The 72,089-nt window shown below is 34.5% G+C and overlaps 2 protein-coding genes, 1 long non-coding RNA gene and 1 pseudogene across 4 annotated transcripts; all 4 read right to left on the reverse strand.

The window, feature by feature from the left end:
* Positions 1–21,002: 21,002 nt before the first annotated feature.
* LOC104877727 (uncharacterized) lies at positions 21,003–25,126 on the reverse strand. Its single transcript, XR_009465264.1, has 10 exons — positions 25,022–25,126; positions 24,547–24,924; positions 24,007–24,231; positions 23,643–23,890; positions 23,352–23,531; positions 23,148–23,252; positions 22,753–23,074; positions 22,329–22,421; positions 21,830–21,932; positions 21,003–21,244 (listed from the first exon to the last, which is right to left on the reverse strand). It is a non-coding gene; the product is annotated as an uncharacterized LOC104877727 (long non-coding RNA).
* Positions 25,127–25,138: 12 nt separating this feature from the next.
* Positions 25,139–25,845, reverse strand: LOC109121841 (uncharacterized). Its single transcript, XM_059735136.1, has 4 exons — positions 25,693–25,845; positions 25,391–25,603; positions 25,233–25,325; positions 25,139–25,177 (listed from the first exon to the last, which is right to left on the reverse strand). The coding sequence occupies exons 1-4, from the start codon at positions 25,765–25,767 to the stop codon at positions 25,139–25,141; spliced, it is 420 nt and encodes a 139-aa protein (XP_059591119.1). The 5' UTR covers positions 25,768–25,845.
* A 9,033-nt stretch (positions 25,846–34,878) lies between these two features.
* On the reverse strand, positions 34,879–36,545 carry LOC100262772 (probable glutathione S-transferase). The gene is made up of 2 exons (XM_002263359.4): positions 36,108–36,545; positions 34,879–35,477 (listed from the first exon to the last, which is right to left on the reverse strand). The coding sequence occupies exons 1-2, from the start codon at positions 36,420–36,422 to the stop codon at positions 35,133–35,135; spliced, it is 660 nt and encodes a 219-aa protein (XP_002263395.1). The 5' UTR covers positions 36,423–36,545; the 3' UTR covers positions 34,879–35,132.
* Positions 36,546–67,652: 31,107 nt separating this feature from the next.
* LOC100267917 (probable glutathione S-transferase) lies at positions 67,653–69,274 on the reverse strand (annotated as a pseudogene). The gene is made up of 2 exons (XR_009465331.1): positions 68,918–69,274; positions 67,653–68,266 (listed from the first exon to the last, which is right to left on the reverse strand). The product of XR_009465331.1 is annotated as a probable glutathione S-transferase (transcript).
* Between the last annotated feature and the right edge of the window lie 2,815 nt (positions 69,275–72,089).

The following is a 72,089-nucleotide window of genomic DNA, read 5'->3' on the forward strand; positions in this document are numbered from 1 at the left end:
TTGCGTTTTTAGGATGTTTTAATTTAATTTGATTCATTATATTTAGTTTAGGTATTTGTTATAGTTAAGTTCATTAACGAAATCGATCCCATGTTTGAAAGTTTCAGTTTTTAGTTTGCTTTGATTTGATAATTTATATTCATTATTTTTTAGGTGTTTTTATAGTTTTAATTCATTAGTAAAAATCGATCCCATGTTCGAAAGTTCATATTTTTAATATTCTTTGATTTAATTTCGTTCGTTTTAATTAGTTTATGTGTTTTTATAGTTTTATTAGCTTATTGATAAAATTGACCCTTTATTTGAAAGTTTGCGTTTTTAGGATGTTTTAATTCAAGTTGATTCATTATATTTAGTTTAGGTATTTGTTATAGTTTAGTTCATTAACGAAATCGATCCCATGTTTGAAAGTTTCAGTTTTTAGTTTGCTTTGATTTAATAATTTATATTCATTATTTTTTAGGTGTTTTTATAGTTTTAATTCATTAGTAAAAATTGATCCCATGTTTGAAAGTTCATATTTTTAGTATTCTTTAATTTAATTTCGTTCATTTTAATTAGTTTATGTGTTTTTATAGTTTTATTAGCTTATTGATAAAATTGATTCTTTATTTGAAAGTTTGCGTTTTTAGGTTGCTTTAATTTAATTTGATTCATTATATTTAGTTTAGATATTTGTTATAGTTTAGTTCATTAATGAAATTGATCCCATGTTTGAAAGTTTCAGTTTTTTTTTAGTTTGCTTTGATTTAATAATTTATATTCATTATTTTTAGGTGTTTTTATAGTTTTAATTCATTAGTAAAAATTGATCCCATGTTTGAAAGTTCATATTTTTAGTATTCTTTGATTTAATTTCATTCATTTTAATTAGTTTATGTGTTTTTATAGTTTTATTAGTTTATTGGTAAAATTGATTCTTTATTTAAAAGCTCATGTTTTTAGTGTACTTTGATTTAATTTAATTCATCTATTTAGTTTAGACACTTTTATAATTTTTGGTTCATCAATAAAATTAATTCTATGCTTGAAAAATACATATTTTTAGTTTGCTTTGGTTCATTAGTAAAATTAATTCTATGTTTGAAAGTTCATGTTTTTAGTTTAATTTAGTCAAACTCGTTATAATTAGTTTAGGTACTTCTATAATTTTAGTTCCTTACCCGAATTGATCCCTTTTTAGTTTTTATTTCAAAATCATTAATGTTAGTTCATGATCATCCTTATCTTAGCTTATATGCTTTTAAAATCCTAGCGGTTAGTTCATGAATTGATACTTTGTTAGTTTGTCTAATTTAGAATGTCTTGCCTGTTAGTGATCCTTTATTTAATTTGATTTTCTTTCTGAGGCCATTGGAAAATCATGAAGATTGGCCTCTACCATCACCATTATCATTTTTGTCAATTACTAAAAAATTTTACTTTGAGGTTTCATTTTTGTTTTGTTTGGTATTTTATTTCTTATGTTTTATTTTTCCCAAATTAATTCCTTTTATTTTAAAATAAAATACTTTTCTCAAAAAAAATCATTTTAAAAATCTATTTCAAAAACTCATTAGAGTCCTCAGGATCAAAATCTCCTTTTTTTTTTTATTTAAAAATGATATGCAACCATATCTTGTTCGGTTTGCATCCTTCTCGGTTTTCAACAAAAATTTTGGTTTTGAACAAAGACACGAATCAAAGCTTGTGGTCCCACATAAATGGGATAATTCTGAGCTAAATTCGTGTATATCAATTTGGGGAATTGGTGAAACCCCTACATAAAAAAAATCTTTTCAAAAATTATTTTTGTTGCCATATTTGTCACTTGTTGAAATTATGTCTATCTTTTTTTTTTTAGAAATTGTATACAAGATGAGTGTGATAATTATTGTCTTCATATACTTTGATAATTTCTGCTATGATAATTAGTTAACGAGCATGCTAGGATTTCTATATTTTATTATTTATTATCTAACCCCTTACAACTTGAGGAAGCACGTTACAAATTATCTATGCTATCCAGGTATGTCTTCTATCATCTACTTTCTGAATTTTGTGAATATGCTTGTCATTGTGAAATAATACTTATGTCTAATAATGCTTGAGTGTCCTGATATGCATGTTTCATTGTTTGATTATTTCCAATAAAATACATGTTGGATGACATATTGTTTAAATTAACCGTTTATGTTTTATGATAGCGCTTGAAGAACGGCTCAGGTACGCACCCTAACTCTCCTTTATTGTGATTTGATCTTGTTTAGCATGCAACTTGATTCATGCCCAATTGGTGTCTCAGCTGATCCATGTCCAGCTGGTGCTCCTTAGATGAGGGAGTGATCAACAAAATTTATACCTATAACACCATACACTAGGGTAGCAAATAAAAAGCTACTATAGTATAGTGGCTCTAGGATCGTTCACTGGGAATGATTAACAAGCAATCAATGATACCAATTCCAAGTGAATTGGTCTTGTTTCATTTCACGGTTAGCTTAAGAAGTAAAACACAAACTTTGATTGGTAAAGGTTTATACTTAAACTAACTAACATAACAGAAGTTTGGAATAATTTAGGAAGAAAAGCATTCCCTGGAGAGTTAGGTTCACTAGGGTGGTTCCTCATGCAAAAGACATAGCTCCGGTCAGATGGTTCATTTCCTCGCGTTAGAGATTCAACATATAGTCAATTCTCTAACCGGTGTTGTACAGAGACTCCTTCAATTAGATTTCACTTTAATTCTCTCACTGATGTAACTTGCAATGGTTCATGCCTCTCACGAGCACTTACCATTCAAGATGATCTTTAACCTTGGACTTCCCTTCACAAACTCGCAAGAGATAACTAATGGATGTCTCCTAGGAGTCCAAAAGCTTACCAAGTGTTGGTAATTCCAGAAAATCCTACCCTGAAGTCACCTACCAAAGGCTCGCAAGAGGTAAACTAGTGCATTTCCATGGTTGGAAATCACTTGCCTTACCAAGTGTTGGCCCAGGTGACTCTAAGGTGTTTTAAGTTAACTAAAAACATAGAAATCATTAAAGGATTTCACTTCCTCTTCATTAAAAGCTAAAACCACAAAGCTCTGCATTCTTGCACTTGGAACCTTCCCCGGCAACCTTAGCTCCAAGGAATTAGAGGTTTAGTTACTCATTCTCTGGGGAAAACTCTTCAGAGAATTCATAACTTAGAAATAAAATGAAAATACAAAGTGAGAAGGTAAGACAGTAGAAAGAAAATAGACTTTACTTGCTTACCCAAACTTTTACAGAAGGAATTCCTCTCTGAGAACAGGCTCTCGAGAGGTATATATATCAACATAATATAAAACTAATTGTTACAAAGATATTTAGTCTTTTTACTAACTTAAAAACTAAGGAATCATGTAATTGGAGGTTTACAAGGAGTATTTTGGGATTTAGACAACAAAAATCTAATGGACAATATCTCCCAATGTCGGTAGCAAATATCGGGAGGCTTCAGGAACCATTTCGCAGGAGAAAAATGGTGTCTGCGAGATTTCGCAGACACTCAAGGAGGGCTGCGAAATTACTTCGCAACACCAAGCTATCTTCACAGGGCTGCGAAGTTGGCTTCCACCTTGAGGTTCCTAGCTTCCTTCTCGCGGCATAAATCATGCATCGTCAGAAGGAGAAACACCTTACTGTACAAAAATGCTGCGAAATCACTTCGCAACAAAAGGGTGATTTCGCAGCACTTTGCAAAATGCTTCCTTCAGCTCGGAGTGATTGGCTTGTAATGGCTGCAACTTCTTCGTTTCAACTCCGAATTGCACACCGTTTGAAGCATTGGATTGTTGACTTCCTGATCTTTGAAATGGTATATAGCATGCATCATTTGGACTTCAGAAAGTGCTCCAAAAGTGGCTGCTACGACTGTCATCAAGAATATGCTTTATGGCAGATTCTCTTTGCTTTTTTCTCCTTTCAATCCGGATTCACTCTTGGCAAATGACTTCTAAGCTTTGCCCAAGACTCCTCATAGCTCTCCTCAGTCTTGACTTGCTTTGGTGATCAAAATACTAACAAAAACACCAAAACTTGCACAAAGTGATTAAAATTGCTTTAAATGATCCTTAACATGCCAATTGAGTTAAAAGGCCTAAACTACTACTCAAAAGTGTTTAAAAGGATTAATTATAGGCTATCAAATAGCACTTTTTGAGTAGTAATCACTCCCCCCAACCGACATATTGCTAGTCCCTTAGCAATATAGGAGAGAAAAATGAAAATAAATAGCAAACTAATCTAAAATTTACAACATCATGCTAAAGGAAAATAATTCTCAAGTGGCATGATGATCTAATTCTCACATGAAGCATTAAAGAAATACAAACCCAAATCTCAACAAGAGTCATAACAAACTATGCTAAACACTGTCAATCAAGGGAGTGCATTATGCAAACTGAAGTTTTAAAATCATTTCCACTTCCTAAGAATCAAACTTTAATCTTCCACAAAAATCTATGTGTATTGGTTCCTTAGCTTCCGAGAATAATATGCTAAACTAGTCTCTCCCCCCAACCTATCTCTTTTCAAAACTTTAGCAATCTGACCATAATCAATAAGAAAAGAACACACTTTCATCATTTTTTTTTTCAAGGGTAGCTTTATGGGGTACTCTTTCTGACTTGTCCATGTAATGGGGGTCCATCGATGACTCCCAACCAATTAAGGTTTAGGGCACCAAGCTTTAAGGATCTTTCAACCACTAACTCCTCGGATTTTTCCCCGGACTTTTAAGAATGAATTTCTAATACCCAAGCATCTACCATATGCTAACTCTACCTATTCACCCTTATAACGAGCATTGAGGTCGGTGTCTCCCAACCAATTAAGGCTTAGGGCACCAGGCTTAAAAGATTTTCACCATATACCCCTCAGACCTTGCTCGGGTTTCAAGGCAAGCAAACAACTTTCTTTATTTCAAAGGCTCATTGGCCTTTTGCAGGGTGTTCCAATTTTTATCAAATGAGGTCAAATATACCAAGTCTCAAAATTGTCCTAAGTCAAGAGGGAAATAGCTTTTCATCTTATAATCGGAAACTAATGTGCACTGTGTGTGAATAGCTTAAAGTGGAAGAACTAAATTCAATTTCAATAGAAGCTTCAACAATTGAACCACTTTAGTAAGCATAATCCATACTCTAAGTCAAGTGAAAAACAACAGTTCAATTTCTCTTGGTTTAATTTGAAAATTTTTCCTCAAAATTCATGGAAAATAGAGTAACAAAAGTAAAAAGTAAAAACTACAACTAATTAACCAATATAATTGCAATACCAAAAAGATTTAGAATACTTCCTTCCTCATACCCCCCAACCGAACTGAGCATTGTCCTCAATGTGATATGAGTGACTGTAATTAAAGGGAGGAAGTGGTACCTCCTTGCTGAAATCAAATTCGAATATTGATTGGGGAAAACCACATGTTTCAAAAAGAATAGAATATGTGAGAAAAGGAAATAAGAATAACTTAATGCTGACTTTTAACAAGAAATATTCAACTTGTATTACTTTCAATTCATTCGAGTATAGTGCCAAGGACAAGTAACACAAGGAATCCCATATATAGTACCAAAATACTGGGACTTCTTTTCAACTAAAAAAAACGAAATACATAAAAATATTAGATATCTAATATAGTCTGATGAGTGGGGTGGTGCTGGGACTAGGCAGAAGGATCTGCCTCCTCAGCAGGTGTATCAGCTGGGACTTGGGGCTTAGGAGGATGAGACTCTAAAGGATGAGGGTGTGGCTCTGTTGGAGTATCAGTGGAGGGCTCTACAGCTTGTGGTAGATCGAAATGGACTTGGAGCTGCCTTAAGATGGCAGCTTGTTGAGCCTGAGTGGCTAACATCTGCTCTTGGCATGCTCTGATGGCTGCCATCTCTTGAGCAAGACTGCTCTGAGAAGCTGTAAGAGTCTCCAATGCACGGCACAACTCTCGATATTCAGATATAGGAATAGCCATCCTCGGCTCAGCTGATGTGGATGGCTGAGATGAAGCAGGTGCAGCTGGAGGAGCTCTAGGAATGGCAGGAGCAGCAACTGTTATACATTCGGGTATATGTCTTGGGGATGCTCTCCTTGCAGCTGGCTGAGGCTGCCCAGGCTGATCAATTTTGTAGGCCGTCATATTGTTCCATTTATCAAGAGTGAATGGCTCACGGCATATTAGCTTTCTCTCCAGCTGAGGCTCAGAGGGATATCCTAAATGCTCCAAAATTTTGCATAGCAGCCTTGGGAAGAGGAGGGGAATGCAATCAGCTCTTTGAAGCTTCTTTCTGTGCACCTTCTCTTCAAAATAGAGAAGGGCTGCCATGATCAGATGATGAGGCCCAAAGAAAAATCCTTCTGACATCTTGTAAAGAGCTTCCAGGAGGACTCCCCTTCTTTGGGTCCAATGCTGCAATGGATAGATATTATGCCTCAAAAAGGCATCAATCAAAAACATAATTGGAGGAAGCTCCCCCCTCAGCAGATGTGATCGATTTGCAGCTCCTCTGGAAAGGGTGCGAACCATCTCTAGTTCAGTAGGATTTGCCCAAGCTCTAAAATTATCGAATTGGGTTGGCTCAAAAGGAATTTGCAGGGCTTCAGCAATATGTCGTGCTCCCAATATACCATGTCTCCCATCGATAGTGAAATGAATCAAAGTTGGATTCCTGACCTCTTTGGTTGTCATAGATTGGTAGAAATCCGTGGCTATCCGGGGGTAGAAAAAGTATCTTGGAGCTAGAAGATGCTCCATATGATACCTCCTCAGCAGCTGGAATGATTGGGCAAGCTCTGGCCTCACTCTGAATGCCGGTAAGTCGAAGCAAAGTTCGGAATGAAATGCCCGTGCTCTACAATCCAAGTTTCCTTCAATTGGGGGCTGAGGTAGCATTGGCCTCCTAATTACTTCTTCCAGAGCTGTTTCAGCTTGAATTTGGGCTCGGGAAGTGGCGCTTGGGGCTCTTGAGATTTTTTTTGCGGCGCCGGAGATGGTACTGGCGATGGAACTGGTAGGGGACTTGGCGAGGGAACCGGAGACGGCACTGGAGTTTGAACCGGTGATGGAATTGGTGAAGGCTCTGGAGATTGCTCAGTCAAATCGATGGGTTCTGAGCTCTCCACCCTGGGTTTCTTCTGCAATGGCCGACCTCCTGACCTGGTAAGGTATCGTCTTGCCGGCAGCTTTGGTGGCGCGGGCTTCACCGGAGGTGGAATTGGTCTCGACGGCGAAGGCTTTGGAGCAGAATCTGGAGGTGGCTCCTTTTACAGCGTCTTCTTGCAGTTCGAAGGAGATGAAGACTTAGCCCCTCGTGTTCGCGCCATTTTGGGCTACCGAACTTTGGCCGACGTAGATGATCTGAGAGGATGACCGGGGGTTTGGATTGCGAGGCTCACTGAAGAAGACGAAGAGGCTGCGAGAATGGTGCTCTGATTTTTGAAACCCTTTTCGCAGCTCAAATGACCGGTATAAATAGGAAAAACGGAAGCCTAAGGGTCAGTTTAAGTTTCGCAACAAAATGCCATTTTCGCAGCAACTTCACAGTGAGTTTCGCAGCTGCGAAATTGATGTTACTGTGCTGCGGAGTGGCACTCGTGTGCCAAAACCACTTTCGCAATTGCGAAATACTCTGCGGAATGGGACTTTTGGTGCGAAATCACGCTTTTCCACTTCGCAATGCGTTTCGCAGCTGCGAAATGGATGCTACTGTACTGCGAAGTGGCACTCGTGTGCCAAATTCACTTTCGCAGCTGCGAAATAGCCTCGCAGAGATTTCTACAGTGTTGCGGAATGGTTTGGCAACAAAATGCTCATTTCGCAGAAGTTTCCTTCACTTTGCGAAATTTCGCAGAGCTCTGTTTTTCCCCTGTTTTTCCTCTGTTTTGGCTCCGATTTCGACCCGATTTTTTTCTTTTCAATCTCCTTGAAATTTCTTCCACCTGGGATCATTCAAAACGATTAAAACACACCTAAAAACATGATTTAAGATCGAAAACTAAGATCAAAAGTATGGAAACAACTTGAAAATTTACAAAATTTACAAAAATTTTGGACTGTGGTAAAACCACGTCCAGCAAACCCTTTTTCACTTAGGCTTTTTGAGGTTCAAGGAGGTTGATTGCCTCCTTTTCTGGTTTGAATGGCTCCATGAATGGCTTGAGACGATATCCATTGACTTTGAAGCTGTCCTTGCCATTGGAATTCAATAATTCCACCACTCCATTGGACCATACTCGGTGAATAATGAACGGGCCTATCCACCTTGACTTGAGCTTTCCAGGAAAGATATGGAGTCTTGTGTCATACATCAAAACTCTTTGCCCTTCCTGAAATTCCTTGTTGGAGATGAGTTGATCATGCCACTTCTTCATCCTCTGTTTTGCAACTTTGGAATTGATATAAGCATTATTTCTTAATTCCTCCATCTCATTAAGGTCTAGAAATCTCTTTTCTCCGGCCTTGATCAAATCCATATTCAGCTTCTTTATTGCCCACCAAGCCTTGTATTCAACTTCCACAGGGAGATGGCATGCTTTGCCATAGACAAGACGATAGGGAGACATCCCAAGAATAGTCTTATAAGCTGTTCTATGCCCACAATGAATCATGAAGCCTAATAGACCAATCTTTTATGTTGGAATTCACCACTTTCATCAAGATGTTCTTTATTTCCCTGTTAGCTAGCTCAACTTGCCCGGAAGTCTGAGGATGATAAGGTGTAGCCACCTTATGCTTCACTCCATACTTGGATAACAGAGCGTCAAAAGGTTTGTTGCAAAAATGAGCACCTCCATCACTAATTATGGCCTGGGGCACCCCAAATCTTGAGAAAATGTTCTCTTTAAGAAACTTGAGAACCACCCTGTGATCATTTTGTTTACAGGGGATTGCCTCAACCCATTTAGAAACATAATCTACCCCCTCCAAAATATAAGAATTACCAAAAGACATTGGGAAAGGTCCCATGAAGTCAATGCCCCATACATCAAATAACTCAACTATCAGAATGGGGTTCATAGGCATTTGATTTCTTTTTGTTAGCTTTCCAAGCCTTTGGAATCTATCACAACTCCTACACATGATGTGGGCATCTTTAAAAAGAGATGGCCAAGAAAACCCTGATTGCAATACCTTCATGGCTGTTTTCTGAGAGGCAAAGTGGCCTCCACATGCATTCTCATGACAATGAGATAGAATCCCTTGCTGCTCATCTTCAGGGACACACTTCCTAATAATCTGATCTGCACAATACTTAAAGAGAAAGGGCTCTTCCCAATCATAAGCATGAATTTTGGCAAAGAAGTGCTTCCTGTCCTGTGCATTCCACTCACTTGGAATTTCACCAGTTACTAAATAATTAGCAATATGAGCATACCAAGGAGTTTTCACTAGGAACATGAGTGATTCTTCAGGAAAATCATCATTGATAGGCAAGGGATGGGAATTATGTGCTATAACTAACCTTGACAAGTGGTCAGCTACTACATTCTCCACTCATTTCTTATCTTTGATTTGGAGATTGAATTCTTGTAACAAAAAAATCCATCTAATCAACCTTGCTTTTGCATCTTGCTTTGTCAATAAATACTTCAAGGCTGAATGGTCAGTAAACACAATAATGAAAGACCCCACTAAATAAGCTCGAAATTTGTCCAAAGCAAATACCACAGCTAACAATTCTTTCTTTGTAGTTGTGTAGTTCCTATGAGCTTCATTTAGTATTTTACTTGCATAGTAAATCACATAGGGCTTCCCATCTTCTCTTTGGCCAAGCACAGCTCCTATAGCAAAGTCACTGGCATCACACATTAGTTCAAAAGGTAATTGCCAGTTAGGGGCTCTCACTATTAGAGTTGTTGTTAAAAATTTCTTCAATTGATCAAAGCTATTCTGACACCTTTCATCCCATATAAACTTAGCATCCTTAGCTAACAGCTCACAAAGAGGTTTTGAAAGACTTGAAAAACCTTTTATAAACCTCCTATAGAACCCTGCATGGCCAAGGAACTGCCTTACTCCTTTTACAGTTGTTGGAGATGGTAATTTGACAATAAGCTCCACCTTTGTTTTATCAACTTCAATGCCTTTTTCAGAGATGATATGGCCAAGGACAATTCCTTGACGTACCATAAAATGGCATTTTTCCCAGTTCAGCACCAGATCTTTTTCAATGCATCTATGAAGAACTGCTTCCAAATTAACCAAGCATTCCTCAAATGTACCTCCATATACGGTGATGTCATCCATGAAAACCTCCATAATTCGCTCCACCATATCACTGAAAATACTCAACATACATCTTTGAAATGTAGCAGGTGCATTGCATAAACCAAAAGGCATTCTTCTATAAGCATATGTTCCAAATGGACATGTAAAAGTGGTCTTTTCTTGATCTGCCAAATCAATTTCAATCTGAAAATACCCTGAATATCCATCCATAAAACAATAAAATGGATGTCCAGAGACTCTCTCCAGCACTTGATCAATAAATGGCAAGGGAAAATGATCCTTCCTGGTGACAACATTCAGCTTTCTATAATTAATACACACCCTCCAACCTGAAGTGAGGCGTGTAGTAATTTCTTCCCTTTTTTCATTTTGAACCACTGTGATCCCTAACTTCTTTGGTACCACTTGAGTAGGACTCACCCAAGGGCTATCAGATATAGGGTAAATGATTCCTGCTTGAAGTAGCTTCAGCACTTCAGCTCGCACCACCTCTTGTAGATGAGGATTCAACCTTCTTTGAAATTGACGGATTGGCTTTGCTTCCTCCTCCATATATATATGATGAGTACAAACTAAAGGACTAATGCCTTTCAAGTCAGATATTTGCCATCCTATTGCCTTCTTACACCTCTTGAGAACTTCCATTAAACAATTCTCTTGATGATTGGTCAGAGATGAAGATATTACAACAGGACATTGGTTGTTTTCTTCAAGATATGTATATTTCAGCTCCACAGGTAAAGGCTTCAAATTGAGTTTTGGAATTTCTTTTTCAACAGCTGCCTCCTCTTCCTTATTGAACAAAGGTAGAATTTCTTCTATCTTTCTCCAACTTTGTAGAGTAGCAAGCACAATAGGAGATTCAGAAAAACCTTCCTCAATATTCTCAAGATTTTCATTCAACTTTTCTTGCATATGTTGATTGCAGTGCTCCTCTACCAAAGTATCAATTATACATAGCTCTTCTGGACCTTCTTCTTCTTCCGGAGTGATTTGCTTTTTAGACATATAGAAAATATTGAGATCCAGTGTCATGTTACCAAAAGTGAGTTGCATCAGCCCATTCCTGCAGTTGATGATTGCATTTGAAGTTGCAAAAAATGGTCTTCCAAGGATGATAGGAACTAAATTAGCTTCCTTTACAGTAGGATCTGTATCAAGAACAATAAAATCTACTGGATAGTAGAAATTATCTACTTAAACCAATACATCCTCAATTACCCCTCTTGGAATTTTCACTGATCTATCTGCCAGAGATAGAGTGATTGCTGTTGGCTTCAACTCTCCAAGACCTAATTGCTTGTAGACAGAATAAGGAAGCAAATTCACACTTGCTCCCAAATCTAGCAAGGCTTTCTCCACTACCTTTCCTCCAATCATGACTGAAATGGTAGGACTTACAGGGTCTTTGTACTTCAAAGGAGACTTACATTGTAAGATTGCACTTACTTGCTCAGTCAAGAAGGCTTTCTTGTTTACAGTCAACCCTCTCTTGATAGTACATAAATCCTTTAGGAATTTTGCATATGTTGGAACTTGTTTGATCATATCCAGCAGTGGAATATTAACTTTTACTTGCCTCAAGACTTCAAGGATTTCAGCTGCATTTCTAATCCCCTTTTTCCCATGTAATGCTTGAGGAAAAGGTGGAAAAGTTGATTTCTTCAGCATTTCTTCCTTCAGAAGCTCTTTCTCTGGAATTGCATTCATTGTTGAATCAGAGTCCTTCTTTTCTTCACTGATCTCACTCCCTTTATCTTCCATTTCTTTCCTTTTCTTTATCTCTTCTTGTTTCTCAACATGTGGCTTGGGTATTGGCTGCTCAATTTTCTTACCACTCCTTAGAGTGATCAAGGCCTTGACATCTTTCACCTGTGATAATTCTCCCTCTAGGCTTTCCACTTCATGGACACCCTTGGGGTTTTGGTGAGGTTGAGAAGGAAATCTTCCCTTTTCTTGCAGTGTATTCAAATTTGTAAGCCTTGAAATTGAATATTGGATGTTGTCAAACTTTTGGTTCATATCATTTTGCATTCCATCCATCCTTTTATTCAACATACTCTCCACTCTATCAATTTTTTGATCGACTCGAGCATTAGTGGCTTCTTGATTTTCAATAAAATCTCCCATTACCTTGCTGAGATTAGCCATTGCTTGTTCAATACTTGAAGATTGCTGAGATGGTGGATCCGACTGTTGGTACTGAGTTGCTCTGGCCTTCCATGAGAAATTTGGATGATTCCTCCAACTTGAGTTGTAGGTATTTCCATAAGGAGCATTGTTATTAGGCCTGAATTGTCCAACAACATTTGCTTGATCTCTAAACATTTCCCTTTCAGTTGGAATTGCAGGGCATTCCTCCACCAAATGTTCAAATGATTGACAATTGGGACACAGCTTCACTTGCACTGGTGCTTCAGCAACAGCTTGCACTTCATGTATTCTTTTCAGCTCCAGCTCCTCCAATTTTCTTGTCATAGTTGCCAACTTTGCTTTCATGTCATCATCTTCTTTTAAAGTATACATCCCAGCCTTTGCATTGTAAGCATTCAACTGAGACTTCATCTTTCCTACTTCTCCTTTGGTTGGTTCATCCCATCCCCTTGAAACATCAGTTACATAGCTCAAGAAATCCATAGCTTCCTCTGGATTTTTGCTCATGAAATCTCCTCCACACATTGTCTCGAGGAGTTGCTTCATTGAGGAGGACATACCATCATAAAAATAGCTCACCAATAGCCAAGTATCAAAGCCATGGTGAAGACAAGCATTTATAGCTTCCATGTATCTCTCCCAACACTCATAGAATTTCTCATTCTCTTTAGCTGAGAAGTTTGAAATTTGCCTTTTCAAGCCATTTGTTCTATGAGTGGGAAAAAATTTCTTGAGGAATTCAGCTTGTAAATCAGTCCAAGAGCGGATACTCCTTGGCCTTAAAGAATTAAGCCAAATTTTGGCCTTATCCTTTAAAGTAAAAGGAAATAACTTAAGCCTCATCAAATCAATTGAAGCTCCTCCCTCTTGGAATGTATTACAAACATCTTCAAATTCCTTGATGTGTGCATACGGATTCTCACTTTCCATTCCATGGAAAGTTGGTAGAAGTGGAACAAGATACGGTCTGATCACTAGCTGCTCTGTAGGGGGCACTATACATGATGGTGCACTCATACGAGGTGGATGCATGCGGTCCCTCATTGATCTGAATTCATTGAGATTGTCTTGACGACCTTGGTGACTATGCTGATCTTCAGGTGTAGCTTCCATGATATTCAAGATCACTTCCAATTCTCTTCTCTGAGGTGTATCACACTTAACAAGCCTTCCTCCACTGTCTCGTATCCACTTTGGCATACACAACTAGTATCTATCTGCAACTTAAATAAAAACAGAGGACAACAAGAGAAACAGGGCTACAACAGCAAAATTAAACTAGACTAAATAAAAAAAAAAATCTTAGATTATGAATAAACAAAGAAAGAATGAAAATTAGTAAAGTGAAAGAAACTTTACCAACTTGTGATGAAAATCACAAGTGCTCAAAAATGGTATCACTATAAACTTGACACTCATTCCTCGGCAACGGCGCCATTTGATTCATGCCCAATTGGTGTCTCAGCTGATCCATGTCCAGCTGGTGCTCCTTAGATGAGGGAGTGATCAACAAAATTTATACCTATAACACCATACACTAGGGTAGCAAATAAAAAGCTACTATAGTATAGTGGCTCTAGGATCGTTCACTGGGAATGATTAACAAGCAATCAATGATACCAATTCCAAGTGAATTGGTCTTGTTTCATTTCACGGTTAGCTTAAGAAGTAAAACACAAACTTTGATTGGTAAAGGTTTATACTTAAACTAACTAACATAACAGAAGTTTGGAATAATTTAGGAAGAAAAGCATTCCCTGGAGAGTTAGGTTCACTGGGGTGGTTCCTCATGCAAAAGACATAGCTCCGGTCAGATGGTTCATTTCCTCGCGTTAGAGATTCAACATATAGTCAATTCTCTAACCGGTGTTGTACAGAGACTCCTTCAATTAGATTTCACTTTAATTCTCTCACTGATGCAACTTGCAATGGTTCATGCCTCTCACGAGCACTTACCATTCAAGATGATCTTTAACCTTGGACTTCCCTTCACAAACTCGCAAGAGATAACTAATGGATGTCTCCTAGGAGTCCTAAAGCTTACCAAGTGTTGGTAATTCCAGAAAATCCTACCCTGAAGTCACCTACCAGAGGCTCGCAAGGGGTAAACTAGTGCATTTCCATGGTTGGAAATCACTTGCCTTACCAAGTGTTGGCCCAGGTGACTCTAAGGTGTTTTAAGTTAACTAAAAACATAGAAATCATTAAAGGATTTCACTTCCTCTTCATTAAAAGCTAAAACCACAAAGCTCTGCATTCTTGCACTTGGAACCTTCCCCGGCAACCTTAGCTCCAAGGAATTAGAGGTTTAGTTACTCATTCTCTGGGGAAAACTCCTCAGAGAATTCATAACTTAGAAATAAAATGAAAATACAAAGTGAGAAGGTAAGGCAGTAGAAAGAAAATAGACTTTACTTGCTTACCCAAACTTTTACAGAAGGAATTCCTCTCTGAGAACAGGCTCTCGAGAGGTATATATATCAACATAATATAAAACTAATTGTTATAAAGATATTTAGTCTTTTTACTAACTTAAAAACTAAGGAATCATGTAATTGGAGGTTTACAAGGAGTATTTTGGGATTTAGACAACAAAAATCTAATGGAAAATATCTCCCAATGTCGGTAGCAAATATCGGGAGGCTTCAGGAACCATTTCGCAGGAGAAAAATGGTGTCTGCGAGATTTCGCAGACGCTCAAGGAGGGCTGCGAAATTACTTCGCAACACCAAGCTATCTTCACAAGGCTGCGAAGTTGGCTTCCACCTTGAGGTTCCTAGCTTCCTTCTCGCGGCATAAATCGTGCATCGTCAGAAGGAGAAACACCTTACTGTACAAAAATGCTGCGAAATCACTTCGCAACAAAAGGGTGATTTCGCAGCACTTTGCAAAATGCTTCCTTCAGCTCGGAGTGATTGGCTTGTAATGGCTGCAACTTCTTCGTTTCAACTCCGAATTGCACACCGTTTGAAGCATTGGATTTTTGACTTCCTGATCTTTGAAATGGTATATAGCATGCATCATTTGGACTTCAGAAAGTGCTCTAAAAGTGGCTACTACGACTGTCATCAAGAATATGCTTTATGGCAGATTCTCTTTGCTTTTTTCTCCTTGCAATCCGAATTCACTCTTGGCAAATGACTTCTAAGCTTTGCCCAAGATTCCTCATAGCTCTCCTCAGTCTTGACTTGCTTTGGTGATCAAAATACTAACAAAAACACCAAAACTTGCACAAAGTGATTAAAATTGCTTTAAAGGATCCTTAACATGCCAATTGAGTTAAAAGGTCTAAACTACTACTCAAAAGTGTTTAAAAGGATTAATTATAGGCTATCAAATAGCACTTTTTGAGTAGTAATCACCACTTTTTTGAAATCACCTAGCCTACTTAGGTATCTATAATTAACCGATTAATTGACATGTTCCCCTTAACTTAGTCAGTAGAGACCTTTATAGGGCTTAGAGGGGTGTTACCTTTCAAAGGTACCTTCCCAATAGGTAACCTGATCCCCGGACTTAGACTTGGGTTTTTCAAAGACACGCTTTTCCAAAAATTATGGAGTCATTTTTTTTAGGGTTTTATTTCTTGTTTTATTTTCCCTTCAAAAATAAAAATAAAATAAGTGGCGACTCCAACTTTTTTTCAAAAATCAAATTTTCACAAATAAAAAACGAGTCTCGCCGATCGAGTGGGGACGCACGTGAAAAATGCAGGTCCACAGTCATCAAAATGTACAATCCCCATTATTCCCTCATGAAATGATGTCAATGTGCATTTTATGCTGAAAACAACAAGCTGCCCATAATTTTCAATCTATACTGTTTTAACTTTCCCTGCATTTATTCAAGTTTAACGAAAAAAATTAGCAAATGAATGAATTTCGCCTTTTATAACTATTTTTACATTAATGAGATGATAATACATAGGTCCTTCTACATAACACATCAATTGATTTGGACAACTCTCCCATTGACCACAGCTCCATGAATTTCATAATACATATTCCACAATCATGCCTACCACAATATTATGACAAGGACGTTACTAAGTGTGGAATTATAAAGAATAAAGGAACTTAAAATAAGTTGCAATCCATTTCAACATAAACCTATACTACAAGATAAACACTCACTCATTAAGTTGGAGTGGTACATCTAGCGTTAAGAAATTTCACGTCCTCAATTCATAATGTGGCACCTCTTTCTTATATATATATATATATATATATATATATATATTATATAAATTTAAAATTTTTAAATTTTTAGGTGAAAATCAAAGTCGATGATAATGGTTTTAGTTTTTTATTTATGAATCTAACTTGTCCACAATTATAACTTTCTTCTTGGTAAAAATGTTTAATATTTTAATTATATAAGATAAAAACTTTATTATAGTTCTAACATTTTGCTTTGTTAAAATTTTTAAATTTTTATTTATGTAAAATAAAAAATAAAATATTTTTTTTATATAAAAATTGTATTTAATCATTTATATTAGTTTTCTCTTAATTTTATTAAAAATTAAAATTTTTGCATATTGAAGTTACACACCTTTCAAGGGTGTTAGACAAAAATAGTGCACCCTCTTAAAGCAATCCACAACTCAAGTTGTGCACCCCCAGCTTATTCAAAAGGTACAACTCTTTTACAAAAAAAAAGTACCACTAAAATGCTAAAAATACTATTGTGGTAGAAATGATATATCACTCTTCTTTAGTTTAGGGTAAGATATATTACTTTCTATTATGCATTAAATGTTTTATTAATCGTGAAATAATGTGAATTTAGTGACGTTATTGCATAATAAAATTGATCAACACAACCTTTTGAAAAGAAGTTACCACTCTTTTGTTAAAAAAGGACTACTCAAGTGTGTTAAAAGTATCACTATGAAAAAAAAGGATATGCCACTCTTCTTTGGTTTATGGTAAGGTATATTACCACCCGTTATGTACTCAATCATGAACTGAATGGATGTGCTCAATGTCTTATGCAATCATGAAATAACATGAATTGAATGAATGTTATTGCATCATAACATTGATATACAAGACCATTAGAAAAGAGAGCACCACTTTTTTATTTATATATTTTTTTTAAAAAAAAGTAACACTTAAGTGTGCTAAAAGTACCACCATGCTAAAAGAGTACTACACTTTTTATATACTACTTTTTTCATAAAAGAATGGTACCCTCTTTTCTAAGGATTGTGTCAATTAATGTTATTGTGCAAAACACCCACTCAATTCATGTTATTAATCATTACATCATACATTGAGCATGTAACGGGTGGTAACATACCTTAAACCAAAGAAGAGTGATACACCATTTCCACCATAGTGGTACATTTTATCACACTTCAATGGTATTTTCTTTTTATAAGAAAATGGTATGGACTTTTCTAAGGGTTGTATCGATCGATGTTATTATGCAATAACACCCATTGAATTCATGTTATTTCACCATTAATAAGACATCTAGCATGCAACAAATGGTAACATACCTTTGCTTAAACTAAAAAAAAGAGATACATCACTCTTACCACAATATTACTTTTAGCATTTTTAGTAGCACTTTTTTCATAAAGAAGTGGTATTAGGGAAATGCAACTTAAGTTGCACAATGGTTTGAGGTGCACCAACTTAGTACTTTAGGAGGGTACACTATTTTTTCTTGACACATTTAAAAGGTATGCCACTTCAGTATACAAAAATTTTAATTTTTAATAAAATTAAGAGAAAATCAATATAAACGCTTGAATACAATTTTTTTATTTTATGAAAATACATATTTTTTATTTTATATAAATGAAAATTAAAAATTTGAACAAAACAACACTTTAGAATCACAACCATATTTTTATTTTATAATTAAAAATATTAAACATTTTAACCAAGAAGAAAGTTAAAACTATGGTCAAGTTACATCCATAAGAAAAAAGCTAAAACCATGATCATCAATCCTGATTTTCACATGAAAATTTAAAATTTTTTAAAAATATATAAAAAAAAATTGAATAATATGACAATGTAATAAGATTTATAAAATAAATAAATATTTTATTTAACAGGAATATAAAAAGTCTTTTATCCTAAACTTCTAAAATTGTTTATTATGTATTTATTTTTATAGTAAATTTATTATTATTAATTATTTATTATATATTATTAATTTTTATTTAAATATAAATAACTAAAATCAATAAATATGAACAAATGAAATAGAGAAAAAAATTAAATTAGAATGTTTTCATGAAGCCAATACATTTAACAAAAAAAAAAGGCAAAAATGTGGAGATATTATGGAGGAAAAAAACATCATGTGACATAGTAGATTGCTAAATGTGAAAGTATTTATTTATTTATTTTTAAACCAACCATGATTAGCACTTTGACTTATCATGTCAAAGTATAAAAATAAAAATTATGATAATTAATGTCATGATGAGAAAAGGGTTAGTCGTTTTGAAAGTTTGATGATTTGACTATTGAAAGTACATGTTTTAAAGATATACATATATATGTGTGAAAATAAAAAACCAATCTCTGTTTCGAAACAGCAGAAAGCTTTTGGCAAAAAACAATATCTTTCATTCATATTTGCACGAGTATAAATACACACATATTGACTAGATTCAAGAAAGAATTACAGCTATAATTGTGGGTCTGACTTTTTATATATAGTAGGTACAAATATTATATGGTATAACTGCAACTATTATAGGATTGAATCAGAGGATGAGTTAGTCAATGGATCTGATATAACTGCAACAATCATGGGATTGTCTCAAAGTATGAGTTGGTCAACTATTTTCCACAAAGACCACATGCTGAGAAATGAACATTTTTTAGGTGGATGGATCATAACATCTATAGGAATTATGTGAGAGAGAATAGCCAAGGAAAACACAAGGACGAGACTTGGGATCCAATTTATGGCATGTGTAGGGTTTTAGCTAGGGGTAACAAAGGCAACCAAATATTTTAAGTTCGAGATAGTAGGGAGAAGTGTGAAAGAGGGTCTGAAAAGGAGATTTGTTATCTAAAAGTGGGATTGGCATTCGATTAATGAGGTAAATTATCGTTTGACAAGCAACAAGCCAAAATTGAAGAGGAATGGAGGCTTGATGAAGAAGAGTCAATGTCGTCTCAAGATTATGTCTATGTTGTCTTTCAGCAGTCCCTACAATTAGTGAAGTATGTGGAGAAGAATAGAGGTGTTGAATTCCATGTTTGGAGAGAGCAGGATGAAGACCCGCATATTCCCCACCACCATCAGAATAAACTATCAGGATTGGGGTTTGGAAATATTTTTCTACTAGTTGCTTGAAGTTTTCAAAAATAAAAGTGGTATCTGATTTGTTTTTTAGAGGATAAAGCCATGTGTATTTGGTGAAATGGTCAACAAAAATCACAGAATATAAAAAAATTATCAAAGGATGTGATAGGAGCATGATGGGGAAAGCCTTTTAAAGTTTATTCAAGGAAGAAAGTGAAGACCTAAGTAAACTTTAAGTATGATTAATATTAATTAGGATTGAATTGGGATTGGTGTTTGTTGGAGTCTAATTAGGATTAGCTAGTTGAGTTATAATATAATTAGAATTTGAGTCATGATAGGTTATTAGAGTCCTAGTAGACTTTTGATTTCTTAGAGAAGCCTATAAATAGGCTAATCAATGTAAATCAAATGAATGAATTTGATTAATAATATTATACTTTCTTTCATTGCAAGGTTGCAACCCTCAATGGTAAGACTCCATTGATTTTCTTTTAGGTGAGACTTCTAGAAGGCCTTAGTGAGACTCTTAAGGTTTTTCCATCTTTTCTTCATTTTTCCTCTTTCTCTCTATTTCTTATCTTATAATTTTCTCTACCATAAAATTTATTCCTTGTTTCTCTCCTTACACCCTAAAGATAAAACCCTAGCCCACCTACCCTTGAGTGTAGGCAACCATCCTAGCACTACAAGGAAAATGTCAAAAGATGACGTTTTTTAAGTGTCAAGATAGATATAAGATGACGCTTTTTAAAAGCGTCATATATTAGACTGTCATCTTTTTAAATCGCATACGTTGACACTTTTTAGAAGCGTCATCTTCTTTGGACGTCAACCATGACGCTCATAGTAAGTGTCATTATTTGAAACATTGACGCTTTATAAGTGTCATCATATGTTAATAATTTCATTCATGTCAATATTGACACTCAATGAAGCGTCATTGTATAGGTAGAAGCAACATTGACACTCAATATAAGTGTCATCTTATAACCTTTTATTTGTAGGAGCAACGTTGACACTTAATAAAGCATCATTGTATAAGTAGAAGCAACATTGACACTCAATATAAGTGTCATCTTATAGCTTTTTATTTGTAGGAGCAACATTGACACTCATAATAAGTGTCATCGTATAGCATTTTATACCTTGACACTAAAAAAAAATGCCATGTTTTTTTAACATCAACCTTGACGCTTTTGAGAAGTGTCATCTTCTGTTTATTCAAGTAAAGCATGACGCTTTAAAAAAGCGTCATCTTATCTCATATAAAATTTTAATAGCCCAGAAATTAAAATGTCCTAATTATGCCCTGTTTTATAATTTTCTATCAACAATTAAATTAATAATGAAAACTTAATTTAAGAATCTCCATTGACAAAAAGTATCAAATATGGTCTTCCTTTTTCACTATTACAATTTATCCATAAACATCATACATAATCAACAACTAAAACCAACAATTTTACAACTTCTTCTTCAACTTTGAATTGTTCATAACCTTCACTACATCTAGTTTTACATCATTTTTCTTCCAAGTGAAAAAGGATAGTTGTAACTCACTTTCTAGATGCTCAATCTGCAAAATAATTGAGAGGGTTACATATTAGTATTAACAAATAGTTAAGAAGCAACTTTGTAAATGAAATGTGTATATGCCAATTTTTAAATTCCTAAAATATCTTTCTTCCATTGCAATAAATTTCAAAATATCAAAAGAACTCAACAAACTCCAATAATTTTATTACACCAAATTTCTAAATATTTTAGAACTCTTATTCTATTTTAAAAAAAAACAGAAAAAAAAAAAGTTTTTATCTCATTGACTATTTTGGTATGATTTTTATCTTATTTATGAAACTTCAACCATTAACATCTTCTCATTCTTCTTATAGGTTGTACTAGACATTAGATGTTTTGCATGAGAAGGAACTAAGGAATGAAAAAAAAAAAAACTGGAAGTCCGAAAAATTATAAAATTGTAAATTAACATATTTATGTAAAATTATAAAATTGTGTTAAAATATCTAAGTTCTTCTTATTGTATTAGTATATCAACATTTAATAATATGAGGATATCTATTATCTAAATATGGAACTTGCATGAAATGATCTCTAAACATGGAATTGATTCATAAAACTTACAATAACCACAACATGTTACCTCAAAATTCTTTTGATGATATATTTTGAATTGTTTGTGGGTGTCCTTCATCAAGAGCAGTAGTGACGTTGTTAATAGAATGACCTATGCCTTTTTGTACAACCTGAAGAATATATAATAAACAATTTAACAACCATTTAGTAAGAGGTGTTATTTCCTTCCATAGGCTTATTTGTAAGAAGTCTTAAACTAGCTTCCTATTTTTTATGTAAAAGAAAATGGAAGTACAAGATATTATAGACTTTAAGCCCATTAGTATAGTAGGAGACCTTTATAAATTTAGATTAAAGAAGTTTATAAAGCTAGTAATCTTAAAGACCAAAAATGCTTTTGTAGAGAATAGACAAATTCCTAATTCATGCACATGTAATGAAACTAAAGGCTCTACGAAAATGAGCTTGGACATGCAGGAATTTTTGTAGCTATGCTATTGTAGGATTTCTCCAAATCTAACTGATAATAATTTGTAGAGGAAATATACAAAAGTTGTTACACCTACCATGTCTACTTGGCTTCACCTCTCAATATGCCAACTATACATCAATCATAATAGAGCAACCCCCAAAATGATCCATATTGAAAACACTGCCAACTAGGAGTACAAATATATACATTAACAAATTATCATTGTGAATAAATCCATTATAAAATTAACATTAACAAAATATTGACTACATCTTTAAAAGAATATGAAGTTGTATTAGACTATAAGTTATAAGAGGTACCTTCAAACATGAGTAATGATTAACTGAGTCACTAACATAACCCAATCTGATCAAACTTCATTAATTTCCATTTCACTATATGATTTCTTCCCGCAAAACTGAATTGGAGTGACATATACAATTCACTAAGTTAAATTGACCAAAAAAAAAAATGCTATAGTAAAATGACCAACCATATGAATTGAATTGAGTGCAAACCTTTGATGTTAGTTGGTTTGGATTAGCAATAATTTCCTTCATATATCTCATCACGTAATACCCACATTCCACACTACCTGGTTGTCTTGGGCACTATGGGAAAAGTATCAACAATTGCAATAAACACTAGAATGATGTTCTTACTTCTTTAGCATCTTATTGATGATCATATTAATAACCATCCATTTTCTAATTTTGTCATAAATTAAGTGGTGAAGCAATATATTTTAATCTAAACAAATAAGTACTTACAACCACTTTCACCCAAGTTGGCTCCCTCTTTGATGTTTTCTGTTTTTCCGGTGGGTTGATTCTCATTGCCCTACAAAAAGAATTAAAAAGATGTTATTTAGACACTATCAATTGTATTAAAATAGGAGAAAATATATGCTTACATGTTAACTATGTCCTTAAGATCATCACATGGTTGACAGGCCATTGGATCAAGGTAATATGCAATCATTTTCTTCATCTCCAATGCCACTAACACCCAATGGAAACTAAAGAAAAGAAATGAAAATTGTAATATAGTATCCACAAATTCAAACATCACAAACTAACTTACAAACACCATATTGATATTTAGGATAAAAGGTTACTCTGGGTTGTATGGAATAAGCATATATTCAGCATGCTTTGTATTCTTTAGTCGATCTGCAATAACCCTTGACCTGTTTTCCTTGCTTCCCTCTCCCATTCCAGCTTTTGAGACCAATGCTGGATTGACAAAAACATATCGTTCGGCCTACTTTGCATCAATCAACTTTCTATGCAAATGCCTGATTATAACCCACATGACAAGTTATCAACAATCATTATAGGTCATTAGAAAATAACCTTCTATCTCATAATCTTGTGAAAAGTCATTCAAAAATTATAAAATCCCTTACCAGATGTAGTATAAAATACAATTGGATGACACTTCTTTTGATGATATTATCATTTCCATATCTTCTTTCATCATGAAGGTCTTGAAACTCTAACCAAAAACATCATCTGGGAAGTTTATAGGGTGTGTTCTTGATGTACTCAGCATGAGGCCAACCAATGTCTCAAAAATTTTCATATCTTGTGGTTTTTCACCCTTGGATTTGACTTCAACTTCATTTACTTTTTGTTTCTTTGCTTTCTTAGATGCCTGTACAATTAAGAACCATGGTACAAATCAAATTAACTAGTTTATATATATATATATATATATATATATATATATATATAAAGTCACTATAAAGTTTGGTAATTAAATTTACTTACTAAGATGGGAGTACGGATGATGACCAAATCAGTTGGCCACAAAACTTGGTAACCAATTGCAGCCCCAACAGTAGTAGTTTGTCCAGGAATAGGAATGGGAAGGGGTGCACTTGAATCATAAGGAGCATCAACAACTACTAAATAGTTGGGACCACATTCAAGTATAATTGTTCCACCTCCCACTATATTTTCCTTGGTGCCTATGGCCAGCTCACATTTTCTAACCTACAAAACTCAATTCACAATAATCACTTCAATATTAGTGGGTTTATACAAAACTAACATAAATGCATTATCATCATCAATCACCTTATAGCTCCTATTACAATGATAAATGCAATTTCATTTACATTCAATTGCAACAAACTTGCATGATAACATTTCAGTCCATTGCCACATCCTATTATATGTTGCCACATCAAAGAAGACCATATATGTTGCCACCAACATTTGAAGTCAATTCAAACAACAAAATTAAATTAAATTATTTCTCATATTAGAGGAAACTTTTTCATCAAATTAGCTTAACTGAATAAATACCTTCTTCTGTGGTTCTATTGCTTCTGGTGGGGTCACATCTTCAACTTTACGGATTGGCTTATCCACTGCTTTTGGTAGGAGAAGTTGTTTTTGCTTCATGCTTGAACTGCTAACATCAGATTGGGGAGTAACAGCTCCTACTTGAGACAGTTTTGCTAGCACTTCTGCCTGAAATATTCTTTATTCTTCTTTAGATGCTGCTATGAAATCCCTGACAGCACGATCTGCAGCACTATTGAAATATTGGCAAGGTGTGTAGTGCTTCCCTTTGGCCCTAACTTGACCACTATACTCAGGAGTACCCAATGCTTCCACAAGTATATCATTACTTCCACTAACACTTCTACCATTCTCTTGAGACTCTTTCAATAGCTTGTCCTTAAAAAATATTAATTATAAAGTTAAATTGCAAATTTGTTATTGTAAATAACTTATTATAAATATATGTAATTAAAATTGAAAAATATTCACTTACTATTTTCTCAATTACTGGTATGGCCACTTCATCAAAGGTGTCATCCTTTTTTTCCCTTACTTTCTTCCATAATATGCTTCGATCAATAGTTTCAATTGATCTACTTGCAACCATCTTTCAAAATAGGACAATGTATAATATAATTATCATATAACCCTATTATGTATTATGCATAAAATAAATAAAAAGCAATTAATAGGCTTACACTTACCATCTCTTCCTCAAGACCGGCATATCCTTTCCTACTTAGATGGTGATTATAAATGTTTCTCTTTCTTCTTTCTTTTTGAATTTCTCGATATTCCTATAAATTAAAATTTTATAATTAATGAATGTGAATAAGAGGTATGTAAAGAGTCTTAATTATACCTTAAAGTTGTCAGACAATCTATCTTTGACAAATATTGTCCAATCTTCATCCTCAATAAAAGTATATTGAATTGGTGGTCTTTTGAGGAGCTCCGGTTGGTCTTCGAAAGGAAGAATGTACTTCACCGTTAGCAAGTTCTTAAAGGACCGAAAGCATTTTCCCATTGTTAACATACAATTCCTCCTGCTTTTATGATTTAATGAAAAAGCAGTCTGCACATTAATACCAAACTTTAGTAATTTCAAGAGGTTAAGAATGATAGACATTTTGCATCAAAGTGATTTAAATAAGAAATGGTTACCTCAATGCTGTCCCATAACTTATCCTTCAACTGTTTAGGTACAACATGCCAAGTTTTATATCTTATTGGCACCATAGTGCGTGCTAACACGCCTAAGTAGCTTGTTAGATGAACTGCTGATTCTCCTATGAAAATGCCATCAAGATTGTACTTAACCGGCTACTTAACCCCCTTGCTTCTGTTTTTTATAATCTTATGCTTCCGTGTCATCCCTCTGTACTTCCTTTTTATGGGTTTTTCTCCTTCCTTTGTCTCCATTATTGTAACAAAAAAAAAATAAAAAATGATAAAGATTAGTTAAAATTATATTGCATATAACCTAGTCAAAGAATAATTGTAAAACATAACTTTTCAAAGAAATAAATCCATAATCATTGCACAATGAAATGCAATAGATCATGAATTCAATAGATCTTTTTAGAATTGTTCATCATATAACAAGGATAACACTTCATTTAAACTTTTTTTTGTGCCCTACTTTGTTTAACATTTCATTTATTTTAAGCAACCCAAGGGCCTTTGTATAAGAAAGCTAAATTTGCAGTAGGAATTTCCTATAAGAATCAACATGGAAGGAGCATGTGATTTCAACAAGTTCATCAAGTCCATAAGAACTTATGAAAGCTTTTGGACTATCGGTTTGTGTTACATTAAGTTTGGAAAACACAACATGCATATTGAAAATAAAAAATTTCATAATTTTTTTACTCACAAACATAACTAATTTAGTATCTTCCATGCACAATTTAGGGAAAAGGTTTTAGTAAATATGTTGTTGGGAGATGTTAAAGAATGGTCAATATTTTGTGCAAAAAAATAAAAAAAGGATAAAAATTACCTATTTTGTGGCTATTGCAACCCATTTCATGGCCTTTATTCATACATTAGCATTAAAATATAGCTACATAGAGGATTTTTTCTCAATCTAAATCCCCTCACAATCGCCTCGCATACATGTTGCATCTGAGTCATCCATTACATCAAACGCTTCAATTTGTGGCAATGCCCCTATAAAGGGATGGTGTTCAATTGAATTGTCAACAAAGTCTTCACCTCCTTCTATATCCAAGAAATCTTTTTGAGGAGTTGACAAAACAACCGACCATCTTGGATCAAGTTGGTCTTGCACATAAAATACTTGCTTAGCTTGGGATGCCAAAATGAAAGGATCTGATTTATGAGCAATTTTGCTAAAGTCAACTAATGTAAAGCCAAGATCATCAACTTTTATGCCATTTTTATTATCAACCCAATCACACTTGAAAACCGGTATCCTAAACATGGTATAATCAAGGTCCCAGATCTCGGTAATAATGCCATAGAAACAAAGCTCACCAAACACTGGATTTTGATCCTTTGCACTTGCGATTTGCATTGTTGAAGCTACAATACTAACTCCACTATTTTGGGTAGCTCGTAAGTCATCTCCTTCCTTGGTATGGTATCGACACCCATTAATGACATATCCATGATATTTAGAGACATAATGGCTAGGACCATGAGCTATCCACTTAAGGGTTTCAAATATAGGTTCATTATTACCAATTGCAGCTTCAATCTGTAATTATAAATAATAGTTATTATGTATGTTAAACATTAGTAAAAAGAATACTTCACATTTTAACACCATTCCAATACCTTTTTTCTCAACCAATAAGTAAAAGTCCGCAGGTGTTCATCCTGGAGCCACTTTTGTCTTTTTGATTGACGAGGATTTTTCAATTTCAACCATTCCATGTGCTCTCTATGTAATTATTTATAAGAAATTCAAAGTTAATGTTTTAAAGTTATTTTAAGTATCAGACACAAATATTAAGTGTTAGTGGTTCTTACTCAATATAAGGTTGAACAATAGTTGTATTCTCTAAAACATAATGATGTGCATGTAACCACAAATTGAAATCAATTGTCACAACTTGACCTCCAGGTATTGGTGCCCCAACTTTTTGGTCAATGTTTGCACTAATAGGAATCCCAATCGCATCTACATTTGATAAATACTCTGTACAAAATTCAATAGCTTCCTCTACAATATAGCATTCAGCGATACAACCTTCCGACCGATTACGGTTTCGTACATACCCTTTCAAAACTTTCATGAATCTTTAAATGGGTACATCCACCTTAGGTAAACTGGTCCACAAAGTCTCACCTCCCTTACAAGATGTACAGTAAGATGAAGCATGATATCAAAGAAGGAAGGTGGAAAGTACTTCTCAAGCAAGCATAATGTCACCACCAAATCATTTTGTAACTTATCCAGTGCAGACACATCAACCACTTTGCTACACAGAGCATTGAATAAAAAACTCAATCTGCAAATAGCATGCCTTACATGCTTTGGCAAAAGGGATCGTAATGACATTGGCAATAACTGTTGCATTAATGTATGATAGTCATGCGATTTAAGACCATAAAGCTTCAAGTCTTCCATTGACACAAGGTTTCTCATGTTAGAGCAATAACCTTCAAGAGCCTTTAATTGTGATAAAGTTTGGCAAAAAACCTTTTTCTCCACTTTAGATAACGTATAACATGCAGGTGGGAGATAAGTTCGATTTGATTCAAACCTTGGCCCCAATTCACACCTTAAGCCCATCTCTAGCAGGTCTAGGCGAGAATTAAGTCCATCTTTCGTCTTACCTGGAATGTTGAGTAAGGTACCAATGATGCTTTCACAAACATTCTTCTCTATGTGCATTACATCCAAGCTATGACGAACATGTAGGTATTTCCAATACTCAAGATCAAAGAATATGGACTTCTTTTTCCAACAATTTGTAGTATTGACATTCAACTTGCCTCGAGAGTTTTTATTTTTTCCCCATGAATTAGAAATGACATCAATTTTCCTTAGGATTTCCTCTCCACTCAATGGTTGCGGAGGTGAGCTAAACTCTTGTTTGCCATTAAATGCCTTCTTTTGTTTCCTAAAAGGATGGTTGCAAGGAAGAAATCTTCTGTGACCTGTATATGAGTTCTTTTTCCCATGCTTCAATCTATGAGAGAATGTATCTTTCCCACATATGGGACATGTAAAATATCCTTTAACTACACAACCAGATAAGTTTCCATATGCAGGAAAATCATTGATTGTCCATAGTAGAATAGCTCTTAATGTAAAGACCTCTTGCTGATGCACATCATAACATTCAACCCCTACATCCCACAACATTTTTAAGTCATCCAATAATGGTGCTAAATAAACATCAATTTCATTTCCAGGTTGTCGTGGACCTGATATTAATAAAGATAGCATCATAAACTTCCTTTTCATGCACAACCAAGGAGGAAGGTTGTAAATGACCATTATAATAGGCCAACAACTATGTCTACTGCTCATTGAACTATGAGGATTTATACCATCTGCTGAAATGGCAAGTCTAAGGTTTCTAGGTTTTGAAGCAAAATCAGGCCATCTGTGATCAACTAGCTTCCATGATGGGGAGTCAGATGGATGACGCATTTTACCATCAAATTCTCTTTCTTGAGCATGCCATATGAGGTTTTTTGCAATTTTTGGCGATTGAAACAATCTTCTAAATCTTGGAATAGGAGGAAAATACCACATTACTTTTGCAGGGACTCCCTTCCTCTTTTTAGTACCTGTTCCATCTAACTTCCACCTTGAAGTTCCACAAGTAGGACAAGAAGTTGCATCCTTCAACTCATTTCTATACAATATGCAATCATTGGGACATGCATGTATTTTCTCATATTCCATTCCCAATGTATTCAATGTTTTTTTTGCTTCATACATAGACAGAGGCAACTCATTGTTTAGAGGCAACATATCTCCAAGAATACTTAAAAGCTCTGAAAAGCTTTTATCAGACCATCCATATCATGCTTTCAGGTTGTATAATTTGACCAATGCAGATAACTTTGTAAAGTTTCTACAACCAGGATATAAAGGTTTTTGAGCATCATCAAGTAATGTTTCAAACGATTTTGGGTCATTCTTACAATCATCATATGCAACTTGAACCATTTCTATTGTACTATCCACATCGTTAAATTCAACTGTATGATGCCATTCTGCCCTACTAGTTGGTGGTCCACTTGGAGCAATGTCTCCATGCCAATACCATGTATGGTAACTCTAATCAATTCCATAGAAGAATAAATGTTCTCTAATTTTTTGAGGAGTGTGGAATATCATATTACCACACTGAAGGCATGGACATTTAATGGAGTTTTTATATGTGGAATATTGTAATGCAAATGCGATAAAGTTTTCTACCCCATCTGCATAATCCTTTGATCTCCTATCCTTTGACATCCAAGAACGATCCATTTGATGTACAAGAGATAAACACAACTCCTAGATACCACTAACAACTAAAGTTATTAATAAAATCCTATTAATAGGCTTAAAATATATAATCTACCAAATTAAAATTTCCCACATTGTCACAAAACTTAGACCAATCCAAAAAACGACAATGTGCAAGTCATCTAACAATAAGCAATATGACAAGAAACATAATTAGTATATTAGGTTATTCAATATTAGCATAAAAAATGGATCTTAGTTCGTTCATGATGTTTGCTTTATTCATGAATAGGAACGAAAAGCAAGATCTAACTTTTAGTCTTCTCTTATATTATTGAATACACCAAGTTTGAAAATTTTAAAAACACATAACCATATGAGACAATGATACCATGAACTAAAACAATTAACGAATGGAACTAAGATTCGAATGAATAGAAGCAAGTGATTTATACATGATTTAGGCATTCTAACATCTCCAACATCCTTAATTAGGTGGTGGTTCCTATCCCATATAGGAATACATAATCCCTATGTGTCAATTGCCAATATACTTAAATTCATTTTAAAGAAATTTCGGCAGCATTTCCTTATAGTTCACCAAGTACACAAAATGGATAAGGCACAATATGTGACCTTGTCCAAATATGCACCCAGAGAACAAGAAGAAAGACTACCAAATTTTCTAAAAATTGAATTAAGAACAAGCAATTAACTTCATAGATATCATGTTTTCCTATACTGTCCAACTGGACAATTCAAACATCATTTGCAAAGAAAAGATCTTTATCACATGGAAAACAAATTTAGTGGTTGTCAACTTGAAACTGGCTTAAATATACTCACATTTCACATTTTGACAACTTATTGTCTTAGTATGTAATAAGAGAAACTTCTGTCTCACAATGATACTTGAATGGGAATTCTAAGGTTTCATGCATGCATAGTTGATTAAAACTAAAACATAAATACTTATTAAAATATTACATCTAGTTATGTATTATAAATTATTCATATCAATTGCAATGGTAAGAATAGGAAAATATTGTTTGTAAGCATCACATTTTAGGCCTAAGTTCAATAACTTGGCTAAATCCATTAAAGACCCACTACATAAAGTTCATGTTAAAATTGGTTCATCTCCAACCCCCAAAATGATTTATCAAAGTTACTCATTTTTTAGAGTCTTGATTAATTAGATAATCAATATAGATATATATAATTTGTATTAATATAATATCATGATATTTTTTTCATTTTGTTTTTAGGCTTAGACTTGGGTAGATTTCCCAAGTAAGGCTAAAGTAGAGCTAAGCCGCACCTTGACATGTGTTCTACTTATGTTGGGGGTGACCATTCTAGTTTGTGGTCATAAGTGGGGTGTCAAATCTCAATTAGTTTATTGAATAGATGAACCAAACATGACGTTATTATTAATTAGATAACATGTTGTGTAACCCATTTAAAAATGAAGTTGAATAGCATCTTTTATAATATAAGCAATGAAGCCTATGTCAGATTGTGAAGCTTAAATTAGTAGTAAATGTTGCACTTTGCTCGGGATGTCGGGGGTCGCGCCCCCTGAAGAAATTTTTTTTATTTAATTCGAAAGCCACATGATTCTACTCATAGGCAACAATTATTGAGTTCCATGACACTACATCCCTTAATAAAGAATGTTGAAAAACTTTCTATGCATTCCAAGAGCCCATATCTCGAAATGGCATTTCATCAAACAAGTTATAGGCAGTACCTACAACTCCATGGAAAGCAAGCTCCTTTCGGCATGAACCATTGTACACAAATGGAACAACACCAGAATCATTTCCAAATCTTCCAGAGAACAAAAACAGAGGAGAGACACAACTGAGCCTAAAAACAGAGGTATAGTATCTTTTTATCGGAGATGCAAACCAAGAAAATAACTGATAATAAACAAAAACCACAACAGATTTACAAGCATTCACACTCAAATCCCAGAAATCAATAGTGAAGAATGTGAATCCATGGGAAAACGAGAACATGTGGGCTCGTACCCGACAACTCTCTCTTCCGGGTTTTTTCTTCTCCCTTCTTTTCTTTCCTCTGTTCCTCTGGTTCTTCGACCTTTACTCCTTGCTTACCTCTTCAACCGAAGGCACCTGCCTTTGCTGCCTCTTGCCTCTCCCAACCTACGAATCTAAAAAAACCTTAGCTTTCTCTTATATCTCCATTCATTTCCTTTCTCTCAATCCAGCACCCAAATAGTCAAATCGGTGGAGCATCCATGAATGCTATCTTCTTGATTTGGAGTAAGAACTTCATTTTCTCAATCGAAATTGGCTGGAGCTTGCTGGTTCAGTTAGAGACAGATTTGGTAATGAAACTTGAGTGTGGGCATCGGGTATGGAAAAGGCTTTATTACATTTATCTCTTTTTTTTTAATTGAAAAATGTGAGTAATTATAAAATGAACAGAAAATGACGCTTTTAAAAGCGCCAAGGTTGAGGTTCTCCTACAATGGCACTTAAAAAATCGTCATTATTTGAAATGCATTGTACAATGACGCTTTTAAAAGCGCCAAGGTTGAGGTTCTCCTACAATGGCACTTAAAAAAGCGTCATTATTTGAAATTCATTGTACAATGATGCTTAAAAAAGCGCCATTATTTAAAAACGTCATTATTTCTCCCATTAAGGCGCCAAGATAATGCAAGCGTCATTAATACCCATTTTTGAGAATAAATAATGGCACTTTATATAAGCGTCAAGAAAAAAAACGTCATAAATTACATTTTTTGTAGTAGTGTAGGGTTGTCCTACATCATAGCAAGTCCCTAAATATCAGTAGAAATAAGTTTAAGGGGTTTAGAGCTTATAAGAGAAGATGCACCAAGGGGAAGTCGATGACTTTTATTACATAAGCATGAGTTACAAGAGTCTAGAGACAACTTGGACACTGAAAGTGAATGACTTGAGATGACATGTTGGAGAATACGCAGATTGGGATGATCGAGATGTTGAACTGGTGGTGGTGTTGTAGGCCTGAGGTGTGGAGCTTGAGTTGGGAGAAGAAGTCGGCCACTCATACAGATTTCCCTTACTCTGGCCTTGAACGAGTGTTGCCCCCATGCTCAAATCCTTCACCAAAAAGTAAGTAGGGAAAAATTCAATGGATGTACAATTATGTTTGCAAAACTAAGACACAAAAATTAAGTTCTTATGAATAGACGGAGCACACAAAACATTGCCAAGCATAAAATTTGAATTTTCAGTAATTAAATTAGTAGAATCAGTATGAGTGATAGAAATACCATTACCATCACCAATAATTACATCGTCTGTACCACCATATTCAGAATGAATGGAAAGATTCTGAAGATCTGAAGTAATGTGGTGTGAGGCTCCCGAGTCTATTACCCAATTGGCATTATGAATTTGTGGTTCTCGAGCCATGAAATTTTCTTTTGGTGTGAAATAGGAGGGTGGGCGAGACCTGCAGACCCTAGCAGTATGTCTAGCTTTGTCACATGATTGACAAACAACACAGTTTTGAGGGGGATTGAATGGAGGACGCCCTTGTGGACCAAGAAATCTATTCCCTTGGTTAGGGAACATGTGTCCATGATGATTCTTGTTGCCTTGATAATTATTTCCAAATTGAGAACTTCGTCCTTTCTTACTGTTTGAGTTGTTCCCCTTTTTGCCAAAGTTGTTTGAGCCCTTTTGATTAAACTGAGTTGTAACAGTAACACTATGCTTCTTGAATTCTTCACATTTAAGGAACATTTCATGATCTGCTAGTTTTTCATGTAGTTCTTCAAAGGATATGGAAGAATCTCAAGCTCTTATTGCTGCACTCAATTCCTTGAACTCAGATCCTAAAACTTTGAGAACACTGATCACCATTTCTTCTTCACCGAGAGGGGATCCAACAATAGCCAATTCATCGGTCATAGTTTTGATTACTGTCATATATTCAACAACAGATTTATTTTCTTTGATGAGTTGGCTCAGCATCTCTCGGAGTCCTAAGATCCTAGTCTTCGATTTGCTGGCATATGTGGTGTGTAGACGAGCCCAAGACTCTTGAGCAAATGTGGTGGATGCAACAAGAGGGGCAATGGTGGAATCAACTGATTCCCTGATAGCATGCAGAAGTAGGCTGTCTTGGCGTTTCCAAATTTTGTGCTCCGGATTGGGTGTGAAAGTGTCACCCATTTTTATCATTTCTGGTGGACATGGATATGTTCCATCAACATACCCAATCAGATCATAGCCATAAAGTAGTGTTGAGAACATTGTTCTCCAAGAGGGATAAATGCTGCTACCGGTGAGTTTCAGGGGAAGTTGTGTTGCTGCATTAACAGACACCAGTGCGGTTGAAGGAGTGTTTCCACATGACATGATGACTGTGTGATATGGGAAGGGCCCGGAGGAGTTGGAGTCTTCAGTCATTGGGATAGCAATAAAAGGTGGTTTCAATGAAGAGACTACAAGATTTGGGTGGCTGCTGGAATAGTGACTCGGTGGAGTTTATGGGTCTGATACCCTGAAACAGCAGAAAGCTTTGGGCAAAAAACAATATCTTTCATTCATATTTGCATGAGTATAAACACACATATTGACTAGATTCAAGAGGGAATTACAGTTATAATTGTGGGTCTGCCTTTTTATATACAGTAGGTACAAATATTATATGGTATAACTGCAACTATTGTGGGATTGAATCAGAGGATGAGCTGGTCAATGGATATGATATAACTGCAACAATCACCGGATTGTCTCAAAGTATGAGTTGGTCACGTGAGCTGTCTATCACCTTCTATCTATGGGACATGATATCTTTATAGACTACGCATCTGATCAACTTTGTGGCATGTCTTATCCAACTTATTTTAATGCTTGTTTATGTGACATGATACAATGGAATGTAGTTAAAAACTCTTTTATTTCTTCAATACAAGAACACGTCTCTAGTCCAAAACAAAAGAAAACAAATTGTAAACATTTCTTTCCAGCCCCTTCAAAGCATACTTAAAGCAAACACTCCTCTCATATTACCAATACAACACGATTCAAAAGCCCTTTTATTCTACACGGAACTTCTTTCTCATCCACAAGACAAAGTCATGGACCTTGTGTGGGTCTTCGATGGAAAGACCCCCACACATGATGTTCCCCTTTTACTCTATACCAAGCTTCTTCCTCATCTCCATGACAAAGCCATGGACCTTCTGTGGGTCTTTCAGAGAAGACGACACACTCTCCTTTTCCATGCACCTCTTGGTCCAAGCGATCAACTTGGGGCACTCCACCTCTATGCTGAAGTTACCAAAGCTCTCATACGCATAAAACAAGGTTGAGAAAGTCACCAGAGCCACATCCACAAACCCAAATTTCTCACCACCGAAGTAAGGCTTCTCTCCAAGCTCTCCTTCCAAAATCTTAAGGTACTCTATGAATTCATTCTTGGCTGTTTCCTGCTCTTCTCCTTTGGTTGACCATATCCTCCTTCCAAGTTCATAGAGCTGTGGAAAGTAATGGAGTCAAAGAGAGAAAAGGGTTTTTTTTTTTTCTTTTGGAAGCATTTCATCAAGTTTCAAACTTTCTGTATAGTTGGGCAAGTTTATTAACGACCCTTCGGCATAGAAATCTCGTATCCTAGGAAAAATATCAGAATCAGTTGAAAGAATGTATCATTTGCTAAAGTTTTTCCCCTCAATTTGTGTTAAAGAAATGAGAAGAAAGAGATCAAAAAGACAGAACATATATTAAAACAACTGTTGTGCAAAATGTTGAACAGCAGGATAACGAAAAACCAAAATCTGTTCTTTAAAATTCTGGTTTATGTATTCCCTTTCTTGGGGGAAAAGGTATTCTTGAGATCTGCTTTTTTGGATGGAACGAACAGACGTCGGATTCAACAGAACAAAGAAATAAAAACCCATATCAGAAATGCAGAGGGGAGTCTTGTTGAAGAAACAGCAAGAGAATCAGTAAAGTTCTAGTTTGGGACACCAAAGCCAACAAAACTCAATATCAGAAGAGAATATGTGAAGAACTAGCATTTTGGATAAATCCCTCACCATAATCAAAATGTGAGTCAATCGCCATGAATCAATGGAAAAGAATGCTTTAAATCAACAGAAAAGGCATACCTTCTTGTCTATGTAGTCCGCCCAGAACCTGGCCTGAGCTCTCTGGTATGGGTCACTAGGCAACAACGGAGATTTTTTGTTCCAAACCTCATCAATATACTGAACTATTATCATAGACTCACAAATGGGCTTTCCATTGTGGATCAGAACTGGGATTTTCTTATGAACGGGGTTCATCTCAAGAAGCAGAGGGTTCTTGTTCCTCGGGTCCTCCTCTCTATATTCATACTTGAGACCCTTCTCTGCCAGGGCAACTCTGACCCTCATACCAAACGGGCTAGGCCAGAAATCCAACAAGATAATCTCGTCTGCCATTGCTACTACTGTGATTGATAAGATTCAAACTCAAGCATTGATGAACTCAAGGGAAATTGTTAGGTATTTATAGCAAACTTCAGCGAGGTGGGTTAGATACTTCTAGGAGGTGATGATGCTCATTCCTTGGCTTTCACTTTCATTTTCCTTAATTATATTCTTATCTCCGTTTCGTAGCTCTCCAGAATTCCCATGTTTTCAGTTTATTTATTTATCAGCCAAGTGTTTTTAATTAAATATAATGCTTTCGAAATTCTTTGAAAAATAGAAAAAATATTGTCATATTTGATAATTTTAGTTTTACTACTCACTTTTAAATCCAAAATAGAAAGAAATTTAGTGTTATTTTGAAAATTTAGTGTCATATTTGATAATTCTTTGAAAATTAGAAAAAATATTGTCATATTTGATAATTTCTTTTATGGCAATCTTATCTTAACACTCATGGTAGGATTTTACATTCCAATATGGAAAAAAACAAGTGACAAGAAATGATCACTTACTGAAGATGCCCAAGCAAGTTCTTGTTGTTTGGTCTATATTTTTGGAATTTTCTTTGTTCTTCTTTCATGATTGTAGCATAGTTAGAATCTTAGGAATCCTTGCTTTGTTGCTTTCTCATTTGTGAAAATTTTCAATAGTATTAAAAAGGAGAGTCAATAGGTATGAATGGTGTTACGATATTCTTTCCTTTTTTAATGGGTATTGATTTTGTCCTACATCAAACTTTCAATTCAGACCATTCAAATGTATAATGAAATTTAAGTCATTGAATGACAATATAAATATACAAGATTGAAAACCCTTCTTATCATGAGATTTTTCAAATCCGTTATTTATTTTTTAAACTAAGACTCGTGTGTTAAAAAAATTGTTTTCTAATTAGTCCTTATCTTTGAACTATCCATATCCAAATAGGGGTTTCTTCCTTATCTCAGGAGGAGAGAGCTTGTAGAGAGCAACAATCGGTGAGTGAGCTCTTCATTCCCTTCCTCTTTTGGAGGTTGTTTGCTTTCCAAGGAAATCTTATTCAAGTCTTCAAGAAAAATTTTCTAATGGATTTTCTAAAAAGAAAAAGGGGTTGAGTTCTTTGAACATTCATCTCTCATTCATTATACAATACTTGGTAACATTTAATTAAAATATATTGTATTTTTTAGTGACATTCCCTGCTTATTACCAACATATGGCAATCACTAAAACCTATGTCTTTAGTATATTTCTTAATTTAAAACAATAAAAAGTTTTTAAAAAAATAATAAAATGAAAAATAAATTTAAATTCAATTAACATTTCTTACATGTTTCACCAAGAGTATCCTTTTTCTTCTTCTTTTTTCTATTCTACATAAAGATTGAAAAATTTTGAATTTTTTTATTATATTTGATTTTATTTTATACCTTTGAACTAAAGAGAATTTAGATTTCTTTCCATCTCTATTTTTTTTCTTCATTTAGTACTTTTTTGTAATACAATGGGCTAAATATATTTGTTGCTAGAAAATTTTACATTCTCAATATATTAAAATTATGATCATTACTACTAGCGCTCAAGTAAACAAGAAATATGTGTATTATAAGAAACTATCACTTGTAGGAATTACTCACTAATTGGTTAATAAGTATGGCAATCTTATTTTAACACTCATGGTAGGATTTTACATTCCAGTATGGAAAAAAAACAAGTGACAAGAAAGGATCACGTATAGAAGATGCCTAAGCAAGTTCTTGTTGTTTGGTCTATATTTTTTGGAATTTTCTTTTTTCTTATTTCATGATTGTGGGTTGTAGTATAAAAACATTACTTCTCCCCCCTTTTTCTTCTTTCATGACTGTAGCATAGTTAGAATCTTAAGAATTCTTGCTTTGTTGCCTTCTCATTCGTGAAAATTTTCAATAGTATTAAAAACGAAAGTCAATAGGTATGAACGGTGTTACAATATTCTTTCTTTTTTTAATGGTTATTGATTTTGTCCTAAATCAAACTTCCAATTCAAACCATTCAAATGTATAATGAAATCTGGGTCATTGGGTCGGGCTGCCCATTTTGGCCCGTGGCTCGGCACGCCAAAAGGTCAGGCAAGGCCAGTATGGCCTAACACTATAGCAAGCTAAGACAACACGACCCAAAGGAGCAGGCCATGCTAGGCCTAAAGAAACAACCCGTCGGCCCACCGTGTCGACCCACTTGGCCCTTTTAAATTTCACCTTTTAGTGTTTACTTTTTATTACATGTCAAATGGCTATAATACCCCTCTTAACAATTATATTACAACTAGTTTGAGGGGTAAAAAAAGTAAATCAATAACTATTTTTACTTTTTTCATGTCAAACTTTAGAGGATGAACTTAAAGAAGCCTTCAAGAAATTGCATCTCAATGCAAACAATGATGTTCAAGAGATTGATGATGATTGAAGATGAAAAAATAAGAATGAAGATTGAATAAGAAGACAAAAGTGAATATGATAATTGAAGAATTATATGTTGTTCGTTTCTTTTAAATCTATTAAATGTAGTTAATTTTTAAAGGTTAAGTAATGCATATGATTGATAGTTGGGTGGGTGCCAACCTAGTTGGGATGTACTCAAACTATAGTGATGCAATTCTCACTTTTGTTTTTTTTTTCTCATTATTTTTTCATGTAATTTGTTGAAATATTGAATAAAAGAATTATTTTTTTATATTTCATTTCCTTTTATATTCCATTATTTTAAATTTATTGTTATTTTGATAAAAATAAAATAAACAAATTCAAATGTAATTTTTTTTTACTATTTTTAAAAACAAAAAACTAATATTTCTATAAATTTTACAATTACAAACTCAATAAATATAAATGTAAAAAATAAAAAGTATAATTATTAGAAGTATATAAAAAATAAAATAAAAATATAATTATTAGAGGTGTTTAAAGTAACAAAAATAAAATTTATTTAATAAGGAAAAAACTTAAGAAAAAATGACTTAAAAAATTAAATTAAAATTTTTAACAAAGTGAGTGGCCCATGGGCCATGGCCCACCGGCACAGCACGACCCGACCCAGCATGACACGATTAGCCCATGGACTTATGGGCCGTGTCGAGTCACCTATTTGGCTTGCATGGGTCGACCCAACCCGACACATTGGCCCCTAATGGCCCGATCAATATTAGGTCATGTCAGCCCAACACGACCCATTAGACACCTCTACATACAAGATTGAAAACCCTTCTTATCATGAGGTTTTTCAAATCCGTTATTTATCTTTTAAACTAAGACTCGTTTGCTAAACAAAATTGCTCTCTTAGTCTTTATTTTTGAACTATCCATATCCAAATAGGGGTTTCCTCCTTATCTCAGGAGGAGAGAGCCTGAAGGACCATCTTAGGTATGGTGTAGTAGCTTGGAGAAGCATCTATACCAAAATCAAAATGATAGTTCCAAATGAATAAGATTCTCATTAGCAACAACCAATTCAAATATATAATCTTGGAAAAATCTTTTCATGAAAATTTATAGAGAATACCAAAACATTTTTCTTTAGGTTTGAATACTTATTTTGGTAACCTTCTTAATTATAAATTATCTATTATGAATTTTCAAAATCAACTTATTTTCTTTAAATCAAAACCTTGTGCAAAATAGGAAAAATATTATTTTATAAAGATTTGGAAAAACAAGAGTTTTTTCATTAAAAGAAAGATTTTATTCTTAGAGATCTCAAAGATCTAAGAAAATTTTAAATAAAATTAAAATCATTAAGAATTAATTTTTAAAAGGAATGGAAACTCTTAATTCTTTTCTAACTTATCTTTTCTTAAAATAAATTTCCTAACAATACACATTCCAATTTAAATAAGTTTTCCTATTTTGAAAAAGCCCATGAAAATTTATATCTAATTAAGAATACCAAATTATCCTATTTTAGGTCACATAAGCAAGTAATAAAGATAACATAAAATAAAAACAAGGAAATAATTAAATAAATATTTCTCATGAACTTTAGGGATCCTATTGCATATTTGGTAATTAAAAATTGGACAAAATTCAAATTATCAAAATATTCTTACAACCAAAGATTAGTTAGTAAAAATTGACAAAACCCTAAAATGTCGAATTTCCACAAAAAAAAAAAAAAAAAAAAAAAAAGCTAAAAAAGAAGCCCAAATAACCAAAAACAATTTGGCCCGAACTTAATTCTGAAATAGTATGCTCTTTGTACAACCTTACTTCAATTGACTATATCTTCCTCATTTCAACTCCGAATAGAAAATTGTTTGAAGCATTGGATTCCTAACTTCCTAAGCTTCAAAACCATATATGATTTGTCCCAATTTTGAGTCAAATTAGGATCTCAAATCAAGAACTTTCAAGAATCTTTCTTTTTTCTTAAGTCACCATAGGATCTCAAAAATGAAAATTTAAGAATTTTTCCTTTCCTTTTGGGTCACCATAAATGGATAAAAAAAAAAATTTACAATCAAAAAAATAAAAAATAAAATTATATGCTCCTATAATGGAGCTTACAACCCATCTATTGAAAAGAAAATATTTTTACAATAAAATAAAAATCTTGTACCCCTCATGGGGTGCACAACCCAAACTAGAGAATCAAATGGCAAAGATCATATCCATTCATATTCATTCATTCAATTGAATTAATAAAAGCATTTCATTCATTCATCCTTAGGGTCCATGAGATGAATAAAACAACCTTGCAAAATAGATGTGAGCACAACTTAGAATAAATCTAGCATGCAAGTGTAGACTTTCCATTTGTTACGTTAGCACATGCCCTATTAAGTGCTATTTTCATACTTTGCAGTAGTCTCCCTGGTGGCCCATTTTCAACTCACACAACTTACCTTTTTTAGCCATCTCAAAGACTCTAGTTGAGGGATTTATCTAGCCCCTCATTGTGACCCTTGGAAACCCCAAGTTAGATCTAGGATTTTCCTTTTCTCTTTTTAGAATAGCTTCTTTTTAAGTGCTCCTTTAGGACAACATACTTAGACATATTCAAGTACACTTCTTATGTTATTAGAATGTTACTTTATTAAAAATTCCCATCTTGAAAAGTTGGTTATACAAAAATTTGGTTAGGTTTTAAATTTTTTGGAACATATTTTATGATATTAGAATTCTATTTCATTGAAAGTCTCATCTTGAACATTTTGGTTAGGTTTTAATTTTTCTAGTTACTATTCATGTTATCAAAATGCTATTTTCTTAGAAGTCTTATCTTGAAAATTTTGGTTCGGTTTTAAATTTTCTAGTTATCATTCATGGTGTTAGAATGCTATTTTATTAAAAATCTTACTTTTCAAAGTTTGATAATTTTAAGGTTTATAGGTTATTCCCATACTATCAAAATTTTCATGTTTCAATGATTAGTTCTTAGGGTTTTTTTATATTCTCTAGTTATTATGCATGTTAGTTGATTGGGTTATTGGGTTAAATTGGCAATGTTAGTTCTTAGGGGTTTTAGATTCTCTTGTTACTATGCATGTTATTTGATGGGTTTATTAGATTAAAAGTCCATATCTTCGGAAACGGTAGTTCTTAGGTTTTTAGATTTTTCTCGTTATTATGCATGATTATTTGATTGGGTTGTTGAATTAAAAGTTGTCATATTTAGAAACGGTAATACTTAAGTTTCTAGATTTTCATGTTATTATGCATGTAATTTGATTGGGTCATTGAGTTAAAAGTTCTCATCTTTGGAAGAACCAAATGAATCAACCCAAGCTCTAAAGAAAAATTTGATAAAAATTTATTTTGAACTTAAAATGGGTTAGATTTTCTTGGGAAACAAACACACCCACTCTTTGAATGGAAGAGGAACTCAATGGAGTTTGTCTGACTGTTGTAGGGGAGGTGTTCCTCTAACCCTAAAAATCAATTTTTGGTTCAAATAGGGAAGAAAACCCTTAGGAAATGTAAATTTACAACCACATGAAGTATCATTTTTAATGCTACTTCAGTTTTGAGTCAAATAAATTTGAGTAAAAATAAGACCAAAAGACCTACCATGTCCTTGACTAATTCAAAGGTCAACCTATTCCATATATTAATGAACAACAAAGAAAAAATGCTTGCGATTTCTCAAATATTTCTCTGTACTTAAAGGCAAGATTTGACTCAAAGGAGTCAAATGACACATTATTTTCTCATATGCATCATGACAATATTTGACACACAAAGTCAATTGGCATGTCTATATCAATTTTTTTTTAGTGCAAAATGGAATGGTGGTTAAGAACTTTTTTACCTCTTTAATACAAACAAAGCATATATCAAAGTCTCACAAGATAAAGCAAGGTAAAGCTCGTGAGCTTATTGTGTGAACAAGTTGACAAAACATGAAGGCCAGAAGTTTTGGCATTACGAGGTCCATTGGGAGGGCCCTACAAAAATGCACATTACATTTGACCCAAATTCTTCAAATTTGCTTTTGAAAAGTTTATCCAATTAAAATGACTACTAGCATTGAATATAAATTAAATCATTTAAGAATATCTTTTGCCAAACTTGTTAATTATAAAAAAATTATTATAAAAGTGATTTAAAAACCATGCCCTATCACATTCTATTCATGGAGAATGATGTAATATTCATGCAACAACTAAAAAATATAAAAAATTTAAAGTTTTAAATTTTAAATTTTAAAGTACATACATCTTGGAAAAATTAATTCTAGAAACATGTATTTCAATAGTGAAATCATCAAAATTTTAAAATTACCCTGTAACCCTCGATCTCCTTTCACAGTTAATTACTACAAAATTTTATTTTTTTTTCTTTTTACTTTAATATGACAACCATGTCATATGATTTTTCTTTTTTCTTTTTCCTCTCCTTCGTAATATCTCTACCTTTCTGTTCTTATTTTCTAATGTGTTGACTTCATGAAATCTTTTTAATTTTATTTTTTCATTATTTCTTCTTTTACATTTACCGATTTCAATTATTTATGGATATTCTAGACACAAAATAAAAATATATAAGAAATAATTAATGAAAACAAATTTAATATAAAAATAAATTCATTATGAACAAATTTAGAAGCTTAGGACATAAGATTTTCTATATTCCTCCTAAATAAAATATCTATTTATTTTATAATCCTATTACATTGTCATATTATTTTATTGTTTATATTTTTAAAAAATTGTTAAATTTTTATGTGAAAGTTAGAGTCGATAATCACTATTTTAACTTTTTGCTTATGGATGTAACTTGATCACAATTTTAATTTTCTTCTTGGTTAAAATGTTTAATATTTTTAATTATATAAGATAGAAAATTGGTTGTGGCTCTAATATTTTGTTTTATTAAATTTTTTATTTTTATTTATATAAATAAAAAATAAAATATATTTTTTTCATAAAAATTGTATTTAATCATTTATATTAATTTGATCTTAATTTTATTAAAAAATAATGTTTTTTTGCATAGTGAAGTTGTACACATTTCAAATGCGCTAGGAAAAAATAGTGCACCCTCTTAAAACATTAAGTTGTGCACCTCAAAGGTTGCTTATTCAAAGGGTACACATTTTTATGAGAAAAAAAATACCACTAAAATGCTAAAAGTACTATGGTAGAAATGATATATTACTTGAGTTGCGTATTCAAGTTAATGTGCTAAAGAAGAACGGAGTCACTTTTTATACGCTAAAGAAGAAGAATGGATTCACTATGGTAGAAATGATATATTACTTGAGTTACCTGAGTTAAAAAAAAAAGTGTTACACTTTTTCTACACTACCTTGTTCATAAAAGAGTATGTACACATAAATTTCGTAAATGGTCCTACAAAATTAGCAAAACAAATAGGAAAATAATGCAAACAAAATATTTATTAAAATTAAAAATATTGTGGGTACAATCTCAAAAATAATATTATTTCCAAAAAAATATTATCCCTCTGATTCTTTCATCTTGATCACACTTTGGAAAACAACGATGACATTTTCTTAATTTCGAAGATCAATTGAGGGCCACAAGTGGCTTATTCCTTAATGAACTCGTTAAATAGCGGTGAGCGTGTTTAGCAGTTCTACCATGTACCGAACTTGCAGAGAAATTTGATGAAGCTTTTTCTTTTGTTGTGAAGCCCCTTTTCCCATACAAAGTTTCCTTTGGATTTCCTCCTTAAGATTTTCCTTTCTGGATTTTTTTTTCTCGATTTCTTCCCCTCCTTTCTTGAAAAAAGACACCTCTATTTATAGGTGAAGATATAAAATTTGAATTTCAAATTCTCAGAGTTTAGTTGCTTAATTTAAAGGATTTAGTTCCTTGATTTTAGAAAAAAAAAATCCTGGAAGGTTTTACCAACAAGATAATAATAATAATAATAATAATAATAATAATAATAATAATAGTTTTTTTATTGTTATTATTATCCTTTCTATAGTTGGAGATTAGAGAAACTTATCCATAAGAGGATTTTTTTTATTCATTTTGAAAACAAAATTAGTGGTAATTTAATCCACTAATTTTTTTTATGTCTACAAATACCCCCACTTCAAGACGCATCACATATATGCATTGTCATGTGGATGGGGTGAGTCTTGAAGTTTTTTTTTTTTCCAAAAAAAATATTTCTTTCCCACTTTTTTCCAAACTCCACTTTGTTTTCCTTTTTTGCTTTACACTTTGAATCCTCTTCCAATTTGTTTTCCTTCTTACTTTACACTTTCAATCATCTTCCAATTTGTCATCCCCATATACGTTTTTTTTATATATAAAAGGGACAATAGCTAAGAAATTTGACTTGAACTTTTTCAAAGAGCTTTTTTGATCTTTGAGTGTTCTTTGACCCAACTTGAGAAACCCGACTTGAATCCTTTCATATTCTTTTATTTTTTTTGAATTTTTGGGTGATTTTCAACCCAATTTTAAGAAACTTGACTTGAATTACCGTAAGAAGTCTTCACCTCTTCAAACCTGTAAGTATTTTTTTTTTAAATGCATATATATATTTTGGAGCTTGGTGGGTGTATGTCGAAGTCAATGGGGACAGAGCCTCAATGTTGGTTGCCTTGGGAGACGTCATCACTAGGCTATATATCTATATATTGATGTAAGGATGAGGATTTAATATATGTATATATATATAAAATCCATTCACGTGATCTCCTGAAAAAATGGATGGATATATATATATATATGTTGACACGTGATCTTTTTATTCATTTTTTTTTTGTCAAGGAAGAAAAAGATTCACCTTTTTCGAACACATGTTAGCCTCCATTATTCGTAGAGACGAATTTGATTTCAGGTAATTTAATTTTATTTATTTATTTATTTTTAAATTACCTTAGTACTTGAGGGAAATTTTTAATAAACTTAAATATCCATAAAATAAAAAATAAAAAATAAATAAAAATAAAAAATAAAAAAACATATGAATATTTAAAGTTTGACCCTCATGTAATCAATTCGTAGCCTTGACGCGAAGCGGTGTCGTATTTTTAGCACTTATGTGCTAAAGTCTTCACCCATGCAAATTGGATTGACTTGAATGCATAGTGGTGTTCAAGTTTTAATATTTAATTAAAACCATAATAATACTTGTTATCTATGTAGACAAGTTATGGCCCTAATGTTATGCGGTGTTGTATTTTCAACACTTATGTGCTAAAGTCTTCACCTATGCAAATTGTCTTGACTTGAATGCATAGTTGTGTTCAAGTTTTAACATTTAATTAAAACTAGAATAATACTCGGTATCTATGCAAACAAGTTATGGCCCTGATGCTATGCGGTATTGTACTTTCAACACTTTATATGACTTAAGTGCTAAGGTCTTCACTCATGTGAATTGATCTGACTTAAATGCATAGTGGTATCTAAAAACTTATACCCATGTTTTATTTATCTCTCTCTCTACCTTCTTTTTCCTTTTTATGTAGGATGGCGTTCTTCAAATGTTTCAAATAGAAGATTGTAACTATTCTTGAGGATGATAGTGAAGATTTTGAGGAGGGGACTACCTTGTCAGTGCATAAGTCACTTACTGACCTTCAATCTTTGTCAGTACCAGTGACAAAGGACCCATTACACATTTCTTCCTTGTCCCGAGTTGCATCTTGCAAGCTTACAAATATCGGCAATTCAAAACTCAATAAGGTGAAACTTGTTTCTGATGTTCTGTTGTTGAATTCCTCTCACCCAACTACTACTAAAGTTCATGATGAATTTGGATAGTTTGGTTCTTGTGTTCATGACGGAGAAGCTAAATGGGGAAGTTCATTCAAAGTACTAAGGGAATATTTCTTTATCGAAGGATATTGGGAATGGGTAGAGGAGGTATTGGACCGGCATGGACCATTTCTTAAAGGATGTAAGCTTTATGAAGCTATTTTTGCGTCCTTATTCAGCTATGATTGTCATGCCTCTGTGATTAGGGCCTTTTGTGAACGTTGGTGTCCTACCACTAACACCTTGCATACTTCCATTAGAGAGGTTTCCATCTCTCTTTGGGACTTGTATCATATTGTTGGACTACCCATCATTGGATCTTTTTATGATGAGATGGTACCGAGCATGGAAGAGTTATCTAATGATGTGACAAAGCCCTCACTCCCACCAAGTTGTCAAAACTTATTCCTTGCATATCATCGAATTTGCTCTAACACGAAAGGGAAGTCTTCAGTCAAGTTAGCCTCTTGGGTGTCATTTTGGTATAAAGGCTCCATGAAGTATGCAAAACTTCCAAATAAAAGTACAAGGAATAAGGCGTAAAGGCCTAAGGAGACTCATAACCCCTCTGGGGAAATTGATCCTATTAAATCTCGTATTCAGTCAGAGATGGAAATTTTTTACAACCTTGGCATAGCTGAGGCAGATGTGAAGGATACTTAGGCGCTTTCTTAGCATGTTGGTTATACAAGTTCGTTCTTCCTTGGGAGGTGTCAATTTGATTCATCCTAAAGTCTTCAAGGTAGCTAGTAAAATGGCTCAAGGTGAGACATTTAGCCTTGTTGTTTTGGTGTTAGGAAGTATTTACAACAGCTTAAATAAAATCACTTATTCTTCAAAGCCTGGGACTAATGCATCTATTTTCCCTATTCATTACTTATACGGATGGTTAAATGAATATTTCGATACCCATTTCATTTCTCCTTCTTGGAGCCATCCCCCACGGATGACTTATTACACTGGCGAGTTTTTTGTTAAGTGTTTTGATGATTTGCAAGCTTAGGCTTTGATAATGTCTTGCAAAGGCGTAAAGCTAGACCACTTGGCATTGCGCCACAAGAGGCATGTGCACTGGACTGATAATGAATCTATTAGTGTTACCAAAGCTTCTTATCTCATAAGTCTTCACTCTAACTATTTATCTTTGCGACAAGGTAATCATTGGGTAATCCAACTGTATTATCCTCATCGGTTTTCTAGGCAGTTTGTATATCTTCAAGACCTTCCGGAGAGTTCGCTAGAGATTTTTCACACTAGAACTTTAAAGGCGGTGTATCAACATTGGCAGTCATGTACTAGGCTTGGTACCTACTCCAAAGTTACTATACCAGATTGGCTTATGCGGATTGGTGGATCAGAGTACGTAATCCTGATAAAGAAATTCTTACTACTACTTGTATGGAGCCCCCTCCTAATTCTTCTTGGCAAATACCCTCTAGATCTTTAGAGAGTAGAACGCGCAAGGTTGACTTAAGTGTTTCTACTAAGGGGAATATTAGAGACAATGTTGAGAAGGATTTTGATGATTTACCTGATGATTCAAGAGCTTCTTCTAAGCGCTCAATGGGTGGACATCAAACTAATACCTCCACACACTCAGAGCATGAGGAAACTATTTTCAACGGTGGTAATACTCACTGTCACAAGACTTTTAAGCAACATAACAATGCACAGGGTCTTTATGTATCAAACAAAAACTTTGAAGATACAAGTGAATGTTACTTCAAATGGAAAAAAATTAGACCCAACCCTATGTACTATGATGAGACTAACTCTTATCATCTTGATGTAAATGTCTTCTTTGCTGACGTCCTAACTTCTACTCAAGCGATGGAACTTGATGGTGAAAAGGTTTTTTTTTTTTTTTTTTTGCATTGATACTAACAAAAATAATTATTTGCCTTAGGTGGCGGGTGACAACCAATTTGTCAATGAAGGGGATGAGTCCTCTCCTAAGGATCAGTTCGAAAGTACTATTGCTATTAGGGAGTCAGCACCCTTTACCTTGACCATACAACAAGATAATCACTCTATCATCCCATTACCTTTGTCTCATTCTTATTTGGGTGATAAAGGTATTACTAACATCTTAAGTGATGTTCTGATTGAATCTCGAGGTCAAAAGACCACAATTAGAGATACAACATATGATGAATTAACAATTTTAGCATTTATAGGTTTAATTACTGAACAACAATCTACATGTCCTACCGTGGTTGCTCCTTCTACTTCCATTCACACATTCGACGTCAAACAAATCATCCTTAATGCCTAACGCCAAGAAGCACTTATGATAGGAGAAGGCACTAAGGTGATGATTATTAAAATTTCCAAATAAATGTCTCCCATTATTAAGAGGAAAAATTGATGAGCTTTTCAATGTTATCACAAAGATTGGAGTGAACCCTTCACCATTAAAGTCTCAGATTGAGAAGTACATGGAAAGTGTAGATCACCTCAATGCAATGTGACGCACCCATTCTATAAATATATCTCTAGAAGTACAAAGCGAACGTTTAGCTATTATTGCATCTCAGATTGTGGATGCTTTAAACTCTAAGTGTATATAGGAAAACCATCGTCAATCATTAAAGGTAGACTTAGCTACTCTCGATGCTAAATAGGAAGCACTTAAGAAGGAATTTAAGCAACTAGGTAAACAAAAAGAGCACATTCATAACTTAATCTTGGAGATTGATGAGATTATAGCCAATAAACATAATGATGTTTCTCGTTTGAGGAAATAACATGTCATTATCGCCCAAACCCTTGTGCTTACTGATGTTGATGTCAAAACTTTAGAGACACTTCAAGAAGCCTTAAGGACTCAACGTGACGAGCTTGCATGCTTGGTGTGGATGTGATCATTGTACCTTTTTACTTAGTTTTGGCTCCCTTTTTTTTTTTGCTTTCATTCATTTTTTTTTATTAAGATGTAATAAAGTCTAGCATTTGTTAGTCAGATTTATTTATTAATAAAAATGAGACCTTTTTTTTTTTTTTTGGTAGTGAGTGAACTTAGGTGGTTTCCCCAAGTTGCTTACATACCTTTCAAAGAGAGAGGATCAAGTCAAATGCAGCACCTTTTTTTTTCATGCTCTAACTTTTGCCAAGGCTAAAAGAAAATTTTAATCTTGTGAGCATATGTCCTAATTTTTACCTAAGGCGTCCTTTTAGGTTTTCGACTTAGCGGATTTTTTTATTTTTTTTTTGGTGCTCCAGACATAATTTATGCTCATGCAAGCTAAGGGTGTAGTGTGACTCAAGCATAATAACGCTTTAAGAATTTTCCATTGATAGGGCCAATTCTTAATCCGTCTTCAGTGACGATCTTATAAGCACCATTGGTGTAGACTTCTTGCACCACATAAGGTCCATCCCATTTTGATGTAAATTTACTCCTAGTCTTATGTGTGGTGATAATGGGTCTACGAATGGCAAGAACTAGATCACCGACTTGAAAAGACCGAAGACAAACCTTTTTTTTTTAAAGCTTTTGAAAGGTGTGCTTGATAATACTCTAAGTGTTGTTGGGCTTCGAGTCACTTTTCGTCTAGTGCTTCTAACTCTTGAAGATGTAACTTGGCATTATCTTCATTAGTTAGTCCTTCATGTATAGAAATCCTTAATGAAAGGATCTGACGCTCAAGGGGCAATACAACTTCTACACCATAAACAAGGGAATAAAGGGTTGCTTGTGTAGGCGTTCGATATGTTGTTTGATATGCCTAAAGTGCTTCTCCTACTCATTCATGTCAATCCCTCTTTGAATTATCAACAATTTTCTTCAATAAGTTGCAAAGAGTCTTGTTGAATGCTTCTGTGAGACCATTGGTCGGTGCATTGTACATTGATGAATTGTGTTGTTTGAAACTAAACCTCTCACAAAGATTGATCATCAATTTGCTATAGAAGGGTTTCCCATTGTCAGTGATTATATATCATGGTACCCTATACCGATAGATAATATTACTTCGAATGAAGTTCACTACATTTTCTTTATTCACTTCTTTAAGTGGAACAACTTTTGCCCATTTAGAAAAATAATATGTTGCTGCAATATGTAAGCATGTCCAACAAAGGATTTAAGAGTAATGGGTCTGACCACGTCAAGTCCCCATGCATCAAATGGCCATGACTGTGGACCCGCATTTTTCACGTGCGTCCCCACTCGATCGACGAGACTCGCTTTTTATTGTGAAAAATTGATTTTTGAAAAAGTTGGAGTCGCCACTTATTTTATTTTTATTTTTGAAGGGAAAATAAAACAAGAAATAAAACCCTAAAAAAATGACTCCATAATTTTTGGAAAAGCGTGTCTTTGAAAACCCAAGTCTTGGTTCGGGGATCAGGTTACTTATTGGGAAGGTACCTCTAGGAGGTAGCACCCCTCTAAGCCCTAAAGAGGTCTCTACTGACTAAGTTAAGGGAAGCGTGGCCATTAATCAGTTAATTATGGATACCTGAGTAGGCTAGGTGATTTCAAATATTGCATGCCTAATAAGAAAACCAACCATAAGAGAGAGTCGAAGTGCGTACCTGAACGGCTTCTCAAACACTATCACAAAACATGAGAGATTAGTTTGGAAATATGACACATAATATGTATTTTCATCAAAGACGATCCAACAAGCATCAAAGCAATCAATTATGGCATCAAATATGGTTATGTCTCATATTCATGAAATTTTGGAAAGTGTGGTGGTAGAAAGAGCGTACCTGATTAGCGAGTTAATAATCCTCTATGGGAAACAAAATTAACTCAACAACTAATTCAAAATAATCTCATATATACCACAAAGAGGAAGCACAATCAATCAAATATCAAACAAGACACTATTGAAGAGAATATTATGAATGTCGGGCCTCCCCCCAATGCCCTGATTACTTTTGCATGAATTTATTCTATTAATTCCATTGTTTGGAATCATGAAGTTTGTTCATGCTTGAGAAAATCGAGAAAATCATGAAAATAGTTAAAAATCGGATAAAATAGTGAAAGTGCATGCCCGGAGGAAAATGGCAGCAAATAGCATGTTAAAATTGGGATTTTATACCTAGATGCTCCTAAGATGGATTTTTCAAAGCTGGGAATGTTTAGTTGAACAATGGTTCAAAAATTCAACTTAAAATAGTAAGTTCCCAATCACAAAAGTAAATAGAGGAGAGGGTGTGTATAGCAAGGTTGCCATGATGGAGTGGAGCCTGGGAATAAGATTTGAGACTATCCTGCTGATGTTGAATCCCAAAATACATTCTGCCCTCCTTTAGTACTTTTCTGTGGCTCTCTGTTGTTCAAAGTTTTATTGAATTCCAATGAAGGGTGAAGAGTTCCAGTAAACTTGAGTTGCTCTTGAGAAATACAGATTCTGGCGTAATCAACTTTCCCTTATCCGTGTCTTCCTTGGATTCCTGAGCTCAAATTGAAGCAGTTTACTGAATGGGGGTTCTGACAGGCATTTGATATCAAAGACCCTGCTAGAGAAGAGCTTAAGGGTCTAATCAGTTTCTTCAGCACATTGTTCTTGGGATTCTGATACTATACCAGAAGATTTAATCGGTTTCTTCAGCACATTATCAATCGACCTTTCCACTGTTTCACTCTCCTTGTTTGTGTTCTCACATGCCTTAACTGGAAGTTGAGACATCAATTCAAAAGTTTCTTCAAGCTTCATGCTGTCAACCTCTTCAGCCTGTGGACTAGTTTCATTTGTGGTATTTGCTTATAGTGTCTTATCTTCTGAGCTAGTCTTAATGATCTTTTTGTATTTGTCATTCAGTTGAGTTTCCTACAAGCTTGACTCTTCTGTTTTCCCCTCTTCGGATGCAGCATCAATATTGTTAGAGCAAGTGCTGGCATCTTCTATGACCTCCTTATTAATTTCTTTTGATATTTCAGATACCGAACCAGAGACATCCACTTTCCTTTTACCACTCTGTTTCTGTAGCATCTCTGCTTCCATTGCTTTTGTGATGGGAAATCTTTTAGAGTCTTTGCTGAAGTCTTCCACAATCCTATAGGTTCACATTTTTAGTCTGCACTTCAGAATCTGTCATTCTAGGATTTTCAGCGAGTATTGTCTCAGAATGCCGTTCCTATTTAACCTATTCAACTTCAATGGACACGGCTGGAAATTCCTTGATGTCTCTCTCTTTCTCTATGATCAGTTCTTTGTTGTTTTCATACTCTTCTGCAGGTTCCTCAGCTCCCTCAGGCACCTCTACTGGCAGCTTCATGGTTCTGTCACTTTCTATTGGAGAATCTGAGCGTTTTATTGCAGACGCGTTTCTGTGATTCTCTAACCATGATACTTCACCTAGAGTAGTGCATTCTTCTTTTAGTGGTTCATTTGGATTGATTTTCTGTATATTCTCATTGAGCAGCACCAATCCAGAAATTTCAAATACCCTAAGTTCTTTCTGTTGCAAGCATATTTCTTCTGCTGCCTTTGTGGCAAAAGAATCTTCTAAATTCTCATATAGACTTTGAGGCTTCTCTTCCTTGTGAGGCTTCCCATCTTGCCCTTTGTTTCCATCAAGTAAAGTCACAGATAAAGAGTGCAGTTTCCGAATTATTGGTATACTCCAAACAGGAGAAGGCACATCAGAGGAGAGGAAAGAGGACATTGCCTTTGTTACTTTCTAACGAGTTCTTCTAGGCACTACTTTCAGCATCATCACGGGCTTTATTCAACACCTGGTTCACTCTATTCTGTTTCTTCTCGGATAAAGGCCTACAATGATCTCGAGCATACTGCAATGCATGCATCTATCATAGAATAGGGTGAAGATTCTGATGTTTTTCATCAGACGCTAGCTTAAAGTCCAAGATAGATGAGAATTTCTGTCAAAAAGATTTAAGCCCATTGGACTCTTCTTGTTGTAATATCCTAACTCTGTGATCACATACTGTTGACTATCTCAAGTCAATGCTATTGCACCTCCAATCATATCAACATTTCCCTGAAGATAACAATTTGGTGTTGAATGATCAATTGCTCTCCTATAAACGTAGGATACTTCATATATTTTGAAAGATGATTTTTGCTAATTTGTGGGCGATTATCCAGCAAACGAATTGATACAACTTCAAGGCACTTTGCATAGTGATGCCTACACACTTCCCTCGTGACCTCACTAACATAATCACGGAATTCAGCGTCTGAATCTGTGTACTAGATAGAGGATGTATTATCTCTCTTCAGACCAATCTTTGCTTAATACATGTCAGAAAATAGACAACAGCAAGTGCTGAGAATCATGATGGATTCTTATAAAGGTGAAGTGCTAGTTGATGAAGGACCTTTCCCATAACTGATGCATCACCAATTAACTGCAGAAGCTCATCTGGACTGAAACTGGAGAAATCAGATTCACTAGATTGAGATCCTGAACTAGTTTCAAAGTCTTCTTCTGACCATCCAACCTCGTTTTTCCTGAATTGCACATTATTGTTGATGAAGCATATGGTGAATTCCTGGCTGGTCAATGCCACTAGGAGCTTTCTCTATAAAGGAAAAGTCAAATAAAGAACTTGAATCATCAGGAAACTAGGTATGGATTTCAGAAGACTAAACTGCCTCAGTATGCTCCAACTTCAAGTGTTTTAGGACAGAATCTGTCCACTGCTGATTTTGAAAAGGTTTCAATTTGCTCTGCTTCTAGATATTTTGACGCATGATCAAACTCTTGGGATGAAAACGTATATGATTGCAATGTTACCAGCATAAATATGATAATCTCAACAAGTGCTGATCTCGATGTAATTCAAAACCCATAATCATATTTATAAAATTCAATCACCTCACTTATGTAGTCTATCATTTCTTTTAAATTTCAGCCATCAAGAGTATCCGTTAACGCTATTGAATCTCACCCACATATGCAACCACTTGAATTCTTTTCAATTCTCTACCGAATTCATCCATAAAAGTCATCTCGAATAGCCACTGAATTCTTTTTCACCTCTCTTCTTATCATTAAGTCTATTTTTGGAAGTTCATGGGGAATTCGTCTTCATTTGGCTGTCCCATTATTCCACTCTGACCAGGAACCTGAAAATCTGCCCTGCTATCCATTCTTACACGCATGCTCAGGAGTGGCTTAGAGATCCATGCTGAGAAATAGAAAGCTTCAATTACGCCAATGAAGAACATGGAGCCAATTATAGAGGAGACATTCTGGTGTCGGCACAGTACAGCAACCAGAGACATTAGGCAGGTGGTGACTGACATTATAATTATAACTGCCAAGCCAGATGCGTTACCTAAGCAGTTCATGTTTCTAAAACCAAAAGCAACAGCCAAGCATGACAGTACTAAGATCCAGTTCCAAGTGCTGATCCAAAAGTAGTGACTTATTGATGCCGTTTCGAATGTATGGAACGCTCTCAAGAGCAAACTATATCCATAGGTTAAGGTACCGAAACCTGTGCTAGGTGGTACTATCAGCTTGGAGGAAGCCTTCTGTGGCTGCTTGAATTCTTTCTACACCTTCCGGCTTTTCTGAACCTTTCCAAGACTAAGAACCTTTCCTTTCAAGCCCAAGGGTTCCCTTTGAATTTCTCCTTTGCTTTTTCTAGGTGACATGACTGGGACTTCAGAATTGGATTGAATAATAGATGGGCACGTAGGATGTGTATTGATACCAGCATTTTTGTTCAAAGGGTCCTACTCGTGTGGTTTCAGTTCTTTGTTTCCTGGAATGAGAGTAGTTGCATCCTGCTCAATCCGCTTTTAGTTTCTGCAGCCATGGTTCACCAGCTGGTAAGTTATCCATTGTTCCAGCAAGACTCAAAATTGGCACAGTGACTGTAAACTCAACCATGTAGTCTAAGTGAGTTGCAGCAGCATGAGGCCCATATTTCCAGTTGCTTCCCAACATTGCTGAACGGATCTCACCATCAAACCTCATGAGACCTGTTGGACCTGGGTCATTGTTTTCTCTGTTCTGCATCATTCTCTGCTCCTACTCAAAGATTTCAACTGTTCGATGGTGTGATGCATTTGATTCTCAGCTAAAGAATAGGAACAAAATCTGCTCATGATGACATTAATTTATCAAGGGCAAACCGGTGATCTCTTTAGTGTCAAAGGACGACTTAATAAATTTGGGCCGCTGTAGGTAAGGAGTCTTCTTTGCCATCCTAATTATATAATGTCTGACTCAGACCTCCAAGTCGAACTAGATTCAGATTCTGAACTACCCCATTGCAATTCTGGGTTTCATGCCCACCAGGAAAGCCCAAGAGTGTTTGCCAATTGGTCCTTCCTGCCTGGTTCACCTGCTTATCAGCTGGAACTGGCTGAGATCTCACCAGAAATTGCTGATCAGTGCATGCTGAGCAAGATTCATAGAGGCGGCCTTATTGAGAGGGTCTTTATGTTTCAGCTTCAGAAAACAACTCAGCCACAGAGAATAACACTTGGGAAGATGATCGGCATTATATAGCCATCAACATTGCTTAACCTTCCACAAAGCCTAAGTTGCGTTGCATTAAAACTATTCTGGACATCTTCCATTGTGGTAAGATTGGCACCTAAAGAAAAATCAGAACTAAAAGGTCCTTGTGCAGTCCAGAAATTCAACTTCTTTATTTGTAGCAGAACCAGAGGAAATCGAGTCTGGATCAAATTCTGTCTTTCTGAATATGAGCCTAATCATTCGGGTCAACATTACCTTTGATGCTGTTTCGTTTAGTTCGTTTGCTACAAAGCCGACAAATTTCTTATCTTCATGACGTCAAGGTGGGAATTGTCACAAGCCATAACACCTCCAACTACATAATCAGCAACCTCTGTTGTTGTTATGTCCAGAACACATCGTATAAATCCCCTTCTGATCAGATCCTCCATAGCCCTTCCACCCATTCCAGTGGTATGGAAAATCAGAGTCTCGTATCCTTCTTCTTTTGATAGCATATACACATGGAGCTGTAACTTCAATCATGGCTACACCAGTAGTAAACTTCCACTGCTACTTAGGGAATCTCTGGACGCCAGGAGCCTTCCAATCACCATTCCAGCCATCCTGTCATACCCCGTGATGCTCTGAGTTTGAGTATTACCAGAACTGCTACTGCAACTTGGGGCATAAAAACTTTAATTCCATCCTCTAAACTGTGGTTTCTCAATTCCAGAGACGAAAAGAGTGACTTTTGTATTGAGTGAATCCTCCATATTCTAAGAAGACGTATAAGTCTTCTTATCCTTATCCCCATTGTCAATGTACCTGCTATCTAAGAAGACAGCAGGGTGCTTCATTGCAAGAACAATATATCTCTCACCAATAGTAGATGATAAGATGTACTTCTTTCCATAGCTCCAACTGCAAGCACCACAGATTCCAGAGCATATCGCATGTGCATGAATTCAACAACTCGCATTCTCTTCCAGGCTGCTAAATTAGAAGCAACTGGCTACATACTTATCAATTCAATAGCATCCTGAAATTTATTACCAAAGACTTCATCGAATAGTACCCGCAGGGAGGTTTAAATAGAAAATCTTTCCAAAACAAAATTTTCAACAAAAAGGGTCAGACTGATTGTCTTCTCCAATTGCCGTAATTTCTTTTTCAGGCAACAACAATGAGGATTTTGAATTCCATAAATGAGCAGAATTGACATATGCGACAAAAGAGACAAGATCAAGTTGATAACATAAAGAATCAGAAAGGTCTACTGTGCAAGATACCTCCTCTGATTGATCACCTTATTGAGAAGGTTCTTCCAACCGAAGTATCTGGAACTTACTTGTTCGCAGAAGTCGCATCAATTTCCTTCTTTCTGTTCCTTATAGTAATTGCTAAGCCCGTATTGGATCCTTCGGTATACTGAAACTGTTTCAGAATATTCTAACACAATACATCAAGAATCTCTGAAAATTCTGAAACTACATTCCTAAAACCCGTGAACTACGTTTCCTCAAAAATAGCATCTCCCTGATTTGCATTAATCCCATTGCCATCACCAATCGTCTCTGCCCCAAATCTGTAATACGACCCAGAATCGGCACCGAACCCATCAATCCATCACTGGTATCCCGCAATTCTTCGTACTGCTCTAATAACTCAAGGCGTGATTCAAAACCCTAGTTCAAACCATCCTTTTTCAGTGCTACCCAAATCAATCACCTTCCTGACACTCTCTGAAACCCTCTGTTTTACAAGTCAAATTGCTTTCTCTGAGACCATTATTCTTACGGTCAGAAGCGCTTGGAAAATTGGAAAGGGTAGAAGTGATGTTGGCCAATGATAACGCGATCATTCGGAAGCAAGAGAAAATATTAGCTTGGCTTTAACCCATTTAGCTATGCTTGCAAATAACACCGGAGTTGCGATTCTGTACGAGCCATTGAATCCCATAGGATTAGAAAGGTCAAATCTGATGCCAATAAGACGTTACCTCCAGTCTCCACAATCCATTACAATACCTCGGAATCAATTATTTTTGAGTGGGATTGTTGCACAGTTCATCCCTCATATTGACACTTACATCATTCCTCGACGTATACCCAAATACAAGAGCAAGGGTTCGAACACCATGCGAGGAAAAGAATACAGATAAAAGATAAAAAAAATTGAAGTAAAACTTGGAGAAGGAAATGGCAGAAGGTGTTGATCAGTAAACATGGATAGCCCCCACTTCAGATATTAATCCATGGGCTAAAAACAGAGAGACAAATGCAGAATATGATTTAAATGAAGAACAGAATCTGATCACATTCAGGCATGGAGTTATATGCTTCCGAAGACATCAATGACAATCAAAACCAAAACAAGGCAAACAAGCAAGCAACCAATCTCAACAAAACAAATTGTGGCCCCTTTCGTCCACACAAAATCAACAATACCATTAAATATTCACGTGGAAAAAAATCAAACATAGGTCAGAATTCCAAAAGCAACGAGGTGCATACCTGGACAGCCTTGGTTGCAATTGCTCTTTTCGTTTCCTCTGTTCTTTTCCCCGACAAATTTTCCTCCAATGCCTGCTGCTCCAAAAAGAACCTCCTCAAATCTCCTCCCAATCCTCCAACGCGTGCTCTACCCCCAAAAAAAATCCTTCCCCCTCTTTTCCTTTTCTCACCTATATATATCACCCCTCAAGACCTAAATTTCTTTCCAAAAAGGAAAATTCTCCTATTTCCTTTCTTCTTTTCTTCCTTTTTTTAAATCTTCCAATCAAAAGCAATCTTCTCAATTTCAAATTCCCCTCCAAAACCTTCCAAGGAGAGTCCCACCTTCCTTAAACTCCAATGGTAAGTTTCCTTGCAAAAACATGAAAATCTTGAAGTTAAATCATTGAATGAATAAATAAGCAAGTAAATAAATTAGGAAACGGTAAAAATAAATAAAATGAAATAAAATAAAAATAAACCAATAAACAAAAAGTCGAGCCCAAAAGCCATGTAACCATGCAAGTCATACAAGTCACGCTAAAAATGTCCAAATGGGCCAAATGTATCTAAAAGCTATCCTAAAAAAAAAAAAAAAAAAACAAGAAAAGTCTAAGTCTAAGTTAGGGCTGCCAAGGGTCACAATAAAGGATCAAATAATTCCTCCACCAAAATCTCCGAGGTGACTCAGAAAAAGGTAAGTGGTATGAGTAGCCATGGGCCACCAAGGAACTATTTTGAAGCACTGAAAACGAACTTAAAGACATGTGCTAAAGGGACAAAATTGAGGGTCTACAATGACGCAATTGTAGGATGGAGTGGCTCAAGGGGTTGTGTATAAAATTTGAGTGGAATTGGCATGATTGACACTTCTTTTCATATTCCATACAATCCTTAACCATAGTTGGCCAATAGTATCCCATCCTTTTGATTCGAAAATGAAGTTTTGGCCCTGATTGGTGAGCCCTATAGATCTCAGAATGAGCTTCTTCAATTGCTTGATTTGTCTCTTCTCCTTCTAGGCATCGAAGAAGTACTCCATGGAATGAGCATCGATAAAGTGTTTCTTTGTAGTAAATGAAGTATGGAGCTCAATGTCGTATTTATGTTCAATGCCTTAGTTCATCAAGTAACTTCACATGCTCTAAGTAGTCAATTAATGGTTGTCGCCAATCTTCGTTGTCAATAGTAAATACCGATGTAGCGTTTACTTCTTCTTGTTGTAATAGTGGCAATGGCGGCAGTACCCACTTATGGCAAAGAGTGATGTGTATAGTCTCGTCCTTAAGCAGTGTCAAACTTGCAACTAGATTAGCTAGAGCATCTGCCATTTAGTTTTCTTTCATGGAATATGAACTAAAGAGGTTCGCTCAAACTTTTCCATCAGTTGGGTAGCATATTGGAAGTAAGGAACTAAGTCATCACTTTTAACCTTATACAAGGCTAGAAGTTGATTGATTACCAACTTAGAATCCCCACATATCTCTAAGCTTGTGATTTTCATTTCAATCGCTATTTGTAGTTCAATAATTAAGGCTTGGTATTTAGCAACGTTGTTAGAGCATCTCTCACTAAGAACAAATGAATATGGTAGTATCTATCTTTGTTGTGAGACAAATACAACATCTGCACCTGTTCCATCATAACGTGCTGACCTGAACATCATTCACGAAGGAAAAACATCAACATAAAAGATCTCCTCATCGGGGAAGTCATCTAAAATTTTTCATGTTGCAAGGATAGGATGATCTGCCAAGAAGTCTGCGTTGTCCTTTGATTACCTTTTAAGGAATGTAGATTATTTCATACTCAGTGAGTAACAACCCCCATCTTGCTAATCGTCTTGAAATAACTGGCTTTGATAGCACATACTTAATGGGATCAACGTGTGCTATTAAGTGTACTGTGTATGCCTGCATGTAATGTATTAGCTTTTTTGTCGAGAAGATTAAAGCAAGACAAGTTTTCTCTATTAGGGAGTAATTTAGTTCTGATCCCATTAGAGTTTGACTTAAGTAATACAATGTATTTTCTTTGTTCTCCTCGTTTTGTTGTGCAAACAATGCTCCAAGAGAGCATTTTTGTGCGGCAATGTAGAGTATCAATGGCTTCCCTGCCATAAGAGCACCTAAGATTGGTGGATTAGCCAAATACTTTTTTATTCTCTCAAAGGGATTATGACAAGCTTTGTCCCAAACAAATGGGACATCTTTCTTCATAAGTTGGTTGAAGGATTGACATCGTCCTACAAGATTTGAAATAAATCGTCGAATAAAAGTAAGACGTCCTTGAAGACTTCTAAGTTCTTAAAGATTCCTCAGCTCTGGCATAGCTCGAATGGTTGCGATCTTAGATTGATCCACTTCAATGCCACGGTGTCGAACAATAAAATAGAAACTTACTAGAAGTAACACCAAAAGCACATTTGAGTAGGTTCATAAGTTGGTACCTTCTTAACCTGTCAAACACCATACGAAGATCTTGCAGGTGGTCTTCTCTCTTCTTAGACTTGACCACCAGTTCATCAACATAGCACTCGACATTCTTATGAAGCATGTCATCAAATATTTTCTGCATGGCATGTTGATACGTTGCATCTGCATTATTTAGTCTTAAAGGCATCACTTTGTAACAGTAAATACCCTTTAGAGTACAAAATGCAGTAAGTTCTTCATCCCCTGGCACCATTTGTATTTGGTTATACCCCAATGATCCATCCATGAAGGATAAAGTTCCATGACCTGTAGTTGCATCAACCATAAGCTTAATAATTAGTAATGGGAAGTCATCTTTTGGGCAAGCATTGTTTAAATCTCTAAAATTTACACAGACACGGATCTACCCATTCTTTTTCTTCACTGGAACAATGTTCGCAATCCATGTCGGGTACTTTACCTCCTTAATAAAACCAACTTCAATCAATTTGAAAATTTTCGTTTCTATTTGCGAAACAAGTTCTGGTCAAAATCGTCTTTGGGCTTGCTTAATCAATCGGACACCATGTTTCACCGTGAGTTAATGTACTACAACTTTTGGATCAAGACCTGACATTTCTTTGTACGACCATGCAAAGACATCTTTATAATTGAGTAACAATTCAAAATAACTTTTCTCTTCAGAAGGACTTAAAAGCATACTTACATAAATTGGCCTTGGGTCCTCATTTGTACCTAAATTGAGCTCTTTTAACTCATCTACAGTGGCCTGCCCCCCGTCCTCAAATACTTGAGGAGCTTCTCATAGTTCATCTTCTAAAAACTCTGAATTAGAGTCAACTTCTACTGTAATATGGTAGTTACTGTGTGTCAAACTTTATTTAACATCTTTAGGGCATCCCTCGTCCGACTGCTTGGTGATCACGATGGTATGTCATTTTAATTTTAACTAGCCATTAGTACAAATTTCCCAAGTTGAATGGTGTTTCATCCTTGATGGGATTAAACTTCTTATTTTTGCATTCTTATTTAGTTCACTACACTACTTCTTATTGGGATTTTGTCGTCGTGACTTTTGGGTAGAGTATTAATCCTTCGTTGTATTGACCTTTGTGGAATATGTGCTAAATTACATTATACTTGGTTAAAATCGCCCAACCTAGTGAACACTGAAGCTCATGTAATTAGAGCTTCAATCCGATCAAATATTGAAATTCGAGAAGGAGAGTTAGACCCACTACTCTCCTCCATGTCTTCTACAATGATATGTTGTGTACTTGCCTTAGTCTTCTTAGTCTTAACTAAAATTTTGATAGGCTCAAAAGGTACAAACCCTAAACCTGCACTAGAAGGTTTGACTGCATACCCTTGTTGTTTCAACTTTTTTTGAGTTTCGTTAAAGTCATGCATCTTTTCACCTGTAGTCTCGAGGCTAAGTTCTCCTAATCGTGATGACGAAGTGAAGTAATACCTTGCCTTGGCTAATAACTTGTAAGTCTTAGGGTTGAACTCCTCATTTATTCTTTTACCAGGAAAGAATTCTTGCTTTGTTTGATCTCTTGAGGTTTTGTTGGATTTTTGTGTTTCATCCCTAGAGATAAGTTGTAAGTTTGGAAGAGGAATGGTCGTATCTTCTTTCAAGACTTAAAGGTCCCCATTTTCCAATCCTCAGGGTTGTACTTTGTTTTTGTCTTCTATGAAAAATGGTTGACCCTCACTTCGTCGAGATATTGGGATGTACCTAAAAACTAGGAAAGTAGTGAGAATTGTCAAGTCCAATGTCAATTTTTTTGAAAATTTCTCTTTTTTTTTTATTTGAGTCATCATTTGTTATGAAATTTCCCTGCTGATGTCAACTTACATAGCTCAACTTTTTCCTTAAGTTTAGCATTCCCAGTGGAGAGAATAATCGCAAGAAGGACTTCCTGCATAACATCATTTTCTATGTAAAATTTAGCATCAACAAAATAAGACTCGACTTCTGTAAATGGCTTAGTATCAGTCTATACTACCTTTACCCCTCCTCTATAGAATTTGAAACACTAGTATAGTGTCGAAAGAATTACCCCATTCTCATGAAGTCATGGTCGCTCGAGTAATAAGTTGTAAAATGTTTTGCAATGATTACATGAAACAATGTGTTCGAACTCAATTCACCTGTAACAAGCTCTAGGTGAATCATACCAATAGCTCGTTGTCCCCCTTGATTAAAGCCTTAGATCATTAGGCGACTCTGAGTTAGTTCTTTTGTAGCAATCCTGAGTCATTTCATTGTTGCTTTAGGCATGATATTTATTCCAAACCCTTCATCAATTAAAATGCAAGTGATATTTTGTTCCCGTATGTACCTAGTAACAAACAGGGGTCGATTATGTGGTTTTGACCCTAACTGAAGGTCTTCGTTAGTAAAAATGATGGCTGCACAACATTTGGCACAATTGTGGCTTTCATCCTCAAGTCTTTTTGCCCCCTTTATTTTGGTGGCATAGAGTGTTGGATCCTTAAGTACTTGAATCAACACATTTTGTATCTCATTAGGTAGTTGTAGCATTTCGTGGCTACTAAATAGTGAGAGTAGGTGTTGTAGGCTTGCTACAACCCCCTCTTCTTCCTTAGTTTTTCTTGACTCAACACCAAGAATGTTTTCCTCATCTTCACTTAACCCCTCTTCTTTTGAAGTCTCTTAGCAAGAGACCATATGAGTTGATACTGCCACCCTTTTATCAAAGAACCCTAGAGGGAAGTATTTCTCTAGGGTGATAGGGGTGATGAGTTTCTGGACCAAAAAGTCGTCTATTTGTACAATCGCTTGTTTTCTTTTAAGATTCTTTTTTTCTTTCTTCTTTAAATGTTGGTGAGTATTCCACTCATGTCATTCCCTCCTAAGAAGGTTAGGGTATGAATGCGACCCTTGCTTCTTGCAAAGTCTTCTTCGTGTCACCAATATCCAACCTTCTTCGTCATATGACATTGATTTATTATCAGAGCAAAGGCGAAGAAGGCTATCCTAACATGACACTTATGTTTGCTTTGGTTTTGGTGACTCACATTGAATAGTATTGCCACATGTCCCTAGTTTCTTAAGTGGAACATGTAATGGAACAGGATCAAATGACTCAAATGTGACTATAGCATGATTTGACTCTACTACTTCATCCAGATCTAAATGAATTCTTCTTTGCTTTGCAAGTTTCATTATGAGATCTTTTAAAATGAAACATTTCTCCATAGGATGACTAACAATTCGATGGTAATGATAGTAGATTGGATCATTAACACGACCCATTCTTTTTGGATGCTTACACTCAAGTAACTTAATAACCTTTTTTTGGAGCAAGTCTTCCAACATGTTAGGCACATCAAAGTCAGGAAAAGGATACTTCTTCTCCTCTAATTCCTTCAAGATGAATTGACACATCTTATTTTCCTGGGTTAGTCTGACCTCTTTTACTTCCTTTTTTTTATCTCTTGCTGAGATTTTGACAAGAGTTATATTTATTGTCATTGACTCCTGAATAGGTTTCTTTGAGGTCTTGTCACTCATTTTCCCATCATGTCTTTCTCTTTATCGATCAATGGTAAGGTCCTTCTTAGAACCATGGTTGTCTATGTTGAGCTCTATGTCATGTGCTTTGGTAGCTAATTCTTCAAATGTATGAGGTTGTATCCCTTAGAGAATGTATAGGAGACCCCAATGCATTCCTTGTATGCACATTTCCATGGTCAATACCTCAGATAATCTATCTTTGTAGTCAAGGCTTAAGGAATGTCAATAATTGATATAGTTTATAATCGGCTTGTCTTTCCATTGCTTAGTGTTAGTAAGTTCCATCATGCTTACAGTTCGTCGGGTGTTATAGAAACTATTGAGGAATTCACATTCCATTTGGTCTCAATTATCGATACACTTAAGTGTAAGGTCTATGTACCAATCGAAAGCATTCCTTCGAATAAAACGGACGAATTGTTTAACTAATAAGTCACCATCTGTACCTGCATTGTTACAAGTTTCAATGAAATGGGCAATATATTGTTTTGGATTTCCCTTCCAATCAAATGATTGAAATTTTGCAAATGATTGAAATTTTGGAGGTTGATAACCCACAGGCATACGTAGGTTATCAATCCTCTTAGTGTAACGTTTTGAGTACATGAGCGTACTCTGTAAGGGTCCACTGTACTGCACTCTAATGGTGTTAGTTATCATGTACTGAAGTTGTTGGATAGATAATGATGCCATTGAGGCAGATTCCGCCATTTGTCTCTCAACTTGGATTGTCCTATACGCATGTGGTGCATCATCGAGAAGAGATGCAACATTCAGAAAGTGGTTGAGTCCTTGACTTGACTCACCCATATTTTGTACTTGTGCCTCAACCTTATTTATGAGGGAGGCTATTTGCATATCCTTCTCCTCAACCATTTTGGTGAGTTTGGCGATGCCATGAGCCATCTCTACTAATTGTTCCTCTACAAATGTAGTGCCAGTTGCCATTACCAGCATAGTCATCGAGAAGGGAGAAGTAAAAGAGTCGAAACGATTGGAGTAGTTTTCCTCCTTTGACATTCCAGCTGGCGACTCGGAGTATGAGCCGGTGCTAGAGTTAGAATCGATAACAGAGCTAGGAGATTTATCCTAAGTCCTGTAGTGTTGAAGTGAGTTTTCCCCTACTACGAGGACTATGGCTCTTTGCCCCTAGAGAGACCAATGTGATGAGTGGCTGGTGCTCATCACACGTTCTTACCGATTTTAGCAAACAAGCAAACTCACTTATTTGTTTTGTTGAGAGTGAAGATGTTGATTTTGCTTTGCTATGAGTCATGGGGCCCATAGCGGCGTCATGTGTTGATTGTGCAATGATGATCTTGTCATTGCCCTTGTTTACATGCACAACTTGAGTTCTTTTGGGTGTCATCAATGAAGTAGAGATCAATCTTCTAAAAAGAGACGAGAGGCAAAGAAGTCTCGCTGGGCGTGCTAGAAATTTGTACCCACAAATTTCATAAATGGTCCTACCAAATTAACAAAATAAATAGGAAAATAATGCGAACAAAACATTTATTAAAATTGAAAATATTGTGGGTAAAATCTCAAAATAATATTCTTTCCAAAATAATTTTCCCCCCTAATTCTTTTGCCTTAATCACACTTTGGAAGACGACGATGACGTTTTCTTGATTTCAAAGATCAATCGAGGGTCACAAGTGGCTTATTCCCGAATGAACTCGTTAAATGGCAAAGAATGCGTTTAGCAGTTCTACCATTTACCAAACTTGCAGAGAAATTTGATGAAACTTTTTCTTTTGTTATGAAACCTTTTTTTCCTGTACAAAATTGCCTTTGGATTTTCTCCTTAGGATTTTCCTTTCTGAATTTTTTTTTTATTTCTCAATTTCTTCATCTCCTTTCTTGAAAGAAGACACCTCTATTTATAGGTGAAGATATGGAATTTGAATTTCAAATTCTCGGAGTTTAGTTGCTTAATTCAAGGGATTTAGTTCCTTGATTTTAGCAAATTTTCTTCTCCCAAGAGGTTTTATCAACAAGATAATAATAATAATAATAATAATAATAATTTTCTTATTATTATTATTATTATCCTTTTTATAGTTGGAGATTAAGGAAACTTATCCATAAGAGGATATATATTTTTTTTTTTATTCATTTTGAAGACCAAATTAGTGGTAATTTAATCCACTAATTTTTTTTATGTCTACAGAGTAGTACCCTTTTTTCCAAGGATTTGTGTTGATCAGTGTTATAGTGAAATAACACCATCTCAATTCACATTATTTCCTCATCACATATGACGTTGAGCATGTAATGAATAGTAACAAACCTCGCCGTAAACCAAAGAAGAGTGATACATTTTTCCTACCATGGTAGAACTTAAAGACAAGTGATACATTCTTCCCACCATAGTAGTACTTTTAACATAGTAGATTTTTCATAAATGAGTGGTACCCTCTTTTTCTAAGGGTTGTGTTGATCGGTGTTGTTGCATAATAACATTCACTCATTTCACGTTATTTCATCATTACCTAATACGTTGAGCACATAACAAATGGAAACATACCTTAAACCAAAGAAGAATAGTACAACATTCACACTACAATGATACTTTTAATACAATTTAGTGGTGTTTTTTATTTATAAAAGAGTGGTATTCATTTTTTCAAGGGTTGTGTTGATCAATGTTACATTAACACCCTTTGAATTCACGTTATTTCACCATTAATAAGACATCTAGCACATAAATGATGGTAACATATCTTAGTTTAAACCAAAAAAGAGTGATACATCCTTCCTACCATAATATTACTTTCAACATTTTATTTATTTATTGTTATATTAAAATTTTTCTTATTAATTATTTATTTTATATTATTATTTTATATTTAAAACATCTATAAATAATTAAAATCAATAAATATGAGAAAATGGAATAGAGAAAAAAAATTGAAAATAGAAAATTTTCATGAAGATAATTTTATGGAAGATATATATATATTCTTGTGAAAAAGAAAAAAAAATCAACAACGACATGCTCTTTGACTTCTCATATCAAAGTTTTTTTTAAAAAAAAAAAAATATGGTAATAAGAGCAGGTTAGATATGTGCATTTCATGACTCACTTCTATCTATTTCTATCTAGGGCATGTCTTAACCAATTTGTCTTAATAGTTGTTCATGTGGACACGATGGAAATGTAGTCAAAGACTTTTATTTCTTTAATACAGGAACACGTCTCTAGTCCAAAACAAATTCAAAACATTTATTTCCAACAACATAGCTCAGCAAACCCATATCACTTAGCAAACTTAAGCAAACACTCCTCTTACATTACCAATACAACACTACTCAATAGAGCATAGACCGTGATATTTCCCTTTTATTCAATACCAAACTTCTTTCTCATCCACGTGACAAAGTCATGGACCTTGCGGGGTCTTCGAGAGAGGACCCATGTGCCCCTTCTACTCTATACCAAACTTCTTTCTCAACACCACGACAAAGCCATGGACCTTGTGGGGGTCTGCAAGAGAAGACGACACGCTCTCCCTTTCCATGCACCTCTTGGTCCAAGCGATCAACTTGGGGCACTCCGCCTCTATGCTGAAGTTGCCAAAGGTCTCGTATGCATAAAACCAGCAAGAGAAGGTCACCAGAGCCACATCTACAAACCCAATTTTTTCACCACCGAAGTAAGGCTTCTCTCCAAGCTCTCCTTCCAAAAGCTTAAGGCACTCTATGAATTCCTTCTTGGCTGTTTCCTGCTCTTCTCCTTTGGTTGACCATATCTTCCTTCCAAGTTCATAGAGCTGTGGAAAATAATGGAGTCAAAGAGAGAAGGATTATTTTTTTTGGAGAATTTCATCAAGTTTCAAATTCTGTAAAGTTGGACAAGTTTATTAAGGACTCTTCCGCATAGAAATATCATTTGCTAAGAATAAAATGAAGTGCCGGTGGAAGAAAAAAGATCAGAATCAGCTGAAAGAATGTATCATTTGCTGAAGTTTTTCCCCTCAAATTGGGTTTCAGAAAATGAGAAGAAAGAGATCAAAGAAACAGAACATATATTAAAACAACTGTTGTGCAAGATGTTGAACAGCAAGATAACAAAAAACCAAACACCTTTCTTTAAATATCTGGTTTATGTATTCGCCTTGCTTGGGGAAAAAAGGTATTCTTGAGATCTGTTTTTCCTGATGGAACGAACAGAATTCGTATTCAACATAAACAAGAAATTTAAACCCATATCAGAAATGCAGAGTATAGTCTTGTTGAACAAACAGCAAGGAGAATCAGTAAAAGTTCTAGTTTGGAACCCCAAAGCCCACAAAACTCAATATCAGAAGGGAACGTGTGAAGAAACCCAGCATTTTGGACAAATCCCTCACCATAATCAAAATCTGAGTCAATCGCCATGAATCAATGGAAAAGAATGCTTTAAATCAACAGCAAAGGCATACCTTCTTGTCTATGTAGTCCGCCCAGAACCTGGCCTGAGCTCTCTAGTATGGGTCACTGGGCAAAAGCAGAGATTTATCGTACCAAACCTCATCAATACACTGAACTATTATCAGAGACTCACAAATGGGCTTTCCATTGTGGATCAGAACTGGGATTTTCTTATGAACTGGGTTCATCTCAAGAAGCAAAGGGCTCTTGTTCCACAGGTCCTCCTCTCTATATTCATACTTGAGACCCTTCTCTGCCAGGGCAACTCTGACCCTCATACCAAACATGCTAGGCCGGAAATCCAACACGATAATCTCGTCTGCCATTGCTACTAATGTGATTGATAAATTCAAACTCTTTTAAGTATTGATGAACAACACGGGAAATTGCTGAGTATTTATAGCAAATTTCAGAGAGTGGGTTAAACCCTTGGATACTTCTAGGAGGTGGTGATGCTCATTCCTTATCTCAGCTTTCATTTTCATTTTCCTTTCTAAATTATATTCTATCTCGGTTTCGTATCTCTCCAGAACTTGCGAATTATGGAAACTTTTGTTATGGCATGGTAAAATATAGAAGCGTCCCGATAGTTGGTTGCTTCCACGACATCTCATTGCTTTGATCATTCCACGTCATCGCTTTCGCCAGCCCTGTCAATTAAGTACACTGGTCCTCCGCATAATTTCCACCACAAAAATGATGTTGCAAGGAAAAAAATGATATTGTAGGGAAAAGAAAATAGAACTTGCATACTTTTAGATCGACAAGTCACTATTGGTCCCTTCCTTAGTTCTTAGATTCCTGAAATTAAATAAATATTTAAACTTTATGTGTATTTTAAATATTTAAAATTTCAGTGGTGATTGTATTTTTATCTAAGATCTAAATTTGTTTTAAATTTGAATAAATTAAGTATTGTTAAATATTTAAATTTTTTATATTTTAATTATTAGTAAATGTTAAAAAATATTAAATTACTTATCTTTTACATTACAAAAATATTTACAAAATAATATTATTTTATTTCTTGTTAAATTAGTTTGCAATCAACATATTTTTAAATATTTAAATATCATAATTCATTAACATATTAAAATTTTATAATAAATAATTATGTAATTGATAAGAAATTGGTAGTATGATAATAAGTATAATTATGGGGTGTTTGGTAAAACTCAATAATTATTACTCAATGACTTAAGTTGATTTTAAGTAAAATTATATTGAAGTTATTGACTTAAAACTTATTACTTAATTTTTACTTTAAATATTAAGATTTTTTAATAAAATTAATTTAAAATTTATTCTAAATCATCAAATTAATATACTTACCCCCATAAATTATAATGAGGGTAAATGAGATCAAGTAATGATGGAAGTTGTATAATAGCAAAATAAATCGTGGAACTAAGATAAATGAGGGTAAAAAGATAAAATGAAAACATGAATTTAAGAATAAATTAATTATTTTTACTTATTACTTAAAGTTGTTTTTTACTTTAAGTCATACCATTAAATTATTTTACCAACTATATTTAATTTATTTAATAACTTGAATTAAGTTATTAAATTGATTTACCAAATACCCACTTAGACTTGTTAGAAACTATTAGAACTTTTCTAAGTTAGTATATGTTTAGATTTGAAGATTTGAGATTGAAATATGTATTCTTTTCTAAATTAATTCATTGATTTTTGGAATTTTATCTCCGAAGGGGTATCAAATTTTAATTTATATTTTTAAAAATTATTAATTCTAATAAATATTTAGATGAATGTGAATTATGCTTTAGAATTTTGATTAAAAAAATCTTATTAGAATTGATAATTATTTTTATTTTTTATAAAGCTGAATTTTTAAAATTTATATTAAATATTTTTCTAATTTAAATTTTATGATTTTTAGTGTAATTTATTTTTATTTTTGAATGAGTAATCAATAATAATTTGCAAAATTCAATCTTATTAAGGATGGGATAATTTATGGGGTAAAAATAATGGAAACATGTGGGGATTTGAAATTTTGTAAATTTATCTTTTAGCTATCAATTTATGAAAAAAATTTAAATCTGATTTTTCCTTAAAAAAATGAAAAATGAAAATGAAAAAAAAAATCAAATATATTTGATGCTTTTTGTGAATGACAACTTTGTCAATTTATAATAAATTTATTTCTCACTCAAATTATATAAAATTAACATAGTTTAACTATTTTTTAAAACAAGTTATCTATTCTTTTTTAAAGGAATTTAGTTTAAATTTTTGTGAAATTTTGTATTTAAGCAAGTACTCTTAATTAATGATTAAAAGCCTTTTTTATTTTTTACTTTTTCCCCATAAAGAATTAAATATTATAATTAATCCTAGTTTTTTCAAACTCTTATAAATAGGAAACTTGGGTCAATGAAATGGATACCTCAAAGTTATTTTAGAACTCTATCTCTTCTCTAATTCTAGTCTCTCCAAAAGAAAACTCTTATTATAAGTTTTTGTATAAGATTCAAACACTAAAAGGACAAACTTATTCTCATAAAATATCTTTTTTCTCCTCTAAAAGGTATGTGATAAACTTCTACTTTTGTATTATTTTCTATTTAATTTATCCTTTTTTCGATGAAGAAACTTGAAAATATTTTTTTTATAGACAAAAATTATGAAAAAAAATCACAACTAGAAGTTATAAAAAAATATGTAAAATATGTACAATTGTATAGCCAAAGGTTATATGAGAAATTATAAAGTTATAAAAATATAAAGAATGACTTACACGTAATTTCTAATTTCTTTTAATTATAATGATATAACCAAATGTTACACAAAACAAAATTGTATAGTTAGAAGTTAAATAATGAATATTTCATAGCCTAAAGATATATACAAATTTACACATTTTTGTTATGATAAAAATAATCCATAGCCAAAAGCTATGTAAGCTATCAATTCGTAATTTTTATTTTGTTAATACTACATGATGTTCATGCATTTTTTTTACCATAGTTATAATAATCCTTTAGAGATAAAATATAACAAAATCTTAAATCGTTATGTTTTTATTAATGAATATTAACCTGATAAAATATTGTTAGATAATTTTATTCATTTATTTATAATTCATTTTGGTAAATTGAAATATTATTCCAATTAAATTATTTCAAATATAGTTTTCAAATAATGTCAAATCTT

This window comes from Vitis vinifera, chromosome 19, assembly GCF_030704535.1.
Source record: "Vitis vinifera cultivar Pinot Noir 40024 chromosome 19, ASM3070453v1".
NCBI lineage: Eukaryota > Viridiplantae > Streptophyta > Magnoliopsida > Vitales > Vitaceae > Vitis > Vitis vinifera.

Bases quoted from the DNA above. Each gene is read 5' to 3' on its own strand.
- LOC109121841 (XM_059735136.1), bottom strand. From the start codon at position 25,767: ATGGTGCCAATAAGATATAAAACTTGGCATGTTGTACCTAAACAGTTG. The intron at 25,604-25,692 runs GTAACCATTTCT...ATTAATGTGCAG, and splicing joins AGTTATGGGACAGCATTGAG to ACTGCTTTTTCATTAAATCA. The intron at 25,326-25,390 runs GTATAATTAAGA...TTTAATTTATAG, and splicing joins GATTGTCTGACAACTTTAAG to GAATATCGAGAAATTCAAAA.
- LOC100262772 (XM_002263359.4), bottom strand. From the start codon at position 36,422: ATGGCAGACGAGATTATCTTGTTGGATTTCTGGCCTAGCCCGTTTGGT. The intron at 35,478-36,107 runs GTATGCCTTTTC...TACTTTCCACAG, and splicing joins CGGACTACATAGACAAGAAG to CTCTATGAACTTGGAAGGAG.